Source organism: Apodemus sylvaticus, chromosome 11 (assembly GCF_947179515.1).
Source record: "Apodemus sylvaticus chromosome 11, mApoSyl1.1, whole genome shotgun sequence".
Lineage (NCBI taxonomy): Eukaryota > Metazoa > Chordata > Mammalia > Rodentia > Muridae > Apodemus > Apodemus sylvaticus.
In genome coordinates this window covers 50,223,795-50,295,883 of record NC_067482.1, presented here as the reverse complement: position 1 = coordinate 50,295,883, position 72,089 = coordinate 50,223,795, and positions in this window count along the sequence as shown.

Below are 72,089 nucleotides of genomic sequence, written 5' to 3'. Positions count from 1 at the left end.
TGGTAACATTCATAGTATCAGAACACTATATTAAATATAGATGAGACTTCTAGCGTAGTAACAGTTCATTTATCAGGGTTCAGTGATTGAGATATGTGTTATCTTCAGAAACAGGATCTCTTACATCAAGTTATGGAAGGTACTAAAGGGCATGGACAGTATTCTGAAGTGTATGGATATGTACAGGACTTCATTGACTAACAACTCCAAAAAAGGTAACACAGTCTTTGAACTGAGCCTTTTATTTGATAGCTTATAGTGTGTAATAGAGACACTGCTCCCTGACTACTACAGTGTATAATAGGGGTACTGTATCCCCACTACTACACTATGCAATATAGGCTCCCCACTACTATAGTGTGTAATAGGGGCATTTCTCTACATTAACACAATGTGTAATAGGGGCGATATCTCTGTAACAATACAGTGCATAATGGGTACTTTCTCTCTACATTACTACACAGTCTAATAAGGACAATGTCGCCACATTAATGCAATGTGCAATAGGGTTTTTGTCTTCCCATTATTACAGTGTATAATAGGGGCATTGTCTCTCCATTCCTACACGGATTAGGTGTTTCATATCCTCACTTCTACAGTGTATAATGGGGGCATTTTTTCCTCCACTACCGCACTGTGTAATGGCAATGTCTCCCCACTACTATAGTGTGTAATAGAAGCATCGTCTCTCGATTACTACAGTACGTTATAGAAAATTTGCCTTCCCATAGTGGGTTAACCCTATTTAAATTATTTATTACATTTTGTAATGTGTATACACTTTCAAGATCTTCTAGTAGCTATCTATCCACATTATTTTCTCCAAGTTCTTTAGTGTGTTTTCCCTCACTGTGCTCCTTCCTCTACACTCCTCTTTTATCCTCATGCTCCATTTTGCATTTTATGGGGGAAAGAGATGTGGGATAAATTTTTTAAACTATTGAAAGAAGTTGGAGTAGTAAAGAAAGATACAGGTAACTGCATGAAGACTTAATACTTGAAGTGCTGGAAAACATGGATAGTCTTTAAGTGTGAATGAACTCAAATGCAATGAAATAATATTTTATTGATTTCTGCTTAGACAATATTGGTGAATGGAAGACTCATATACTAAGTTAGCAATTGCAAGAAGCTCCACAGATAGAGGTAAGACTTCTTGCATGCCCTTCCCCATTCATGCTGGGGATTTTGTTGGCATAATCTTGTATATGTCTCTCACATACAGTGCCATCTGCTATGAGTCCCTGTGTGAAATAGCCCTATCATTTCTGAACAAATACCATTTTGGTGAACTCATCCACTATGTCTGGCTGTAATCTTTTATTTCCATATTTTCCACATTCCATACAGCCACAAATTATTATTGCATTTGGGCTTATGCATTTTTCACTACATTTTGTTGTTTATCATAAAATCTACATAACATGGATCAGAATTGATTATCTCTAAATGTCTGTTCAGTTCTATAATTACAATAGATATTTTGTTGAAATTGGTAGGGTGGAAATTAAATAGTCTACATAACTCATGTCCTTATAAGCTTTTAGCTTATCTTTAAAAAGCAGAAACATCTACATAAAATGAATACAAAGAAATTAAATATTACCAAATACAAGAACTTCTACAAAAAAAACCATAATTGTTCAGCACAAAATATGTGAAAACAACATAATTATTCAGCGCAAAATACATGAAAACAACAGTTTTGTATAAGTGTACTTGGATTGCAGTATTAGCTACATTAAGGCATTAGAGTTATTTTTCATCTACATATATTTGGTTATTTTCTTTCAATTTAATCTTATGAGCTAGAAAACCTGCTTTGCAATATAGAATGAAAAGTAAATGATGGGGAAAAACCTTGTAAAAGTTATAATTTTTGTTTAATGAGTCTAAGCACAAGAAAAATGACAAACAAGCAGAATAAGCATGTTTGGAGAATGTTGGTTATAGGAAGATATCAAAACCGTAATGATTATAAATAGGAGTGTGAGCCTTAGAGATTAATATTTAATACTAGAATAAAGCTGAGTTGTTGAAAGCAAAATTAACAGCCAATTAAACTGCAAATATTGACATTGGCCATGCTTTTTAATGCTGCTATAATTGGGCAGTACATTTTGGATTTTGAGTAGTATGAACAAAGGAAACACTGAAAAGTTCTGTTTAATGGAGGGACAGATTTGCAAATTTGGAGCTACCTAGACTGGATCACTAGAAAACATACAGAAATATATAGCAATTGCTAAGCCAGTAAACCCAATAGAGTCCAATAATGTAAAACTTCAGTAAAGTTTGTTATTTTTTATTAGGAGATCACTTTATAAAAAGGTTGACAAAAAATACTTTTTGATTAAAAATAAGTGTCTCCCAGCACATATTGGTGAGGATGTGGAGAATGAGGAACACTCTTCTATTGCTGATGGGATTGCAAACTGGTACAACCACTCAGGAAATCAATCTGGAGTTTCCACAGAAAATTGGAAATAGATCTACCTGAAGATGCAGCTATCCCACTCTTGGGCATATGCCCCACCATAGCACAGGGACATATGCTCCACTTTGTTCGTGGCATCCTTATTTGCGACAGCCAGGAGGTAGAACCCACCCAGATGTCCATTAACAGACATCTGTTTGGGATAAACCGAATGTTTATTGTCCCCCCAAAAAATGGATATAGAAAATGTGATTTGTTTACACAGTGGGATACTATTCACTTATTAAGAACAAGGACATCATGAGTTTTGCAGGCAAATGGATGGAACTAGAAAATATCATTCTGAGTGAGATAACTCAGACACAAAAGGACACGCATGGCATGTACTCACTAATGCGGGTATATTAACCAAAAAAGGTACAGAATACCTAAGATATAATCCACAGAACTCAAGAAATTAACAAGCAGAAGGGCCCAATTGAGGATGCTTTATTCCCACTTGAGAGGGAGAAGAAAATTATCATAAGAGGCAGAGGGAGGGAGAGAACTTGGCAGGAAAAAAAGGGCAAGGAGAGTGAATGGATATATTCCAACTTTGGGGGGTTGGGAGGTGGGAGAAACTCTAGAAAATATCAGAGACATGGGAGGTAAGAGACTCCAAGGACTCAAAAGGGGAACTTAGATGAAATTCCCAACAGTGGGAAAAGGGAACTTAAAGAGTCCAACTTCAGTAGAAAGACAGGGCATCCAATAGAGTGAGAGGGTTGCCATCCCACAGTTACAAACTGTGATCCAGAATTGTTCCTCTCTAAAAGAACTACAGGGATAAAAATGGAGATGAGACTGAGGGAAAAGTGGTCCAGTGTCAGGCCTAACTTGGTATCCATTTCAAGGGGAGGCTCCATGGGTGGACACTATTACTGATGCTATGGTGTTGCTGTAGCCAGGAACCCATCATGGCTGTCCTCTGAGCAGCCCAACAAGCAGCTGACTGAGACACATGCAGATACTTACACCCAACCATTGGACTCAAGTTAAGGACCCCTGTGGGTGAGTTAGGGAAAGGCTGGAAGAACGTGAGGAGGAGGGAGACCCCATAGGAAGATCTGCAATCTCAACTCACCTGAACCTCTGAGATGTCTCAGACACTGAGCCACCAACCAGCAGCATACACTAGGTCTGAGGCCACCAATACATATACAGCAGAGAAGTGCCTATTCTGGCCTCAGTGGGAGAAGATAGCCCTAACTCTCAAGAGACTCGGGGCCCCAGGAAGTGGGGAGTCCTGGTTTGGAGTGGCAACTTCTTAGAGACAGCAGGAGGAAGGATTTGGAGTGGGATGAGGCACTGTGAGTAGGGTGACCAGGGTGGGGGGGTGATGCTTGGATGATAAAAAATAAAAATAATAAAAATAACTAACTAACTAACTAGCTAAATAAATAAATAAATAAATAAATAAATAAATAAATAGCTAAATAAATGAATGGCTAAATAAATAAATAAATAAATAAATAAATAAATAAATAAATGTCACCAAGGACAGCCTTTTAATTATTTCCAAGAATGATGTGAAGATTGAGCTGGAAGCTCATGCTATTAAATCTCACTAAATCCTGTGTGAATTCCTGTATCATGCCTGCTATATAAGAATATAGCAGCTACAAGTTTTCTTCCCATAGTGACATGAGTCCTTCACTGTAATGAATATATGGTGGTAGGTCATATATGGTGAAGAAAGAAGGTGAGCCAAAAGGATTTGTAAGATTTAGACAAGGATTGGCTATTGATATCTTAAAGCAAACCTGGGTTTAGCAGCAAGGCACAAAATTCAAAAAGAAAATTAAAAGAAAATTAAAAGAAAATTAAAATTAAAATGGAGAAAGAAAGGGCTATCCACAGTATGCATGCAATTTAAAGAAGTGAAAAGATGGTGCATTTACTGGTTCTCCAGGCGACAAATGTGATTCACCGACCTCCTCCCAAGGAACTGTTACAAATGAGCCTTTTTAAGACAGAAAAAGTACAACAAAGATATATTTTAAAAATTCTACGGAAAGGGAATGTAATCACTAAGGAAAGAAAGGACTTAAGAAGAAGGCCTGGCTGCAGAGGGAGACCAGACAAGAAAGAACAAACTAGGGAGGCTTTTCTCGGATTTGAATTGACACCAGCTTCACTGCTGACATTTATGTAAGGCAAATATATAAAAATAAGAACTGCAAGAGTTAAACGTTCATAAGGGTAAACCCTTTCCTGGCAAATCCAAATGTGCTGAAATAAAACCTTTATTCAGTCTAAAGACATTTGACCAACCACTGAAGTTCATTAATTGTGTCATAGACTTAAAAATTAGAACAAGGAAATTGGTTATTCAGCAAGGAACAAAGCAAAACAATAGCTTATTAGTTTATAGATGTGTATTTCTAACTGAAATGATCTCCAGTAATGTCAGAAAACAATGGAAATATGTGAAATGTCCCCCTATATTTGGCATTGTGGTAAACCAGTTGTATCTCAATATCAGCATGGTCTTTTGTGGTTTTAAAAATAAAATAGTTATTTTATTATTTTTGTTGTCATACTATCAGCTCTCACTAAATTATACTGTTATTCTCTAGGCTGTATTCAGAACCTTTAAAAATCAATCTTAGGAACACTCTATGAATTGCCAAGAGGGATATTCTTCCCAAATATTTTTGGTTTATAATTAGATTTAGAGGTTTATTATTTTCCTTAGTAGTAATACACACACACACACACACACACACACACACACACACACACACACACACACACATATATACCAGTTTTCTAAAATGAGGATTCAAATCCTCAAAGAAGATTTCATCTAAATATTTCTCCTGGAAGTTAACATAAACTGAATATAATTTAAATTTCTCTCTTTAAAAAATTGTTTTGAGATAATCCTGTGGGATAGTATTGTTCAAAGATGCAAGTAGAAATCTTCTAGGGATAATAAAGGACTCACCACAGAGGAACAAAGACATTTAAAGCCTATGCTGACCTTTAGCAGTGTAGAACTCTAAGTGAAATTATTTTCTCCACATTATTCAAGTTGTTTGGACATAGGTCCTTTAATTACCTAAGCTCTGCCTCTTGAGATGTAAATCTTTAGAATTGGTTTACATTGTGATGCAGTTTTTCATTTAGGGATATTAATGAGCAAACTAAATATTGACTCCTACTGAATCAAAATAATTTTCCTTCTCCAGGGCTTATGTGATGTTTGAAATAAAGCACAATTATTTATTTACCATTTTGTTTGTCATTAAACAAGAAACTATTTCAGACGTAGAAGTGCTTTTAATTAAAATAATCAATTTAAACCTCAATAGCATGTTTATAGAAGGGCAAAAAGTGTTTTTATCTACTTATTTTTCAAAATATCATAATCTAGACAAGAAATGTCCTTAATTGTCAAGTACCAGGGTATCCTCAGATTAGGATAAAGCTACTGAAATACATGTCAGTGCTTTAAGGAGGTACTGAAGGTCCTGAGAGTTACACAGCTCCTCTTACTTTATTCATTTTATACTAAAAACTGATTTTTAAAAAAAATTGAATATTAAACAATATGGTTTGAATTGTTTAGTGAAATTCAAGAATGTGAGGCGATATTGGGAAGAAGAATGTCATTATAAAAATTGTTGGAATATATTATTGAGGTATCAGTTAATGGTTAGTTGATTAGTCAAATGCTGAGGGGGATGCAGGCGTGACTCAGGGTATTTTAAACGCTGTGTCCATAGACCTTACATGTTAATTAAGTAGCTATTGGGAATGCATGAAGATTGTTTATTCCAAAATTCAAGGCATAAATGATTAGGTATAAATCTGAGGTTTCAATATTGGCGTGTTGACGAATACTCATTAATTGAAAAGTGAAGAATGATAAAATGGTTTTAGTTTTGTTGTTTGTTTTTATATTCTCTAAGCATTGTGCTTCAGACAATATACAATAGTCAAACTGTCTCTTACCATGTAATAATAATAATGATAATAATAATTATAATAATAATAGTAATGTTCTTCCATTTGATATATATAAATTTAGTAAACAAACTCTATGTTGTACAGTAGTTTACAAACATGAACTTTTATCACTGAATTTTGATTTAAAGATCTTTAATTCTCAATTATTCCTTCCATTTAACTATAATAAATATAGCTTCTTTTTTTCACATAGTATATGTTCATTACAATTCACCCACCCTCTCCTCTCAGCTCCTTCTCACTTCATCTCCAATTCAGATCTACTTTCTTTCTCATTTGCAAAAAAAAGGTATTTGCAGCATAATAATAAAATAAATATTATATAATAAGTTAAAACAAAATAAGCATATCAGAATAGAGCAAAACTGACAGAGAATAGCTCAAGAGATGTTACTAGAAACAAAGACAGACTGGTTCACATATTCATATGTATGAATTCATATACTCATATACATATTATATATATATATTGGCATGTGTATGGTTTGATAAAACTTTATGAGAGAAGGAATCTCCAAAGATAACAAGAACCCCATTTCCTTCTGGTCCGTACCTCCACATTGGAGCATATATTATTCTCTGGAAGTAAGCCTGAATTATAACTCTGATCCGGAGGCAAAAGCCTGTGAGGAAGAAGGGGAAGGGGAGGATGGGGAGGAGGAAGAAGAGGAAAAGGAGGAGGAGGTGGTGGAAGAGGAAGACGAGGAGGATGCAGAGGAGGAGTGGTAAGTTAAAATAGATGTTAATTTAGGAAAAGAGGAATTATACTGATATCTATATCTAAATTTTACCTTAAATTTAGGTAAAATTCAAATATGCTCTTTAGAAAGTCATCCAGAAAGTAAGAACCATCCAATATGTGTACTGGATATTACAGGAAATTTTACGTTTAAAATGTATGATCCAGTATAGGAGGAAAGTACAATGTCTTAATAGCTCAGCAAATGAAAGAAGCTAGTACTCAGTAAAGCAGGGTGGCTATTTTCAGTAAGTAGAAATGCAGTTCATGACTAGAATAGGAAGAAGACAAAGGATTGATCATTGATTTTGTAAGATATAGTCATTGTTGGCGATTCACTTCCCTTAATCAATAAGTCTGCTGAACTAATTGAATGCCATTGAGTGCAAACCTTGCCTTAACTCGTAGCTTAAATCAGCCTTGTAATGAAATGTTCAAGTTAAATTACTTGTCAATTCCCAAAAATTAAATTCTCATGTTGCCCTTTAGAAGGTGAGTATTTCTAAATTACATGCAGTTTACTAAACCTAATTAACTTTCATTAATGGACAATGCCAAACTCCATAAAAACAGGTAACAATTTGGCAATGCTATTTTAGCCAAGAATCAAATTCAGTTTGATGTGCATAAATAAATTTGAAAGGCAAAACTGAAAGCAACAAATTGTACAGAATCCTGCTTATAATGAGAGACAGAGAAACACAAAGACAAAGATACAGAGGAGAGGCTAGGAGAGAAAGAGCATGAGCAACCTGGTCCATTTCTTCTCCTCAGAGACACTTCTCTCATTTACTTCTTCTCTACCCTAATTCCTATCAGTTCATAGTTTATTATTTTATTTTCATGGACATCAATTTTCAATTTTAAACTAAAGACTTGCTGGGTGGTGGTGGCGCATGCCTTTAATCCCAGCACTTGGGAGGTAGAGGCAGGCGGATTTTTGAGTTTGAGGCCAGCCTGGTCTACAGAGTGATAATTAAAATAAAGACTAGCTTTTTTTAAATTTAAGGGTCCTTAACTGGAGTAGAGACACACATGATACATAAATATTGATCTTTGTAGTTGGACAATACACATTACCTGTATATTTGTACACTAAATAAAACTAAATGGATTAATTATTCTTGGTTCACAGTGAACAGCCATTCTCTTTACTATTTGCCAGTTAAAGAGAATTCTAGAAACTTCTATGCAAATATAATATAAATAAATATATTGGTCCTTGTTGAAAATGGTTAATTTGAAACTTTTATTTCTGACATGTGGTTCCTACCATAGATTTTAAAGGTTGTGAGGATGTCACAAACAATTTATCATATATTTCTTGTTACAGAAAAGTAGATTTGAAGTTTCTAGAAACCTGTCTTTCTACATGGTTGAGCACTGAGGCTGAAAGTGTAAACAAAGAGAGGGTGAAAAGGAATCCCTGCCCTAACTTTGGCTCTTCAGATCCCTCTTGAGACATTTAACCTCACTAGACATCTTGGTACTTGTTAGTGAAGGAGGGGAAAATATTGATTTTCTCTGTCTGAGATGAACAGGGCAAACTAGCAGCAGAGATTTAGGAATGGAAAATAGAAGACCTTATCACCCTACCTTTATAGTAAATGCCCGTAAATGTCTATGGAAGTCAGATCATCCATTTTATTCTTAGACATAAACAACTTTAGTCTCCTATCTTGCTATCCTGGACATAAAAATATGTTTTATTCTAAAAAGATTAAGCAATGAAAATAATACTTGGATGTCAATATAATGGTTTGAATAAGCACTCTCACAGGCCCATATATTAAAAGCTTGATCTATTACAGGCAGATCTATTGGAAAGTCATCGAATTGGTAAATTTTGAACATCATGGAATACCTTATGTCATAAGGGGTAACATTGAATTATATTATGGAATGCATAACTCTTTGCTTCATTTATGAGCATATGAGGCCAGCTTCTTCTGAAATCTATTCCAACTTTATTAAGGCCTGGAAGCAAGTGGCCAACACATGGACTGGAACCTTTCTCACTTTTCATGTTATCTTTTCTATGTGTTATAGCAACAGAAATCTGGATTGCACTTTCAGTAATTGACTCTCTAATAATTTTGTTGTCTAATGCTATGGCTAAATTTCTCCCTTAATTAACATTTAATGTAAATAAACAAAGAATAATTTTATTTTTGTCATATCGTGTAGAATTCAAGGTTTTTTAATTCTATTGTATTATTTTAATGTTGTGTTTCATAAAATTATTCCATTTAAAGAAGTTGCATATAATCTTGCCCTTGCTCATCATAGTCTTTTTTATCACACACACACACACACACACACACACACAGAGAGAGAGAGAGAGAGAGAGAGAGAGAGAGAGAGAGAGATGCTAGAAATTGAGACACAGAAGCACACATAGACTATTTCACCCCATATGCATATACGCATGCTCACACTAAATGTAGATGTATATTTAGATGCACATGTAGGTGTAAATGTAGATATATAATGTAGACGTACATATATCATGGTATAAATGCAAATATATTTGATACATCTATCATGAATTTGAGATGATAAATCAAACTATGGTTGATGTCTTTGCTTGGCTTATTAAACTTAGCATTATGATTTACAGTTGCATCTTTTTTTCAGCAAATAATATCATTTAATTCTTTACTATTGAATGACAGTTTCATACATACATATTTATCTTTGTGTAGGTTCTTGAAAAAATATTAATCATGGAGCACCACCTTTCCCCTGGCCTACTTCCCAGTAATTCCACAGTAACCAAAGGCACAGCTCCATTTCCCTTCTAGTCTGCTTCCCTACCCAGGGCATATCAGGAGTTTGTTATCCACCTACATACTACAACCTGCATGCTATCCAGGAAGTCCACAGTAACAAAGACACAGAGCAAACTGACACTGGGCCAAGACCCTCTGTAGAGGTCTATCCTCCTTCTGGTCCCCCTCTGCACCCAGGACAGAATAGCAGGCTAACAAACTGACACACCCCATAGCCTGTCTGCTTCCCAAGAGGTCCTCAGTAACCAGAAACACAGCCTGCTTGCCTCCCAGGATGGTCAAAGTAACCAGAGACACAGAAATCTTGCTCTAACCAGAGATACAAGAGGCCCACTCAAACCAGAGATTTCACTGACTTCCTCCAAGGAGACTGGTTCTAACTATCTCCAAGGAGGCAGGCTTTAGTTAGAGACATTTAGGCTACTTAACACCAGGGATAACAAGATGACCAGAGGAAAGAACAAGATCATGAATAACCCAATATAATCCAGCACCAACAGTACCCAGTTCTCCTTCCACAGCATCCCCAGATACCCCAACATGTCCAAAAAGCAAGATAATGTCCTAAATTTCTATCTCATGAAGATGATAGATGTCTTTAAAGAGGATATAAAGAACTTCCTTAAAGAAATACAAGAATAAACAGGTAAACATATAGAAGCCATTAAAAAGGAAACAAATAAATCAGTTAATTAAATAGAGGAAAATATAATCAAGCAGATGAAGAAATTGAACAAAACAGTGCAATAACTGAAAAAGGAAATATAAGCAAATAAAACATAAAGGGAGGCAAATGCATACCTGGAGAACTTTGGAAAGGGATCAGGATGTACCACTATAGTCACTGGATATTTAAACAGGGTCCAGCCCTTTGCTGCAAATAAGTAGAACACCTCAGTAACAAAGACAGACACTAAGTTTAAAAGGCTGAAAAGAAAATTTTTAAGCAAATGGTCTCAAGAAACAAGGTAGAGTTGCCATTCTAATATCCAATAAAATAAACTTTCAACCAAAAGTTATCAAATGAAATGGGGAAGAACACTTCATATTTATCAAAGGAAAAACCCACTAAGAAGTCTCAACTCTGAACATCTATGCCTCAAATGTAAGGTACACACATTTAAAAAACAAACAAACAAACAAACAAACAAACAAAAATAAAGCTCAAAACACACCTTGAATCTCACACAATAATTGTAGGAAAATTGATCACACACTCTCACCACTGGACAGGATGTTGAAACAGAACTCAAAAGAGATACATTGAGAATAACAGAAGTTATAAAACAAATGTATTTAATGGAGATCTTTAAAATTATTCACCACAAGAGAATGTACCTTTTTCTAAGTACCTCATGGAACCCTCTCCAAAATTGACCATATGATTGGACCTAAAATAATGCCTCTGGATAAATATTTTTGAGGTGGGTGCACCAGTAGCCCCATCCCTCAACTGGGTGCCATGTCTATTCACTGGATACGGTCCCTACATGTTTTCTTTCCTCTTTATTGAATATTTTTGCTAAACTCCTCTCTGTTGGTACCTGGGAACCTCTTGGGTCCCTGGCCTCTGAGACTTTCTAGTGGCTACCTCCAGTTCCCCTTCCTCCACTGCTACACACCTACTTTCAAATTCCTGATCCTCTGTACTTCTCCCTATCTCCTCCCATATCTGAACTGGCCACACTTTTACCCTCTCCCTCCTCTCTCCTTCCCAGATCCCTGTCTCCCTCTTCTTCCTAGGGATTGTTCTCTTCCCCATACTGAGTAGGGCTGTAGCATCAATGCTTTGGTGTGATCTTCTGTCTTCTTGTGTTTCACATGGACTGTGAGTTGTATCATGGGCATTCCAAGCTTCTTTTTGGCGAATATCAACTTACCATACCATGTGTGTGACTGGGTTACCTCACTCAGATTGATATTTTCAAGTTCCATCCATTCACCTACGAATTTCATGGAATCATTGTTTTAATAGATGAGTAGTAAGTACTCTATTGTGTACACATACCACTTTTCTCTACCCATTACTCTGGTGAGGGACATCTGGGTTGTTTCCAGATTCTTGTTAATGGAAATTCAGGACAAAGAGTGGAACAGAAATTGAAATAAAGGCCATCCAGAGACAGCCCCTCCTAGGGATCCGTCCAATCTGCTGACAACAAACCCAAATACTATTGCTGATGCCAAGAAATGCTTAATAACAGTATAGATGTCCTGCTCCCCCACCCCAAAAGGCTCTACCAGACCTGAACCGATACAGATGCAGTCTTACAAAGCAAACCATTGGGCTGAGCACAGGGACTCCAATGGGGAAACTAGGGCAAGGACTATAGGAGCTGAAGGGATTTGCAACCTCATAGGAAGAACAACAATATTAACCTACCAGATATCCCAAAGCTCCCAGGGATTAAACCACCAACCAAAGAGTACACAGGGGGTACCCATGGCTCCAACTGGATATGTAGCATAGGATTGCTTTATCACCAGGAGCGAAGCCTCTTGGTCCTGTGGAGGCTTGATGTCAGCATAGGGGAGCACTAGGCCAATGAAGCAGGAGTGGGTGGGGGACACCCTCAAAAGGAAAGGAAGGGAGGAAGGGATAGGGGGCTTGTGGTGTGGAAACTGGAAAGGGGCATAACATTTGAAATGCAAATAAATAAAATAACCAATTAAAAATTACTCAACCGATGAGAAGTTGGGAATAATCCCATGTATTCTACAAAATCGCCATGGAATAAGGTGAGACTTCAATAATAACAAAACAACAAGATGTTCACATACTCATGGAAACTAAACAACTCTGCTCAATGATAACTTGGTCAGGGAAGAAATAAAGAAAGAATTCAAGGACTTTACAGAATTCAATGAAAATAAAGATGTATCATACCCAATTTCATGGGCACAATAAAAGCAGTATTATGAGGAAAATTCATAACACTAAGTGCCTCCATGAAGAAATTGGAGAGATTCCATTCATGCAACTTAACAGTACACCTGAAAGCTCTAGAACTGAAAGAAACAAGCATACCCAGGAAGTGTAGATGGAAGGAAATAGTCAAATTCAGGGCTGAAATCAACAAATCAGAAACCACTATTAAAGGGAATAGAGAGAGTATCCACCCAAATTATCAAAATCAGAAATGAAAAAGGGAGAAATAACAACAGAAACTGAGGAAATTCAAAAAAATCATCAGAACCTACTATAAAAGTCTATACTCTATAAAACTGGACAATCTAGATGAAATGAGTAATTTTCTAGAAAATCTGAAAAGCACGTGAAGAAATGTCCTAGTTCCCTAGCCTAGAGAAATGCAAAACAAAAGGACCCTGTGATTCCCTGTCACACCAATCAGAATGGCTAAGATCAAAAACTCAGATGACAGCACATGCTAGCAAGGATCTGGAAAAAAGAGACACACTTCTCCCTTGCTGGTGGGATTATGAACTGGTACAACCACTCTGAAGATCAACCTGAGTATTCAGCAGAAAATTGGAAATAGATCTACCTGAAGATCCAGCTTTACCACTCTTAGTCATATACCCAAAAGATGCCCCATCATGTTCATAGCAGCTTTATTTTTAATAGCCAGAAGTTGTAAACTACCCAGATGTCTCTCAACTTAAGACTGGATATAGAAAATGGGATTCATTGATATAATGTTATATTATTCTGCTATTAAAAACAAGGACATCATGAATTTTGCATATGAATAGATAGAACTGTAAAATATAGTCCTGAGTGAGATAACTCAGATCCACAGAAATATACATGGTATATGCTCAGTGATTAGTGGGTGTTAGTGAGATTACTGAATACCCGGGATACAAGCCACAGGCCATAATAAGTGTAACAAGTGGAAAGCCTAAAGTAAGGATATTTCAATTCTACATAGAAGTGGGTAGGAAATAATCCTGGAATGCATAGGGAAGGAAGGACCTTCGTGGGAGACAGTAGGGGTTGAGGAAAAGGGAAAAAGATCATGTATGGGGTCAGGGGAAAAGGAGAGAAGGTCAGAAGGCCAAGAGAATGAATCTTCAACCAGCATCAGGGAGTGGGAGGTGGGGAGACTCTCTAAAAAGTACTAGGTAGCTTAGAGGTGAGAGCCTCTCAGAACTCACTGGAGTGATCTGAGATAAAATTTCTATCAGTGGGAATAGGGAACAGGAAAATTCCACCTTTAGCAGATAAACAGGGCCTCAAGTGGAGGGACAGGGTTACTAACCCACAGTCAAAATTTCTGACCCAAAACTGTTCCTGTCTAAAGGAACTGGAGGAACAAAAATGGAGAAGAGACTGAAGGAAAGGTAGTCTAACTACCATCCCCACTTGAGATCTATCTCATGGGAGGGCACCAAGGTCTGACAATATTACTGATGCTATGATATGTTTACAGACAGAAATGTCACCTTAGATGAAGCTTATTACTTTTGTCAGCATCAATCAGGAGAGAGACAACAGGGAAGATGGAATCCCAATTGGGAAAATGCCTCCAGCAGATTAGCCTACACACCAAACTCTGTAAAAACTTTTTGATTAATAACTAGTGTTAGAAAGCCCAGACCATGGTGAGTGTAGTGGCTATTCCTGGTTGTCAACTTGACTATATCTGGAATGAACTACAGTCTATTCTAGAAGGCTCACCTATGATCCTAATTTGGAGGCTCAGAGATATAAATTTCTAACCTGGATCTTGGTATGGAGATCTTGAAGCATAGTGCCTAAGGCAAGGAGATCTTGAGTTCAAGATCATTTGGGATTAATGGCGTGGAAGCACACACCTTTAATCTGGGCCACACCCTCTGTTAGAGACCTACAGCCTTTAATCTGGGCTACACCCTCTGCTGGAGATATATAAGGACATTGGAAGAAGGAAGATTTACTCTCACTCTTCCTTGCCTGCTTGCCTTGTGGGACTCAGCAACTGCTAGATCCTTGGAATTCCATCCAAGCTGCTGCTGACCATTGTTGGGGAGTTGGACTATAGACTATATGTCATTGACAAATTCCCTAACTATATAAAGACTATCCATACGTTCTGTGACTCTAGAGAACCAAAACTAATACAGGGGGTGTTGATACAACTAGCAAGCTGATCATGGACTTTATTAATAACAAAGACTAGTAAACAACAGAAGCATACCAGTAAACCATTATCTTCTCTCTGATGTTGGACCTTTAGTTCCTACTTACAGGTCACTGCTTGTGTCCCTGCTCCTACTTCTCTCAGCTACTGAGTGTGACATGGAAGTGAAAGATAAAAATAAAAAACCCTTTATCCTGTTTTTGTTGTTTTGTTTGTAGATTTTTGTTGCTTGTCTGTCAGCTTGACAGATCTAGGAAGGGGAATATAATTTCGAAATTGCCTGTTGAATCTTATTGGGAAAAAGTCTTAATCAGTTTGCCTGAAAGCAATTCTGAGAGGAATTGTCTTCTTGATAAATGATGAGGTCAAGCTGGCTCTGGCCTGTGCCACCCCAGGCTTGTGGTAAATTTGTATAATTGTATATTTGTTGTATAATTGAGTAGGTGTTGCAAGCCTTGAGGATCACGCTCATAATCAAAAGGTCTTCACAGTGTCTGCATTAGTTGTTACCTCCAGGTTCTTGCCTTGGCCTTCCTCATTGGAATTTGACAAGGCATCCTAGTAAGAGCTCTCAAAAGTGGCTTACTATCTTTCATCCAAGTAGAATGGCTGTATTCTAATGGAAAGGCCAGGAATATAAGTAGTTGTGTGTTAAAATCTGGTCCTGTAGTCCCATGGAATTTTTCTAAAACTGCTGCTATTCATTCTAATTAAAATGATGAAGACAGTTTTTCATATTATTTCAGAAAGACCTCACATACTAGATACATAAAGTTACCACTGAGGCTAAGGGCGAAAAGGGAAGAGCCAAAAGCTTCCTTCCTCTGTATCTTTTATGGGGACAGCCAACAGAGGGTGTGAGTCAGATTTATGGTTGGCAGTCCAACCTCAAATATTCAGATTTAGGAGGTTTTCTTATCTTAAGTGATCAGAACACTAAATTACTCACTAGGTCCTTAGCTGCTCAGGTTTTAGTTGATTCTGGATATAGACTCAAGATCTGCCATTACACTCAGGATAAGTAAGCAAAATATATCTCTTTCCTAGATGCTTTTGGTCATGATCTTTTAGCACATCAATAGAAAATGAACAAATACTCTTTTATTTTTCAGACTGTTTGGGCCAGTGTCTGTCACAAAAATAGAAAACAATCTGGAAAATAGTTGGTAACAAAAGGGAAATATTGTAAGCATAGTCATGACTACATTTGTTTTTGTTTTGTTTTGGTTTTGGTTTTTGAACAATTTCAGAACCTTGCAAAAGGAAAAGTCATTGATCACTCATAGCATAATAAGCTGTTGTGAGAACTTTGAAGATAATGCTGAGAATAATGCAGTAAAAAGAGGCCTACCATTTTAATTTTTACCTTACTGGTACAACTGATGTAAATTAGCTTTGATTTAGAAATCAATTGTGACACAAAAGAGGTCAGCATCACTGAAGTGATGTATATAGCATGTAGAAGCTATATCCAGAGGTAACTAGGGTTTCATTTATGACAGGATCCAACCTTGATTTCTTAATCACTATTATGTTTCTGTGAAGAGATACCATGACCAAAGAAATGTATAGATGAAAGCATTTAATTAGGAACTTGCTTAAAGTTTCAGAGGGTTAGTCTATTATTGACATGGAAGGAAGCATGGTGTTAGGCCTGTTTCTGGAGAAGTATCAAAGAGAAAGAGATAGATACTGGGATTGGCTTGGCCTTTTGAAATATCAAAACCCACCCTCAGTGACACACATCCTTCAACAAAGCCATGTTTCCATTTAGAAGACATTTCCGAAACTTTCCAAACAGTTCCATTAATGCATGGATGTTTGGATGTGACAATTGTTTTGATGGCATCAAATCTGGATGTCTGTAAGGATCATGGAGAAAAGCTAAGCCTTGGTACTTAAGAGGTTAGGAGGGACCATTGTGAGAGTATAGGCTCAGTTATACTGAAAGCTCCACTGCAGAAACAACAATGAAAAAAAACCAAACCTAGGTTCTGTGTGAGGATTGGAGTCCCTGAAGGGAGATGAATTAGTAAATGTGCAGGCTATGGTGGTCTCAGCATACTGGAGATCCCAGGACCTCCACACATGGCAACATGTATGGAGTAAAGCAACTGACCACAGCTTAAAAATCAAGGTGCTTGTGCTGTAGAAGTAAAAGGCAGAGATATGGCACTGTATGTGCTCTCGAAACCCAGAAGATAATTGAGACATAGACACTGGAAATGGAGTCATTTAAACCGTGGTCATTTTTGCCTTAATTTGATTGGGACTGAGCCTTCATTCTTCACTCTCATATTTTTGTTACCTTGTTTATGTTATTTATGATTTTACACCAACCCATAGATCAGAGTCTTCAATTTATTACAGAGACATTGGATTTTTAAGAAAAAAAAATGTATGTTTAAATTGTTGAGATTTTCGCCGAGTTCTGAAGTGTGAGATTTTCAAAGGCCTTTAGTTATGCTTCATCATAATATTGGTAAGGTTTCTCTGAATAAGCAATAAAGGCAATTCTGTGACAAAACAGTGTTGTATTTTTGTATCTAGTTGACAAGGAAGGTAATTTGTGTTGCTTAGTTTGTGCCAACTTTACACAAGCAACTAAGATCCAAGAAACTGCTCTGTACCCCACTTTTTAATGGGGTTATTTGGTTCTCTGGGGTCTACCTTCTTGAGTTCTTTGTATATATTAGATATTAGCCCTCTGTTGGATTTAGGGTTGGTGACGATCCTTTCCCAATCTGTTGGTTGACATTTTGTCATTTTGACAGTGTCCTTTGCCTTACAGAAACTTTGCAATTTTATGAGGTCCCATTTGTCAATTCTTGATCTGAGTGCGAAAGCTATTGGTGTTCTGTTCAGGAACTTTTCCCCTGTGCCCATGTCCTCAAGGGTCTTCTCCAGTTTCTTTTCTATTACTTTCAGTGTGTCAGGTTTTATGTGGAGGTCCATGATCTACTTGGAATTGAGCTTAGTACAAGGAGATAAGAATGGATCAATTCACATTCTTCTGCATGCTGACCTCCAATTGAACCAGCACCATTTATTGAAAGGCTATCTTTTTTCCACTGGATGTTTTCAGCTCCTTGTCGAAGATTGAGTGACCATAGGTGTGTGGGTTCATTTCTGGGTCTTCAATCCTATTCCATTGATCCACTTGGATGGCTAAGAAGCACCTTAAGAAATGTTCAACATCATTAATCATTAGGGAAATGCAAATCAAAACAACCCTGAGATTCACCTCACACCAGTCAGAGCGGCTAAGATCAAAAACTCAGGAGACAGCAGGTGTGGCAAGGATGTGGAGAAAGAGGAACACTCCTCCACTGCTGGTGGGATTGCAAGATGGTACAACCACTTTGGAAATCAGTCTGGAGGTTCCTCAGAAATCTTGGCATGACACTTCCGGAGGACCCTGCTAGACCACTCCTGGGCGTATACCCAGAGGATTCCCCAGCAATGTAATAAGGACAAATGCTCCACTATGTTCATAGCAGCCCTATTTGTAATGGCCAGAAGCTGGAAAGAACCCACTGTCCCTCAATGGAGGAATGGATACAAAAAATGTGGTATATTTACACAATGGAGTACTATTCAGCCATTAGAAACAATGAATTCATGAAATTCTTAGACAAATGGATGGAGCTGGAGAACATCATACTAAGTGAGGCAACGCAGTCTCAAAAGATCAATCATGGAATGCACTGTTAGTGCTCCTGAGAATTTACTCCTGCAACCCAAACCTCCTGATCTCCATCTATAAGTGAGGCTTCCCAGCTTCCCATACTCATTTTTACCTACACCACTAAAGAAATCATATTCAAGATGCCCAGCCCATATGGCTTCCTATACATACACTGTTTCAAGAACCTTGCTCTATATACAAGACAGTAGCTGACTGTGAAACAGTTACTGTGGTCCTTCATACACAGCCACAGAGGAAGAAGAGATCTTAATCCTACTGTGATTTAGTCCCTTCTTGGACCTTTTAAAAGCTTTTGTGAAAAAAAAAATGATAAAGAACAGAGAAAGAAACTTTCTCAATCAATTAAATCTTGGTGTGTAATTCACAACACTGAATCAATAATGATAAAATACAAGTATTCTCCAGGAATTACCAAGCCAAGATTAATAGCCTGAAACAAGAACAACACAAAAAATGTTCCAAAAATCTTACAAGGAAGGAATTCATAACTGTAAACATGAATATAAATGTAACCGTGACTGTCAACATTAAATATTATAAACAGGGTCCAAAGTCATGGTTAAGACCATCGCAGTCTTAAGACTCTCCTTTTATTGTTTGCTTAATTGTAAAATTACCAAACTAATTTCTAAAGAATTATGATTCTATATAGATCTCTGCTACTTGCAATATTGGTCAGGCATTTCTTTTTTGGTGGTTAATGTTAATTCAGAGACATCAAAATACTAATAACAAGGAACTGAAAATGCTTATACAAAGATAGAATATCCATAGAGGATTCCCCATGACTTTTCATCAAGATTCAGGAAATAATGCCAAAAATATGGAGAGAATACAAAATTCAGATAATAGGGAAGAGTGCTATGAAGTGCTGTCTTATAGACATAATATGATTGTTGTTCTGATTAAATTAGAGCAGATGTAGTTAATGAAAAAGACCTGCAAAATATATTAGGAGAGAGAGTGATTGAGCACTCATCCGGATCTGAGGGCCTATTGAGAGTTGATAGCTTTTGGAGAATAACAAGTCACATTTCATTGGAGGTTTGGGCGCTGGTATATTTCCTTTTCTCTAGTCACTAGATCCTAGAAGATGATCTCTCATGCATAGATATATCAATGTCACTAATTGGATCTAGAATGAGAAAATATAGTAGAAAGATAAATAAATAAAATGGCATAAGCTTTAGAAGGATATGTTGAATGATTGTCCAAGGATAAATTCAAAGGAGTAATAGCAAGATATGGAAATGATCAGGAGGTGTTATACACATAAATAAAAAATTAAAGATACAAATAAATAGTTTTTTTAAAAAATAATTATTTATAGAAAGGCAAGCCAATAGATTTTCTCAGTAGTATAAATAACAAAAATCTTAAACTAACTGCTGTTATTTCAGTGCAGTGAAGTCTCGTGTGTGTGTGTGTGTGTGTGTGTGTGTATGTATGTGTGTATGTGTGTGTACATGTGTGTATGTGTGTGATTGCTATTTTCCAGTAAGTCACACAGTATGAAGAACTGCAGACACATATAATTCGTTCATCGACACATAAACATGCTTCACATGACAATATTCACCATAGTCAAAGTAATGTATTAAAGTGAAAATAAGCCAAACATTAAATAAAAATTTTCTATAAATAATCAATTATTACCTAACAAACTTCATGTATTACATGAGAATAATCACCTTGTCTACCTACCTTTTATAATTATACCAGATACTCATAATATCTGGAATATGTACCTGCAATAATTCTTTTACATGCTTATCAAATCACATTATACCAAACTCTGGCATTAGTTTTGGCCTTTTGGTGAAAATTGTATTGTGTATGTAATGAGTTTTTATATGTGTAGCAAATAGATTTTAAAGTTCATGTGTTTGTGTGAGATAAATTTTATGTGATACCATGTAAGTTTATACTAACAGTACATCCTCAAGCCTTATTATTTATACTGCTACATATTTCTACTGAGTTTGATATACTTTGGGAATTAATATTGAAGATTAACATTCATAACTTTATAGTTTGTTGCATTTCATGAAATTGTTTGTATCCTAAACTATGGTAAAAATGCCTGTCTATGAACCTTGAAAGCTTGTTCCACTTTATAGAACAAAGCCATATTTAGGTGTGTAAAACACTGTATTACTTTGGATTTTATTCAATGTTTTGAATTCTAAACAAAAACTTTGAGGGCATTATTTTGAAGTGTTTCACGTATACTTATTTATTCTTTATGTAACATAACCATCCAAATAGATTTTTAATGGGATTTTTATAAATTATGAATGTTTGACTTCCATACAAACAAAATTTACTGTGTTTATTTTCTCATAAGGCAGACATGTAAATGACAATGTATTTTATGGAAAAACTAATCTGATATTCTTATTCGGCCTTCACCAAAATGAAATATTAGAACTTTAAAATCTATTTAACTTCTGAATTTTTAATGTGAGCACATTTTGATTTTACTTATTTTACTTATTATTTATTTAATTACATGTTTGTAGCATATACTTATAGTCATTATTGTAATGACAACAATACAAACAAATGGTCAAAGCACAGCCAAAGTATTTTCATGTAAGCAACATAGTATCCATACTGATGGCAGCCCAGTTAAAGAAGGTAATCAGCAGGCCCTGCTAGAGTTCCTGATGATTGAACGCATATGATCAAAACTTCTACTCATTGGTGCTTAACCTAAATTGTAAAATCATGCTTTTACATAATTGTATTCCCTTTTACATGTTTTGTATAGCAGTATAATTTTCAGTGTTTTAGTCAACTTTAACTGACTCATAAATAGCCCAAATCAGGTTAGTTAATTAAATTTATAGTAATATTACTAATGCCATATAAATTTGAGGTTACAGTGACACTATAACTATATACCACTTCCCCAATTATAGTAAATCCATATATAAGTTTTGCTTGTAAATAAAATACTATATAGCTAAAGAAAATTAAAATATACTCAAAGACCTGGGATAGGGGAAGCTCCCAGGCTCAATGTGGATGACCTTAGCTGAAATGCTCAATGGTATGGATATGGAACCTGAAGTGACCACCTCCAGGAGTGGAGGGATGGCTACCACAACCCAACTATAAAACTTTCAACCCAAAATTGCTCCTATTTAAAAGAAATTCAGGGAAAAAAATGGAACTCTGATTGAAGAAACAGCAGATCAATGACAGGCTAGGCCAGGGATTGGTACTATTAGAATGTGTGTAGACTTGTTGGAATAGGTGTGGCCTTGTTGGAGTAGGTGTGTTAATATGGACAAAGGGATTAATATCCTCTTCCTTGGTGCCTGGAAAACAGTTTTCTTCTAGCAGCCTTCAGATGAAGATGTAGAATTATCAGCTACTCCTGCACCATACATGTCTAAACACTGACATATTCATACCTTGTTGATAATGGAATGAACCTCTGAACCTATAAGCCAGCCCCAAACTAAATGTCATTCTTACAAGAACTGCCTTGATCATGGTGTCTGTTCACAGAAGTAAAACTGAAAGACATAACCCATGGCTGGAAAACCAAACCCTGACACTATTACTGATGCTATGTTGTTCTTGTAGATAGGAGCCTAGCACAACTGTCCTCTGAAAGGCAGCTGACTGAGACAGGTGCAGATATTACTGAAGAGTTAGGGGAAGGATTGAAGGAATTATGAGCATGGCAAACCCATAGGAAGACCAGAAGTGTCAACTGAATTGGACCCTTGAGAGCTTCCAGAGAATGAGCAAACAACCAAAGAACATACATGAGCTACTCTGAGGTTGCTGGCACAGAGCAGATGACTGCCTTGTCTGCCTTCAGTGGGAGACAATGCAACAATGGGTCTAATCCTTTAGAGACTTGATACCCCAGGATAGGGGAATACCAGGAAGGGGTGATCTTCTCAGAGGCAAAGGAGAAGGGGCTTGGGGCAGAATTGTACAAGGAGGAATTGGGAGGGGAGGCAACATTTGGGATGTAAATAAATAAAACAATTAATTGATTAATTAAAAACAAAATGAAAAAGAAGTGCAAAGAATGGAAAATACTACAATAAAAACAAGATACAGAGCAGAGGGAGTGAATCCCCCACAGCCATCTTCACTACCTGCTGGGGCTGAAAAGCATCACTAGGTACTGTATTATCCTGATCTTATGATCTCTGGGGGTGCAAACCGCCAGGGGTCTGCCTAGAAGATCCTGGGTGGAGCTCATGCAGATTCTATGAGAACACAAATGTCAGCCAAGACTACTATACCCAGAGAAACTCTCAATCACTATAGATGGAGAAACCAAGATTTGACAAAACCAAATTTACACAATATCTTTCCACAAACCCAGCCCTACAAAGGATAATAGGGGGAAAACACCATTACAACGAGGGAAACTATACCCTGGAAAAATCAGGATATTAAACTTCTATCATCAAACCCAAAAGAAGATAACCACACAAGTATAAAATTAAGATAATAAAATGATAAGTAGCAATAACCACTACTCCCTAATATCTCTTAACATCAATGGACTCAATTCCCCTATAAAAAGACATAGACTAACAGACTGGATAAGGAAGCAGGACCCTACATCTTGCTGCATATAGGAAACACATCTCAGTGAAAAGACAAAAACTACCTTAGAGTAAAAGGCTGGAAGACAATTCTACAAGCAAATGGTCTCAGGAAACAAGCCGGAGTTGCCCTTCTAATATCAGATAAAATTGACCTTCAACCTAATTTCATCAAAAGAGACATGGAAGGACACTTCTTGCTGGCCAAAGGAAAAATCCAACAAGAAGAGCTCTCAATCCTAAACATCTATGCTCCAAATGCAACTTTACTAAACTTTACTAAAGCTCAAAGCACACATTGCACCTAAGACAATAATTGTGGGTGACTTCAACACTCCACTTTCATCAATGGACCGATCAGGAAAACAGAAACTATACAGGGAGACAATGAAACTAAATGAAGCTTTGGACCAATTGGATTTAACAGATATATATATATATATATATATATATGTTATATATATATATCTGTTATATATATATATATATATATATATAAAGAACATTTCATCCCAAAGCAAAAGAATATAGCTTTTTATCAGCACCTCATGGTACCTTCTCCAAAATCAGTCATATAGTTGGTCACAAGACAGACCTCAACAAATATAAGAAAATCAAAGTAATCCCATGCCTCCTATCAGATCACTATGAAGTAAAAGTGTTCTTTAATGACAATAAAAACAACAGAAAGCCCACATACACATGGAAACTGAACAATACTCTACTCAATGATACTTGTTCAAGGAAGAAATAAAGAAAGAAATCAAAGATTTTTTAGAACTTAACAAAAATGAAGGCACAACATAACTAAATTTATGGGACACAATGAAAGAAAGCACTGTTAAGAGGAAAACTCATAGCTTTGAGTGTCTCCTAAAAGAAATTGGAGAGAGCATACACTAGAAGCTTAAAGGGAACAATTGAAAGCCCTAGAACAAAAAGAAGCTAATTCACAAAAGAGGTGAAGAAGACAGGGAATTATCAAACTCAGGGCTGAAATCAATCAAGTAGAAACTAATAGAACCATATAAAGAATCAACAAAACCAGGAGCTGGTTCTTTGAAAAAAATCAACAAGATAGATAAACCCTTAGCCAGACTAACCAAAGGGCACAGAGACAGTATCCAAATTAACAAAATTAGAAATGAAAAGGGAGATATAACAACAGAAACTGAGGAAATTCAAAAAACCATCAGATCCTACTACAAAACCCTGTACTCAACACAACTGGAGAATCTGGAGGAAATGGACAATTTCTTAGACAGATACCAAATTCCAAAGTTAAATCAGGATCAAATAGATCATCTAAATAGACCCATAATCCCTAAAGAAATAGAAGGGCTCATAGAAAGCCTTAAGACCAAAAAAAGAACAGGACCAGATGATTTTAGTGCAGAATTCTATCAGACCTTCAAAGAAGACTTAACACCAATATTCTTCAAGCTATTCCACCAAATAGAAACAGAAGGATCACTTCTGAACTTCTTCTACGAAGCCATAATTACACTGATACCAAAACCACACAAAGATCCAACTAAGAAAGAGAATTTCAGACCAATTTCCTTTATGAATATCGATGCAAAATACTGAATAAAATTCTTGCCCACCGAATCCAAGAACACATCAAAAAGATCATTCACCATGATCAAGTAGGTTTCATCCCAGGGATGCAGGGATGGTTCTATATACAGAAATCCATCAATGCTATCCACTATATAAACAAACTCAAAGAAAAAAAACGCATGATCATTTCATTAGATGCTGAAAAACATTTGACAAAATTCAGCATCCTTTCATACTAAAAGTCTTGGAAAGGACAGGAATTCAAGGCCCATATCTAAACATAGTAAAAGCAATATACAGCAAAACAGTAGCCAACATCAAACTAAATGGAGAGAAACTTGAAGCAATCCCACTAAAATCACGGACTAGACAAGGCTGCCCCCTCTCTCCATATCTTTTCAATTATAGTTCGTGAAGTCCTAGTTAGAGCAATTAGACAACATAAGGAGGTCAAAGGTATACAAATTGAAAAGGAAGAATTCAAACTATCACAATTTGCAGATGATATGATAGTATAATTAAGTGACCCAAAAAACTCTACCATAAAACTCCTACAGCTAATAAATAACTTCAGCAAAGTGGCTGGTTACAAAATCAACTCAAGCAAATCAGTAGCCTTTCTATACTCAAAGGATAAGCAGACTGAGAAAAAAATTAGGGAAATGACACCCTTCACAATAGCCACAAACAGCATAAAGCATCTTGGGGTGACTCTAACCAAACAAGTGAAAGACCTATATGACAAGAACTTCTTGTCAGATATCTGAAGAAGGAAATTGAAGAAGACCTCAGAAAATGGAAGAATCTTCCATGCTTGTGGATTGGCAGGATTAATATAGTCAAAATGGACATTTTGCCAAAAGCAATCATCAGATTCAATGCAATCCCCATCAAAATCCCAATTCAGTTCTTCATAGAGCTAGAAAGAGCAATTCTCAAATTCATTTGGAATAACAAAAAAACAGCATAGGTAAAACTATTCTCAACAGTAAAGGAACTTCTGGGGGAATCAGTATCTCAGACCTCAAACATTACTACAGAGCAATAGTGATAAAAACTGCATGGTATTGGTACATTGTCAGGCAAGCAGATCAATGGAATAGGATTGAAGACACAGAAATGAACCCACACACCTATGGTCACTTGATCTTCGACAAAGGAGCTGAAAGAATCCAGTGGAAAAAAGATAACCTTTTCAGCAAATGGTGCTGGATCAACTGGAGGTCAACATGCAGAAGAATATAAATTGATGCATTCTTATCTCCTTGTACTAAGCTCAAATACAACTGGATCAAGGACCTGAACATAAAACCCGACACACTGAAACTAATAGAAAAGAAACTGGGGAAGACCCTTGAGGACATGGGCACAGGGGAAAAGTTCCTGAACAAAACACCAATAGATTATGCTCTAAGATCAAGAATTGACAAATGGGACTTCATAAAACTACAAAATTTTTGTAAAACAAAGGTCACAGTCAAAAGGACAAACCGTCAACCAACAGACTGGGAAAAGATCTTCACCAACCCTAAATCCAACAGAGGGATAATATCTAATATATACAAAGAACTCAAGAAGGTAGAACCCAGAGAACCAAATAACCCTATTAAAAAGTGGGGCACAGAGCTAAACAAAGAATTTTCACATGAAGAACTTCAGATGGCTGAGAAGCACCTTAAAAAATGTTCAACATCATTAATCATTAGAGAAATGCAGATCAAAACAACCCTAAGATTCCACCTCGCAACAGTCAGAATGGTCAAAAAATCAGGAGACAGCATGTGTTGGCGAGGATGTGGAGAAAGAGAACACTCCTCTACTGCTGGAGGGATTGTAAGTTGGTGCAACCACTTTGTAAATCAGTCTGGCAGTTCCTCAGAAATATGGGCATGACACTTCCAGAGGACCCTGCTATACCATCCCTGAGCATATACCCACAGTATTCCCTGACATTCAGCAAGGACACATGATCCACTATGTTCATATCAGCCCTATTTGTAGTAGCCAGAAGTTGGAAAGAACCCAGGTGTCCCTCAAAGGAAGAATGGATACAAAAAATGTAGTATATTTACACAATGGAGTACTATTCAGCCATTAGAAACAATGAATTCATGAAACTCCTAGACAAATGGATGGAGCTAGAGAACATCATACTAAGTGAGGTAACACAGTCTCAAAAGATCAATCATGGTACGCACTCACTGATAAGTGGATATTAGCCTAGAAACTTGGAATACCCAAGATATAATCCACATATTAAATAATTCCAAGAAGAATGGAGGAGTGGCCCCTGATTCTGCAAAGACTCAGTGCAGCAGTATAGGGGAATAACAGAAGAGGAAAGTAGGAATGGCTACATGGGGGAACAGGGGGAAGGAAGAGGGCTTATGGGACTTTCAGGGAGTGGGGAGCCAGAAAATGGGATATCATTTGAAATGTAAATAAAGAATATATCGAATCAAAAAAATCAAGATACAAATTCATCTTGCTAAGGCCAGTATGGATCATCTGATTCGGTTTATGTGCCCAAATATTTTTAAGCATAGTCATAAACTACATAAATACACTGTTTTCTTATTTATTAAACCTGATTTTAATAAAATGATATTTTATGGTAAATAAATACTACTCCAATTCTAAGTCTGTGTGGCTAGAAACACACTTTTGGATTTTATCAATAAAAATGTTATAGTTTGGTTTCTCACGTTAAAGTAAATAAATGAATAAACAAAAAATATGTGCTCACATTTATAGACATATGAGTCAATAATATCCTTTTCAATGTCAAACTCCTTTTCAATGGCATTTGCTTGTGGACATTCTATGAATCTAAAGAAAATACAAAATAATGACAAAATATAGAGAAATATAAATTTTATCTTTTAAAATTATTTATTTTAAGTTTTGAGAACATTTACATGTTTCTCATTCTCTTTTCTCTATCTTTTTAATAAACGGTACAGATGCTCTTGTTTTGGGCATTCTTGCTCTTATTTAAATTCATCACATTTCTTCATTAATTATAGTTTCATATATGTATTTGTATGTATGTAACATATTAAGATATACATATATATATATATATATAATTATATAACTATATATACATATAGTTATATATTTTTTGTGATCAGGCATGTCATTAATGTTACATTATGGCCCTTAGAAAAACATAACTTCCTTAAGTTGGTCTGTGCAGATTGTTTCCACAGTGAATTGATAGAAAGACATAGTTTATGGTACTTTGTTACCAAAGCACTGCTGAACTGTTTGCTTGCCTTTACCAATTAAGAGGTGCTCCTTATTTCTCTCATTGATCTTTGCATAAATCCTTCCCCTCACTCCAACAAATCCCCCAAATCAGACATAACATCAATAAGATGAATAAATAACTGAAAGAGCGACTGAATAACCGATATCCGAAGACAGAATCCAATGATTGCTTCTGAACGTTGTAAGAAGTCTAAGATGAGATCGGTGATGCTAAGAGGAAAATTTTATAAAGCAAATGATGAGTGGTGATTATTGCAGTGGAAACATATAGAAAATTTAGTAGCTGTTTTCAATTAGACACCTTCACATTTTTTTGAATTCATGATCCCAATTTCTTCTTTAGAGTTACTTCAACAGGACTGTTTGCAGAGAAATCTTGATGAGAATAATTTCTTCCTGAGTCATTACCATCAATCCAATTCCCTATTTCCAATTTTCTAAGCAAACATCGATGACAAATGCTCTGCCACCCCTGTCTCTTCACATTGATTAAAACTGTCTACTCTTCCCTTTAAGTGTATATGATTTTCTATTTGCTGAGATACTAAAATTATAGTACTATAATTAATATCTTCTGAGTAATTTTCTTTTTATCTCTAATTTTAAGAAAACTGAAAGACCTTTTGTTCTGATTTCACTGTGCCTTCCAAAGATATTAAGCAACAATAAAAACAAAACGCTGCATATTAATTAAAGTGCAAGAATGAAATGTTATTAAGAGACATACTTGCTGCATGTGTGACACTGATGAGATTCTCAGGAGAAGTACACAGCATTAAATGAAATATCTCTGTACTGTATTTTCTTAGATCACATGTGACAACATTTTAGACACCAGCTATTTGTAGGAAGCTGTACAAAGTTATTTTCCAGGGAAAGTTTTCAGTCGTTAGAGAGCAGTGAAAAGGAATTGCATAGCACTTACTTAAACCATCAATAAGATGATGGCCCAGGACAATTTCCATCCTGGAAGCACGGGTGTGCTCGGGCCTTCCAACTGCCATTTCACTCTGCAAGACACTGTATAAGAATTTGAAGTCAGATCCCTTGCTGATTATAAAGAATGTATTTGTCTGGTAATCTGGCAAATGCATACTCTGAATACTGAACAATTGTGCTAAATTGATAGAATCTGTGGACCATGGGGATCATGGCTATTTTCATTTATTTTTGAATAAAAAGGCATTGTGGGCAGATGGTATGTGGTTTTAAAATCTTAGCATGTATGTGTTATATTTTTCTCTGCCATGGGATAGATTTACATAGTCTAGCTTACAATTGTTTGTAAATATAACTTTATCAAATAGTTTAGCTAATGTGATTTCATTTTGTATGAGTTTCTTTCTTAGGATCTGTTTGTGGGTGTAATAGGCACACCAATAGATATAGTGGGTGTCTTAAATAATTTTTGTTGATATTATACTTTTGGGAATTAAATAGTTGTGGCAACATATAATACAAATTCTTTATAGTTACTGAAACTTGTTACATATTTGGGAATTATATTTTTATAAAAATATTTTTAAATATACTATATACTATATACTATACACACACATGCACATATATATATATGTACATTTTATATTCTGTTTATAACAAGTATGGAACACTCATAGACTAAAATTCACTGAATTCTTTTTAGTTAATTGAATTTCATAACAATATAAGATTTAAATTTTTTATTTAAACTAAAAATCTAAGCATATACTGTTAACCTATGTTTGAAATTTAAGCATGGTCTAGAAAAAATTAATATATAAAATATTAGAGAGTTGCATAAATTAATAATTACACAAATGAAAATAATTTATAATGTATAAAATTTAAAAATGTTACAGGAAACTATTCAATGAACATTCAACTGTTTAATTTTTGCTAATTATCTACACCTTTTTGGTATAGATAATTGGTATAGATATAGTACATTTTGCTAATTATCTATACCTTTATGGAATTCAAATTGACTTTTGTAGGAGAAACAAGATTGCTATGCTGAGCTAAATATATCTTTAAGCTGTAAGAAACAACTTTTCTCACAAAAAGTACATACTTGTCAGAAAGAATCATTTAGGATAGCATGCATAGTGCATTGCACAGCTACCCAATCAAATACTTATTCACTTGGCACCCATTTCCTAGTGGAACAGGCTCACCGACTTGCATACATACAGGCAACCTGCCATCCTAACAGATGGTTATCAAGTACTTGCAGCCAAAAGACCATGAATGAACATCAAATGTGTTTGTGAGGGCAGGATTCTCAATAAAAGACGCCCAAACAGCTGTCAATCCTAAGGTTATGTCCCAGAGTTGGAGATATCTGCATTTCTTTGTCCATCTCTTGGTGAAACTTAGTTTTCCTAAGCCCCAATCTGTATTCTTCACTTCATATCCAATTGCCAATAAAGCAATCCTTTTATCCTTTTATATGAAATTGTGTGTCGGGAGGTTATATTTATGGTTGAGTTTCACTTTATTTAATTTCTGTAATCACATGTCAAAAAATAGCTTAATATTGCAACATACTACATTATGAGTGATTTTAGTGACTGTGTTGCAATCAGACCTACAATGCTTTCTAACATACATAGTACACCTGATGCATTGATAATGATAAAAAGAAAGTATCTAACATGTCTGTGTATGTTTTATGACTACATACATTTTCATGATTTTACAGTATCTCCCTTCTTCATGTACATAAAAAGTTCTGACTGTGAAGAATCTTGTGTGTTACCCGAAGAGTACCCTATACATCTCATGTTTACAGTCTTCTTAGTGTATCTGTGGGCTCTGTCCAGCGATTGATTTCACTATCTTGTTCAGATTTTATTCTGTTGTGTTTCTTAGAACAAAAACCTTCAGACAGTGCATTTCCCAAAGTTAATTATCATGGTTAAGTGATACATGGTATTATTTAGTGTTTTAGAAGCAAAACAGCTTGACAAAACTTATAATTCTTGTATTATTTAACAGTAGTTTCTATAAATAGCAATTATAGTATGTCACCACACAATAATATATCAATGGCATCCATATTAGTCATGTGCCCTTCAAACTTTACTTTCTTAAATGTAGTGATAAGAGGATAATAATAGGATATAGAACACATAACTCATTTTCAGTGGCCTCTTGTATCTCAGAATTAAATCATGAATATGTATGTTAAAATTCTTGATCATTCTGATGTTGATGGTTTTCATTAGAAACCAGTTCATCTACTTATTACAATTTCTTCATACTTTCACCAAATAATATAAATGTGTGTGTCTATGTGAGGGGCCGAACTCCATTACAAGGTGGCGTTCGCATCTAGCTAAAATGTATCAGTAACCGGCGAACAAATCAGTGCGCATGCCTGAAGTGATTTAACGTCCTTCGGTCTCTGCCTACCTCGTGGCGTAATATGGGCTGATGAGCTGCAACCAATTAGGAAGTGCCACGTCCTAGGTGGGCTTACCAGCCTATATAAGGGACGGTTTTTCAGACCGTTGGAGTCTCCGTGGTTGTAAGCTTATGCTCTGCCTCTCAAGAGCCATTAAAGCATTCTACAGAAGGAACCTGAGTGTGCCGCGTCGTTTTGCTGGCGAGACGGTAGCGCGGGACAACGTCTATATATGTATAGAGTATTTAAAATAGTATGTATTTGACTATTTAAAATAGTTTTTCTCATTCATCAAAAGATACTGTGCAAGAGTTTTACTTTCATGTGATCCAAGGTGCTACTTACATTTTGGTAACTCTTACAGAAAAAAAAATCTTATATGATTAAATCTCCATTTAATGGATAAGGTTTATGAACAGCAGAAATATATAGTAGTTCTAAGCTTAAGAACAATGTGTTTGTATCCATACACACTGTTTCAATGATATTTGGCAAAATATTTATAGAGTAAAGGTTTTGTTTTCAAAAAGAATTTTAATAATTCCTTATGTACAATATACCTTATGGAGGTATATAGCTTTCTTACTCTATGATCAGCAAAGATGTGAACAGGAATCCCGAATTAACAAATCACAAAACACTATAAAAACCATAGCAACATAAAATTGATTAAGAAAGCCTTTTATGGCATACAGCTTTGTTTTTTGTTTTTCTTTTTTATTAGATGTTTTCTTTATTTACATTTCAAATGTTATCCCCTTTTCCATTTCCCTCCCAAAAGAACTCCATATCCCATCCTCATCCCCCAGCTTCTATGAGGGTGTTCCCCCCAACCTACCCGCTCCTCTCTCCCAGTCCTCACATTTCCCTACATTGAGCCTTCACAAGACCAAGGACCTCTCCTCCTATTGATGCCCAACAAGGCTATTCTCTACTCTATATGTGGCTGGAGCCATGGGTCCCTACATGTGTACTCTTTGGTTGGTGGTTTAGTCCCTGGGAGCTCTGGGGCAGGGATGGTCTAGCAGGTTTATATTGTTGTTCTCCCTATGTGGTTGCAAACCCCTTCAGCTCCTTGAGTAATTTCTCTAATTCCTACATTGGGGACCCTGTGTTCAGTCCAATGATTGGCTGCAATCTTCTGCCTCTATATTTGTCAGATTCTGGCAGATATATAAGACTTTTATGACAGATTGGATTGAGGGTAGACTTGTCCATTTAAAATGTAATGTTGAAAAGCAGAATTCATATATTAATTCAAGAGTAATATTTAAATGTTAAATATTATAAAACTTTAAGTTTATATAAAAGAAGAAATGCCTCTCTAGATTAATTTCACTAGCAGAGCAAGAACTTTCTATTTCATCTTTAGAGGAGAAAGCATACTACATTTGATTATTTCTACAGTCTGGAAGCCTATGATTAATGTTTTCAAATTACAAAAGTGAACAGGATTAAAAAAAAAAAACATCCCACACATGGATTTTCCAAATGTCTGAGGAACAGACAAAGGGACAGGAGGCAGAGCATGTGAGGACAAAAACAATTTCCATTGAGGATGCTACAGCAATAGCCATTGTTTAGGGTTACATATGTGATGTTCAATCAAAGGAGTTATGAGGATTCATTCTGATTGGCTTTCATATTCAGAGAACATCTGGTATTTTCAGAGTTGCATGACAACAGACAGAGTTACTTATGCAATACATAATTTTCTATATTATTTACTAGTGTTATTATAGTAGTTTTTCCTTAAAAACTGAGGTAAGAAATATTCATTTTTTTATTCAATATATTTTTTATTTACATTTCAAATGATTTCCTCTTTCATGGCCCCCCACTCCCCAAAAGTCCCATAAACCCTCTTCCCTTCCCTGTTTCCCCATCCACCCCTTCCCACTTCCCTGTTCTGGTATTGCCCTATACTGCTGCACTGAGCCTTTCTAGAACTAGGGGCCACTCCTCTGTTCTTCTTGGACATCATTTGATATGTTGATTGTGACTTGAGTATTCCAAGTTTCTAGGCTAATATCTGCTTATCAGTAAGTGCATACCATGATTGATCTTTTGAGACTGGGTTACCTCACTTAGTATGATGTTCTCCAGCTCCATCCATTTGTCTAAGAATTTCATGAATTCATTGATTCTAATGGCTGAATAGTACTCCATTGTGTATATATACCACATTTTTTTGTATCCATTCCTCTTTTGAGGAACACCTGGGTCCTTTCCAGCTTCTAGCTATTATAAATAGGGCTGATATGAACATAGTGGATCATATATCCTTATTACATGCTTGAGAATCTTCTGGATATATGCCCAGGAGTGGTATAGCAAGGTCCTCTGGAATTGAAGAGCCCAGTTTTCTGAGGAACCGCCAGACTGATTTCCAGAGTGGTTATACAAATTTGCAACCCCACTATCAGTGGAGGAGTGTTCCCCTTTCTCCACATCCTTGCCAGCACCTCTTTTCTCCTGAGTTTTTGATCTTAGCCATTCTGACTGGTGTGAGGTGAAATCTCAGGGTTGTTTTGATTTGCATTTCCCTATTGGCTAATGAGGTTGAACATTTTTTAAGATGCTTCTCAGCCATCCAATGTTCTTCAGGTGAAAATTCTTTGTTTAGTTCTATACCCCATTTTTAGTAAGATTATTTGGTTTTCTGGGGTCTAATTTCCTGAGTTCGTTGTATATATTAGACATTAGACCTTTGTCAGATGTAGAGATGGTGAAGAACTTTTCCCAATTTGTTGGTTGCTGATGTGTCCTTTGCCTTACAGAATTTTTGTGATTTTATGAGGTTCCATATGTCAATTCTTGATCTTAGAGCACAAGCTGTTGGTGTTCTGTTCAGGAACTTTTCCCCTGTGCCCATGTCCTCAAGTGTCCTCAAGGGTCTTTCCTAGTTTCTTTTCTATTAGTTTCAGTGTGTCTGGTTTTATGTGGAGGCCCTTTATTCACTTGGAGTGAAGTTCAGTACATGGAGATAAGAATAGATCAATTCGCATTCTTCTGCATGCTGACCTCCAGTAGAACCAGCACCATTTGTTGAAAAGGCTATCTTTTTTCCACTGGATGTTTTCAGTTCCTTTGTTGAAGATCAAGTGGCCATAGGTTTGTGGGTTCATTTAAATATATACAACAGAATACAATAAATGGAAGAAAGAATCTCAGATGCTGAAGATACCATAGAAACCATTGAGTCAACAGTCAAAGAAAATGCAAAATAAAAAAAGCTTGTAACCCAAAACACCCAGGAAATCCAGGACACAATGAGAAGACCAAACATAAGGATTATAGGTTTAGATGAGAGTGAAGATTTACAACTGAAAGGTCCAGAAAATATCTTCAATAAAATTATGGAAGAAAACTTCCCTAACCTAAAGAAAGATGCCCATGGATATACAAGAAGCCTTCAGAACTCCAAACAGACTGGATCAGAGCATAAATACACAATAATTTTGGGTGACTTCAACACTCCACTCTCCTCAATGGACCAATCAGAAAAACAGAAAGTAAACATGGTCACAGTAAAACTAATTGAAGCTTTGGAATTTGAAACTTTCCTTCCAATTCTTTTTCATAATGCTAGAAGCTGCTACATATAAAATTGTGGAAAACAGCAATCTATAGCGTTAGCATATTTGAAACATGAGTGATAAAATCATGGATCTGGCAAGATATATTCACCAGGGGAATATTAATATGAATTTTATTGAAATAACCAAACACTGTTAAATGTGTTTACAGTCTTTTATATAATTCATGACTAGTATTCTATCTAGTTCAAGAATCCAAATCTGGCTTCTGGTTTCTGTCTGCCCCTGGAGCTGATCTTGTGCAACAGCATCTGGCGCTGAACCTGTGGTATAGCTTTCTATACCTAAATACCACTGGGAGAGAGATTTATCTCCCAGGACTGCTGACATACCAGTGAGCACATCACTTCTGCTCAAATTCCCTTCTCAGAGTCATCCGGACACAAGAATCAAGAAACAGCCAGAGATAAGAACCTTTCAGGTTCCATCTGTGCCCTGAAGCTAACCCTGTGACACAGCTCTCCATACCCAAATGACTCCCGGAGAATTGGTCTTCCACGAGTAACTGACACATGGCTTCCAGGAAGAATAAGCCACAGTCATAGACAGCAAGACCAGAGATAACTACAGAGATAAACAGATGGCGAGGGACAAGAACAAGAACAAAAGCAACAGAAAACAAAGCTACTTGGCATTATCAGAATTCAGTTCTCCAAACACAGTGAGCTCTGGATACTCAACACACCCAAAAAGCAATATTCTGATTTAAAATCGCATCTCATTAATAAGATAGAAGATTTTAAGAAGGACATAAATAACTTCCTTAAACAAATACAGGAGAATACAGGTAAATATGTAGAAACTCTAAAAGAGAAAACACAAACATCCCTTAAAGAATTACAGGAAAACATATTCAAACAGGTAAAAGAATTGAATAAAATCATCCAGGATTTAAAAATGGAAAAAAAAAACAATAAAGAAATTTCAAAGGGAGACAAACCTGGAGATAAAAAAACCTAGGAAAGACATCAACAGACATAGATGCAAATACCACCAACAGAACAAAAGAGATAGAAGAGAGAATCTCAGGTGCAGATGATACAACAGAAAATATTGACAAGAGTCAAAGAAAATGCAAAGTTTAAAATGCTCCTATCTCAAAATATCCAGGAAATCTAGGACACAATAAGAAGATGAAACCTAAGAAAATATGTATAGAAAAGATTCCCAACTTAAAGCACCAGTAAATGTCTTCAACAAAATTAAAGAAAACTTCCCTAAACTAAAGAAAGAGGTTCCCATAAACATAAAAAAAGTTTACAGAACTCCAAAGAGATTGAAACAGAAAAGAAATTCCTCCCTTTTCACAAGCCAAAATACTAAATGCCCAAACAAAGAAAGAATATTAAAAGCAGAAAGGGAAAAATTGTTAAGTAATATATAAAGGCAGAGCTATCAGAATTACAACAGACTTCTCACCAGAGAGTATGAAAGCTTGAAAATTCTGGGCAGATGTTGTCCAGACTCTAAGAGAACACTAATGCCAGCCCAGGCTACAATAGCTAGAAAAACTCTCTATTAACATAGATGGAGAAACCAAGATATTCTATGACAAAACCAAAGTTATGCAATATCTCTCTAAATATCCTGCCCTACTAAGGATAATAAATGAAAAACTCCAAAATAAGGAAAGAAACTACGCCCAAAAGAAGATAGTCACACAGACATATTTCCACCTTTAGTAACAATCATTTTTCCTTAATATCTCTTAATATCATTGGAATCAGTTCCCCAGTGAAAGACATAGACTCACAGACTGGATACATAAATAGGACCCAGCATTTTGCTTTAAACAGAAAACACATCTCAGTGACAAAGACAGACACTACCTCAGAGTAAAAGGCTAGAAAAAAAATTTCCAAGAAATTGGGCCCATGAAACAAGCTGAAGTAGCCATTTTAATATCGAATAAAATTGATTATCAACCAAAACAAATCAAAAAAGATAAGGAAGGATGCTTCATACTCATCAAAGAAAAACATCTACCAAGAAGAACTCTCAATTTTGAATATCTATGCTCCAAATCAAGGGTACCTACATTCATAAAAGAAATTTACTCAAGGTCAAGGCATACGTTGCACTTCACAAAATAATGGTGGGAGTCTTCAACACCTCACTCACAGCAATGGACAGATCATGGAAACCACACAAGCTAAACAGAGACATAGTGAAACCAACCAAAGTTAGGAATCAAATCAATGTAATATATATCTATAGAACATTTCATCCTAAAACAAAAGAATATATCTTCCTCTTAGCTCCTCATGGTACCTTCTCCAAAGTTGACAATATAAATGGTCATAAAACAGGCCTCAACAAATATAAGAAGATTGAAATAAATGCATGCATCCTATCAGATCTCCACAGATTAAGGCTCGACTTCAATAACAACAAAAACAATGGAAAACCCAATATACAAGGAAACAGAATAATATTCTACTCTGATAATTTGGTCAAGGAAGAAGTAAAGAAAGAAATTAAAGATTTCATGGAATTTAATGAGAAGACACATCATTACAACACTTATGAGACACAATGAAAGCAGTGCTAAAAGGAAAACTCACAGTTCAAGTGCTTCCAAAAAGAAACTTGAGATATCATACACTAACAGCTTGACAGCATACCTGAAAGCTCTATAGCAAAAAGAAGGAAGTATACCTAAGAGAAGTAGATGGAAGGTAATAATCAATGTCAGGGGCAAAATCAACAAAGTAGAAACAAAAAGAACATACAAGAATCAACAACATCAGGAGCTGGTTCTTTGAGAAAATTGACAAGATAGATACATCCTTAGCCAGATTAACCAGAGAGCACATAGACAGTATTCAAGTCAATAAAACCAGAACTTAAAAGGAAGACATAAGAACAGAAACTGAAGAAATTCAAAACATCATGAGATCCTATTACAAAAGCCTATTCTCAAAAAAATTTAAAAATCTGGAGGAAGTGGACAATTTTCTAGACATATACAAGGTACCAACATTAAATCAGGATCAGATAAATTATCTAAACAGTCCCATAACCCTTAATGGAAAACAAAAAGCAGTCATTAAATTCTCCCAACCAAAAAAAGTCCAGGACCAGATGGGTTTACTGCAGAATTCTATCATACCTTCAACGAAGACCCAATACCAATACTCTTCAAATTAGTTCACAAACTAGAAACAGAAGGAACATTACTCAATTTGTCCTATGAGGCCACAGTTACTCTTATGACAAAACCACAGAAAGACCCAAGAAAGAAATAGAACTTCAAACCAATTTTCCTTATGAATTTCAATGTAAAAATTCTTAGTAAAATTCTCCCCATCCAAATCTAAGGACACATCAAAACAATCATCCATTAAGCTCAAGTAGATGTAGATGTGGTTCAATATATACAAATATACTTAAGTGACACCAAAAATTCTACCAGAAAACTTCTAAATCTGAAAAACAACTTCAGTAAAGTGGCTGGATACAAATTTAACTCAAACAAATCAGAAGCCTTCCTCTTCTGAAAGGATAAACAGGCTGAGAAAGAAATTAGAGAAAAGATACCCTTCACAATAGTCAGAAACCATATAAAATAGCTTGTGACTCTAACCAAACAAGTTAAAGATCTGTACCATAAGAACTTCAGCCCCTAAAGAATGAAATCAAAAGACTCAGAAGATGGAAAGATCTCTCATGCTTGTGGATTGACAAGATCAATATAGTAAAAAGTGGCCATCTAATCAAAAGCAATCTACAGATTCAATGCAATGCCCATCAAACTTCCAACTCAATTCTTAATAGAGTTAGAAAGAGCAATTTGCAAATTCATTTGGAATGACAAAAAATTCAGGATAGAAATAACTATTCTCAGCAAGAAAAAAACTTCTGGGTCAATTGCCAACCCTGTACAAGGGTGATTAAAAACTGCATGGTATCAGTACAGTGACAGGAATGTAGATCAATGGAATAGAATTGAAGATGCAGAAATAAACCCACACACCTACGGTCATTTGAACTTTGACAAAGAAGCCAAATCCATCCAGTGGAAAATTGACAGCATTTTCAACGAATGGTGATGGTTCAACTGATAATCAACATGTAGAAAAATGCAATCTGATCCATTCTTATCTCACTATACAAAGCTCAAGTCCAAGTGGATCAAGAACAGCCACATAAAACCAAATACACTGAAACTAAGAGAAGAGAAAGTGTGGGAAAGCCTTGAGCACATGGGCACAGGGGAAATTTTCCTGAACAGAATATCAATGGCTCATGGTCTAAGATCAAGAATTTACAAATGTAACCTCATAAGATTGCAAAGCTTCTGTAAGGCAAAGGACACTGTCAATAGGACAAAAAACAACCACAAGTTTGAGAAAAGACCTTTACCAATCCTACATCTAATAGAGGGATAATATCCAATATATACAAAAAAATCAAGAAGATATACTCTAGAGAACCACATAAACCTATTAATAAACATAGCTAAAAAGAGAATTCTCCACAGAGGAAACTGAAATGGCTGAGAAATGTTCAACATCCTTAGTCATCCGGGAAAGGAAAATCAAACCAACCCTGAGCTTCTGCCTCAGACCATTCAAAATGGCTAAGATCAAAATTCATGTGACAGCAGATGCTAGTGTGATTGGAAGCTGGTACAACCATTCTGGAAATCAAACATGCTTTATTAGAAAAGTACACATAGTACTACCTGAGGACTCAGCTATACTACTCCTGGGCATTTACCCCCAAAAGATGCTCTGACACATAATAAGGACACATGCTCCACTATGTTCATAAATGCTATATTCATAATAGTCAGAAGCTGGAAACAACCTACAGGTCCCTCAGAAGAAGAATGGATAGAGAACATGTGTTACATTTATACAGTAGATTATTGCTCAGAGACTAAAAACAAATGGCTCATGAAAGTCACAGTCAAAAGGATGGAACTTTGAAATGTCATCCTGAGTGAGGTAATCCAGTCACATAACAACACACAGGTTATGCACTCACTGATAAGTGGATATTAGCCCTAAAGTTTGGAATACCCAAGATATAATTTATAGACCATAAGGAGCTTAAGAAAGAAGACCAAAGTGTGCATACTTCAGTACTTCATAGAAGGAGAAACAAAATACACAGGGGAAGCGATATGGAGACAAAATGTAGAGCAGAGACTGAAGGAAAAGCCATCCAGAGCCTGCCCCACTTGTCATCAAATATGGAAGCTATTTTGGATGCTGGGATGTGCTTGCTGAGGGAAGCTTGAGATGGTTGTCTCTTGAGAGATTCTACCAGAGCCTGACAAATATGGAGGTGGATATTTGCAGCCAAACATTGGATTGAGCCCAGGAATCCCTGATAGAGGAGTTGGAGAAGGGCCTGAAGGAGCTGATATGGTTTGCAGCCCCTTTGGGCGGAGCAACAGTGTTAACTGGCAAGATCCCCTGGAGCTCCTGGAGATTGGACCACCAACCAAAGAGTACACATGGAGGGACCCATGGCTCCGGCCTCATGTGTGGCAGAGGATGGCCTTGTTGGATATCAGTGGGAGGAGCAGACCTTGGGCCTGAGGTGGTTCGATGGCCCAATGAAGGAGAATGCCAGGGAGGGAAGACAGGGGTGGGTGGACGGCTGGAAGAGCACACTTAAAGAGGCAATGGGAGGGGTGATGGGATAGGAGAGACCTGGAAAGGAGATAACAATTGAAATGTAAATAAAGAAAACATCCAGTGAGAATCAAAATCTGTCTGGGTCCAAAGCCTTAAGAGAGATCTAATAATTTTAAATGGAGTCAGTAATAAACTTTCTTTTTATTGTCTTTGTTTATACTCCTTAATCAGAGTAATTCTCAAACCTTATTAGAGCAGCTTTTTTTTTTTTTCAGTCCATGGGGATTACTACAGAGAATCACAACCGATGAACTAGTGGAGCCTAATCAACAGACTATGGAGTTTCCAGACCTAAAGAGGACATTGCTCATTAACTTTCTCCCTGCATGTCTCAGGAATCATTTTGATAGAGGCAAGAGAAAGATTCTAAGAGCCAGAGGAAAAGGATGACTTCCTGGGAATGGCGGTTTCTGTTCATGACAGGGTCATTCTCATTGCACTCATCAACCCATAACAACTGTGAATATATATACAAGACTTGCATAAGATCAAGCTAGCCAATTATCAGGGTAGATAGTAGATAGTGGAGGAGCTCCTGAGATGGAGTTTCAACTAAGTAGCAATTGGCATTTAATGACAAATGTATAGGAAGTACCAGTTTTCTTTAAGGATGTGGTATCTGATAAGTTACCTATGCACCAGCAGGTGGCCTTATATGTGCATATTGGCATCACTAAACTGACTTGATGGCATATTTTTTTTTCCTTTTTAAAGTGTTTATACATTTCCATAGGGAAAGTAATGTGTGGCATAAAGAAAGAGTTGGGCAGGCTATATAATGGATATAAGTTTGATCAAAACAAATTATTGACATTATGCAATTGTCAAAATGTGTAATTGTAAAATGAACAGAAAATAATTATTTAGAATTTTAATTGTTATTGGGATATGAATCCAGACAGCCTATAATTTAGAATATATTTACCCTTAAATTTATTTTATACATTACATTCTATTACCATTCCCCCCTCCCCCTTGGTATATTTCATGGTAGATAAAGCCATCTAGAGACTGCTCCACTTGGGGATCCATCCCATATGCTGCCACCAAACCCAGTCACTATTGTTGATGTCAAGAAGTGCTTGTTGACAGGAGCCTGATATAGCTGTTTCCAGAGAGCCTCTGCCAGAGCCTGACCAGTACAGATGAGGATGCTTGCAGCCAACCACTGGACTGAGCACAGGGACCCCAATGGAAGAGTCAGGGGAGGGACTGAAGGAGCTGAAGCAGTTTGCAACCTCATAGGAATAACAACAATATCAACCAACCAGACCTCCCAGAGCTCCCAGCGATTATACCACAACCCAAATAATACACATGGAGAGACCCATGGCTCCAGCTGCATATGTAGTAGAGGATTGTTTATCTGGCATCAATGGGAAGGGAGGCTCTTGGTCCTGTGAAAGCTTGATACTTCATTGTAGGGGAATGCTAGGAGAGTGGGGTGGGGGTGGTGAGTGGGTGAAGGGGCACCCTCATAGAAGCAGGAGGCAGAGTATCTCTGTTTATATATGTGTGTGCCTACATGTGTGTGTAGATGTTTGCATCTTTATTTGTGTGTGTATTCATATCCAGGGGTATATAAATGCTGCAAAGTCACATAAAAGTCAGAAAACACTTTTCAGGAAATAGTACGAGATTGAACTCAAATCATGAGCTTTACAGAGCAAGTGACTTATCTTGCTGAGTGATCACACAGGCCCATTTTTGCTTCTGTTATATTGGTATTTATCTGATATGTTTAAAGCTAAAACTTAGTTTATTGTCATTTCTAGCATTCATTAAATATATAAGACATATATTATCTCTATGAAATATTAATATTTTTTATTTCTTTATTTCAGACTTTTTAAAAAATATTTTGGTGTAGCATTGATGGTGGTGTGGAATTTTCCAGTTCTCCTTTTCCAATAACTTATCAATTCCTTTCAAAAATGGAATTCACATATAGAGAAAATAAATGAAAATTTGAGATGAGAAAGAGGCTTATTATTTCAAACTAGAGAATGAAGAAATGACTTGGACCCCAAATTCTCATCAGGTATGTCACTCAAAGCATCCTTAGGAGTTACTGGCTCTGAGGTATTTGTGTGGACACTGCAATATGGTCAGTATATTTTATGATTTCCTCGGCGGCCATTGGTCAACTCATTTGTGTCATTAAAAGTACATTAGTGAACAGAATGTGATGTTTCTTAAATGAGGAAGATCTTCTCTCGGTTAATTTTATATGTAAATTGTTCAATACTATTGTTCTAATGATAGACTGAACCACTTTTGTATAATGTCTTTTGTGTGAGGAGTGTTGGTAGCTGTGGCAACACCACAGTGAATTATTCAGTATATGTAGAAATTATTTAAAGTAAAAATAGCATAAAACATTTTCTTTATTTATTCACTTTACATTCTTTTTCTTATTTATTTATATAATCTGTTTTTACATACCAGATTTTATTTAATATATATTTCTTCTTTCTTTTGCATATGTTTTTATTACGTATTTTCTTTATTTTCATTTCAAATGTTATCCTCTTTCCTCATTTCCTCTCCAAAAACCCTCTATCCCATCACCTCTTCCCCTTCTCACTAAACCACCCAGTTTATCATCAATGTCCTGGCATTCCCCTATACTAACCTTCTCAAAATCAATTGCCTCTCCTCTAATTAATATTCAACAAGGCCATCCTCTGATACATTTGTGTTTGAAGCCATTGGTTCCTCCATGTGAACTCTTTTGCTTGCTGGTTTAGTACCTGGGAGCTCTGGGTGTACTGGTTGGTTCATTTTGTTGTTCCCCTTATGGGTCTGTAAACCCCTTCAGCTCTTTGGGACCTTTCTCTAGCTCCTCCATTGGAGGCCCTGTGCTCAGTCCAGTGCTTGGTTTAGAGCATTCCCCTCTGTATTTTGTAAGGCAGTGACAGAGTCTCTCTGGAAACAGCTATATCAGGCTCCTGTCAGCAAGCATTTGTTGGCATCCACAATAGTGTCTAGGTTTGGTAACTGTATATAGAATGGATCCCCAGGTGGGGCAGTGTCTGAATGATCTTTTTCTTCAGTTCCTGATCTATATTTTGTCTCTGTATCTCCTCCCATGGGTATTTTGTTCCCTTTCTTTTTTTTCATATTTCTTTTTTTTCATATTTCTTTTTTTATTCGATATATTTTTTATTTACATTTCAAATGTTTTGTTCCCTTTCTAAGAAGGACAGAAATATCCAGATTGTGGTCTTCCTTGTTCTTGAGCTTCATATGGTATGTGAATTGTATCTTGGGTATTCCAAACTTCTAGCCTAATTTCCACTTAACAGTGAGTGCATACCATGTTCTTTTGTGATTGGGTTACCTCACTCAGGATGATATTTTTTAGTTCCATACATTTACCTAAGGATTTCATGAATTCATTGTTTTTAATAGCAGAGTAGTACGCCATTATGTAAATGTATCACATTTTCTATTTCACTTTAGATTTTATTATACTCTTCCGATGGTTTCACATCCCATTCCTCCTTCCTACCCCCCTGTCTTGATGTGGATGCCCCCCTCTTCTACCCAACAGACCTATAACCCCCCTGAGGCCTTCAGTCTCTTAAGAGTTAGATCCAACTTCTCTGACAGAACCCAGACCCAGCAGTCCTCTGCTGTATATGTATTGGGGGCCTCATATCAGCTTGTGTATGCTGCCTGGTTGTTGATGCAGTATCTGAGAGATCTCTGGGTTCCAGGTTAATGGAGACTGCTGGTCCTCCTGTAGGGTTGCCTTCCTCCTCAGCTTCTAGCAATTTGTCCTCAATTTAACCACAAGTGTAAGTAGCTTCTGTCCATTGGTCGGATACAAATATCAGCATCTGTCTTTTTTAGCTACTTGTTGGGTCTTTTGGAGGGCAGTCATGATAGGTCCCTTATAGTGAGTGCCCATAGCCTCAGTAATAGTATCAGGCATTGGTGCAATGCCCCTTGAGCTGGGTCCTATTTTGGACCTATCACTAAAACTACTTTTACTCAGGTTCTTCTCCATTTTCATCCCTCCAGTTGAGTCAGAGTTTTGACTTTAGGTTTGCAACCCCATCACTCACTCAATGCCATGTCTTTATGATAGAGGTGGTTTCTACAAGTTTCCTCTCCCCACTGTAAGGCATTTCTTTTATGGTCACTCCCTTTGAGTACTGAGTGTTTCTTACCTCCCAAGTCTCTGGTGTATTGTGGACAACCCGCCCCCCCCCACACCAACAACTTCCTACTTCCTGAAGTTGCCTATTACCTTTCTTTCTGCTGGCCCTCAGGGCTTCAATCATTTTCTCTAACCAACACCAGATCATGTCCCCGCCACCCCCACCCCACCCCCAGTCCTCCAATGTCCCTCTCTCCCTCCTACCTTGTCGTTGCTTTCTTCTCCTTCCCATGTGTGACTGAGGCCTTGCCTCCCTTACCATGTCTGTGCCAATTCTACCCTTAAAAATCTCCCCCAACATTACCCCCTCTGCTTCTCCTCAGAGAATGGGAAGTCCCCCTTAGGTACCACTCTGCACTGGGAAATCCAGTTGCATTTTAACTTAGTGCATCTTGTTCTATTGAGGTCCAACCAAGGAGCCAAGGAGCCCAACTAAGGAAAGAGAATCCAAAGGCAGGCAACAGAGTCAGAGACATACTCTGCTCCAATTTTTCAGGGATCAACATAAAGACCATCTGCATATCAGCTCTAAATGTGTAAATGGCCTTTCATAAATTTATTTCATTTCAATTACAAACACTAAGTAAACTTCTTGTGATTTTATAGATTTATATTTATCTGCGTATTTCATTCCATTCATAATTTTAGCAGATAATTTTTATTCTTTAATTTTAAACTAGTTATTAAAATTTATTTTTATTAATAATATATAAAATAACAAACATGATATACCACCATGCCACAGGGACACATGTTCCACTATGTTCACAGTGGCCTTATTTGTGATAACCAGAAGCTGAAAACATTCTAGATATCCCAAGACAGAAGAATGCATACAGGAAATGTTGTTCATTTATGCAGTGGAAAACAGGGGGTGAGAGGGGGGCTGATGGGACTTTCGGGGAATGGGGGTCCAGAAAAGGGGAAATCATTTGAAGTGTAAATAAATATATCAATAAATTTAAAATAGAAAGAAAAAAAAGAAAACTACTCAGGTATTATGAACCAGGACATCCTGAGTTTTGAAGGCAAATGGATGGAACTATAATCCTGTGTGAGGTAACTCAGACACAAAAGGACAAGCATGATATGTTCTCACTAATAAGTAGATGTTGGAAAGTACAGAGTACCTGAGATAAAGTCCACAGAACTCCAAAAGGTCAATAAACTGAAGTGTCTGAGCTCTGTTATTGAATTAGGGAAGGCTGAAAGAAACTTAAGAGAAAGGCAATCCTGTAGGAGGACCGGCAGTCTCATTAAATTGGAAACCCAGAGATCTCTCAATAACTGGATTACCAAACAGGCAGCATACACCAGCTGATATGAGGCCCCCAACACAGATACAATAGAGGACTGCCGGGTCTGTGTTCAGTCAGAGAAGATGCACCTAAACCTCAAGAGACTGGAGGCCCTAGGGAGTTTAGAGTTGAGGGTCATAGGAGCTGGGGACATCAACGTGGATACAGGGGGTTGGGGATGAGCTAGAGGATTTGGAATAATCAGAGGGTGGACAGGGGATGTGGGGGAATGAAATATGGAGTGTAAAAATGAATTAATTAAATAATAAAAAGATTAAAAAATAATGAAAACGACACATACCACACAAAAATCAGTTTTCTTCAATGGAGTGTATCCAGCTGTATCAACCATATTCCCAAGCAATGCTCTTGCTCAGGAGTAATTAGCCAACACAAATTGCACCCCATATTTTCTATTCTATTTTTTATTTTATTTTTTTTACTATTTTGTTTTCATTTTTGGAAGGCAGGGCTTTTTTAATTGCTTTTTCATATTATAACCTGCGTGCATCCTTGTTCTCTTTAAAACTCACAGTGTCTTTCATTTTCTTAAGACAGAAAAAAATATGAAAATAGAAGAATAAGAGTGTATGGAGGAGGATCTAGAAAAAGTTGGAGGGGGTAATATATTGAAACTATAGAATATGAAATTCTTACTGTTCTGCTGGGAGCCTAAACCAATTTAATGTTCAAAGAATGAAACATAAAAACTCAAATGATCATGAAAATAAATACACATGTTATATGTAAATAAATATAATTAATGATATATTTAAAATGATCACTACTTATCATAGTTGATACAGAGGTAAAATATAGAATGTATAGTTATTCTATTGGACATCAAACATAAACATAGTCTTGAACAATAATGCTACCGTCTGTATTGCTACTGTATGTAATCAAAACGTTTATATTAACAATAGTTCTGGCGGCAGCAGCGGCTGCAGGGGCAGTAGCAGGCAGTGGCAGCTGGTCCAGCAGAAGGGCCATCAGTGGAACCAAGAAGCCACATCAGAACTCTGCCTCCCGCCAGTCAGTTACAAGAGTCTCTCCACCATCTTGGATCTCGGGCACCAGAGAGATCAGACAGACTGAGGTACACAAATATAACCCAAGGCCAACATCGCGGGGGTCTAAGCCCAACGGGCGTTGGCCTGCACCCAGGCCCTGGGCTGTTTGGGGGGCTATCGGTGTTCGAACCAGGCCAGGAGGTTGATTGCTTGGCCGGCACACACTCCGCCATTTTGACTACAGGACGCCAGAGAGTCCTAGCAGTCAATGTCAGCTAAGAGTCATAACCGGAGGCTAACATAGCAGGGGGTCTAAGACAGACAGGCCTTGTACTGACCCCAGGCCCTGGGCTGCTCCATGGGCCATGTGTTTGCCAACCCAGCCAGGAAGTTGTTAGCCCATCAGACTCTCCCTGCACTTTCAGGGAGCACAAGCCTCCATCCTGGCCACCTGACAGAATCAATTAACACTCATAGCCTAAGGGGAACTTTGCTTGGGCCTTAGCCTGACAGGATTTTGCCTAGACTCAGGGCCTCAGCAGCTAGTCTGGCCTTATGTGCACCAACCTGGTTGGGAGATAGGTGCGCAGTAGAGTGACCAGCACTCAGAAAAGGTCCTGCAGCAGCATAGACCATCACCACTCACTGAAGGAGCAAACTGCAGATGACATGATAGTCTACCTAAGTGACCCAAAAAACTCCACTAGAGAACTCCTACAGCTGATAAACAACTTCTGCAAAGTGGCAGGTTATAAAATCAACTCAAGCAAATCAGTAGCCTTCCTATACTCAAAGGATAAGCAGGTTGAGAAAGAAATTAGGGAAATGACACTCTTCATAATAGCCACAAACAGTATAAAGTACCTTGGAGTGACTCTTACCAAACACGTGAAAGATCTATATGACAAGAACTTCAAGGCTCTGAAGAAGGAAATAGAGGAAGACCTCAAAAATGGAAAAATCTCCCATGCTCATGGATCGGCAGGATTAATATAGTTAAAATGGCCATTTTGCCAAAAGCAATATACAGATTCAATGCAATACCCATCAAAATCCCAACTCAATTATTCATAGAGTTAGAAAGAGCAATTCTCAAATTCATCTGGAATAACAAAAAACCCAGGATAGCTAAAACTATTCTCAACAACAAAAGAAATTCTGGGGGAATCAGTATCCCTGACCTCAAGCAATATTACCAAGTAATAGTGTTAAAAACTGCATGGTATTGGTACAGTGACAGGCAGGTGGATCAATGGAACAGGATTGAAGATCCAGAAATGAACCCACACACTTCAGCCACTTGATCCTGGACAAACGGGCTGAAAACATCCAATGGAAAAAAGATAGCCTTTTCAACAAATGGTGTGGTTCAACTGGAGGTCAGCCTGCAGAAGAATGGGAATTGATCCATCCTTGTCTCCTCGTACTAAGCTCAACTCCAAATGGATCAAGGACCTCCATATAAAGCCAGACACTCTGAAGCTAATAGAAAAGAAACTGGGGAAGACCCTTGAGGACATTGGTACAGGGGTTAAGTTCCTGAACAGAACACCAATAGCTTAGGCTCTAAGATCAAGAATTGACAAATGGGACCTCATAAAATTACAAAGTTTCTGTAAAGCAAAGGACACCATCAAAAGGACAAATCGGCAACCAACAAATTGGGAAAAGATCTTCACCAACCCTACATCAGATAGAGGGCTAATATCCAATATATACAAAGAACTCAAGAAGTTAGACCCCAGAAAACCAAATAACCTTATTAAAAATGGGGTACAGAGTTAAACAAAGAATTCTCACCTGAAGAACTTCGGATGGTGGAGAAACATCTTAAAAAATGCTCAACTTTACTAGCCATCAGGGAAATGCAAATCAAAACAACCCTGAGATTTCACCTTACACCAGTCAGAATGGCTAAGATTAAAAACTCAGGAGACAGCAGATATTGGCGAGGATATGGAGAAAGAGGAACCCTTCCACTGCTGGTGGTGTTGCAAATTAGTACAACCACTCTGGAAATCAGTCTGGCAGTCCCTCAGAAAACTGGGCATGTCACTTCCGAAAGATCCTGCTATACCACTCCTAGGCATATACCCAGAGGATTCCCCAGCATGAAATAAGGATATGTGTTCCACTATGTTCATAACAACCCTATTTATAATAGCCAGAAGCTGGAAAGAACACAGGTATCCCTCAACAGAAGAATGGATGCAAAAAATGTGGTATATCTACACAATGGAGTACTTATTCAGCCTTTAGAAACAATGAATTCATGAAATTCTTAGGCAAATGGATGGAGCTGGAGAGCATCATACTAAGTGAGGTAACCCAGTCTCAAAAGATCAATCATCATATGCACTCACTAATAAGTGGATATTAGCTTGGAAAACTGGAATATGCAATACATAATCCACACTTCAAATGAGGTACAAGAAGAATGAAGGAATGGCCCCTAGTTCTGGAAAGACCCAGTGTAGCAGTATAAGACAAAACCAGAACTGGGAAGTGGGAAGGGATGGTTGGGAGAACAGAGGGAGGGAAGGGGGCTTATGTGACTTTTGGGGAGTGGGGAACCAGAAAAGGGGACATCCTTTGAAATGTAAATTAAAATATATTGAATAAAATTTAAAAGTAAAAAAAACAATAGTTCTTATAAGAAAGTCATAAGTCATATCCTTTCAGAAACTCAAACAATAATTTTTAAAATATAGATTTTGGAATAGTTCTAATATAACTTTAGATAACTATATTTGTTATGATGAGTCTCAAAACAAACAATTTTATTTCTTACTTTTGAAACTATACCTGTTAAACCTGACTATATACACTATGCTATGTAAGACATTAATAAAAACTTACAGTGAAGATTATTATTCCCATTTCTGTAAGTAACAAAATCGATGTCCACAGTTATTAAGGAATCTACAATGTTAAAGAATGTGTGTTGTAACTCTATATCTTTTGCTAAAATAGATAATTTTTGAAAGTATCTATCTTTCTGCAACATCATGTTTTGAGTTCCTATGGAGTATTGAATTTAAACCTTGAAATATTGATCACTATTTGTAGTAACGAAACTGTATAAAGCTTATCTTCTATAATTTCAAGTCAAACTTGAATTGTTCTTTGATCTTTTCTGTACATAATCCAAAAAGTGATTGGCATAATGTAATAAATTTGTACAAAGGAGCTCAAAATATAGTTTTGACCCTTCAAAACATTATATCTAACTTCATATGATTTATATATTACTCATATATTATCATAATACTGATAATTTGGTTAAGAATAAATATACTCGACTATATGGTAGCTATACTGCCAAAATGTAATAGATTAGAGAAATCTAGAAGTGATACTATGAATAAAGGAATATAGTAGAGTAATAGGGATATAGCTCAGAGCTAGAGTGGATACCTATTTTGTATAAAGTTTCAGTATTATACATACCATTACGAAATCATTTGAAATGTAAATAAAAAATTATATCGAATAAAAAAAAGTAAAAAAATAAATAAATAAAAGTAACACAATGGGAAATGTATATTTCACACTTTATATATGACAGTTTTCAAAATATTTTTCATAGGTAATATATCTACTTCCTACTAGATATATTAGTATAATATCTAAGATGCCTCAGAATCTAGTCCAAGACTGTACTTTTTGAATCCTATATAGTAAAAACTATTTTACTATTCTTAGAACGCTTAGAATTCTTAGACCAAGAAACAGAGGTATAGTAAAATTCCATAATTTCTATAGATTTTGTAAAATATTGAAATTATTGATTTATTAGAGTATTTGTTTTTTAATGATTCTCATAAATATTATCTAGCATTCCCCATTATTCACACAACCAAATGTAATATTTGTAATGTACAGATCATATATTCCAAATTGTGATTGCCTTATAAATATGCACATGAAATAAAATGTATTTTAATATGGAGAATAACTAAATATTAATATCAGGAAACATACTTAAATTTATACCTTTTTTACTTAGTAATGTTCTACCATAAAGACAACCATTATGCTCTATTCTCCTTTCCGTAATTTCCTCCCAAGTCCTCCTCTTATTTTTATGCCATTTTGAGTATATGACTCTTTCTATTTAACTATGGTTTCCTGCATAAACATGGCCATTATATGAATCTAGAAGTTATACAGTGTTTGAATGACATCAATACACAATATACCGTGGGATTCACCACTGAGAAATCTGACTCTCAATCCACTGCTACCTTAGTCTCTAGTCTGTGTGGATTCATTAGACCTTCTTTCATCCCCAATAAAATGCTAACAGACTTATTATTATATTAATCTTGTGAAAATAGCCACCGCTTCTTTAAGTTCATATGTGAAAGAACAATGGCATGTCCAAAAGACAGAACTCTCTTCATATTCAGGCTTTTACACTGTCTACTCTTAGGTAGTGTTCAACAAATATTAAAAGTATGATATGTATAAAACATATGCACCTCAAAATATAATACATTCTGCCCCAATTTCCCTAGTCTGAGATCCCCAATGTGTACCATCACTCTAAGGTTATGGTAAGTTTTAAGATTCAAATTATAATATATCTTATTCTATCAGCTATATGACTGACATAATGGGAAAGCCCAAAGTGAATCTGAAGATTATTGGCTTGTACTTATAATATCAGTCCAAGAACATGGATTTTAATAAAAAAATCATCACTCTTCTACCAAGAGTAATTTCCAAGGTTCCAATCTAGTGCCCACTTGTTAAATTGTAATTTCTTCAACATTTTACATTTTCAACTAATCAAGATAAATACATCTCACTAAAATTCCACTTGAGTCTATTTAAATTTGTATGCTTTCATTACATTAGTAAAGGGATTTTCCTTGGATTTGGGCTTTAAACTAGAATAAGTCTTAAGTTAATCATTGAGGAACTTCAGAAAACCCAAGAGTATATCCTCACTGTCATTTCAAGAACATATTTTTTTCTTTAATATCAGCTCAACAATGAAAGTTTAAATGCAAGGATATTTCATTCTATTTAGATGCTTCTGCTGTATAGCAAAGGCATTCTTTGCCAACATCTTTTATTTAGTGAAGTCCTAGATTCTGAGTGTATCTAAACACCTATATTAATCAGCTAAAGGTCAAAGGGTGTTAATCACAGCTCTCTAATTGTTCCCAACCTTCATTAAGAGACACCATATTAAGCTGACAGAAAGCCTTGCTTAATCGGGCTTTGCTATAATCACTCTGGCAGGTCAAGATGAGAGTGAGAATGCTGGGAAGTGCCGGAGAGCCAAGAGATCCTGTGGACATCTGTCTTCCTGACACCAGACACAGGTAACACTGCTCGATATTTAAGAGGAAAGTTCAGGCTAGCTATTTGATTTTATTTTTAAACATCAGACTCCAGTGTTTTCACATCTAAAAAAATGAATAAACATGGATTGTGTAGCAAGTCAATTTCAGTAACTTTACCTTATTTCTTCAAATTCAGTTCTAAGCATTCTGTATAATTGTAAAAATGCCTAATGCCACTTAGATTTATGTAGAGCACGCTTTCATGGTATTAATCCTTATAATAGAGATATGTGAAGCATAACAGAGTACATAAATTAGAGGGTGGCTTTTACGTTATTGATATGTAGCTTTCCATCAATCTTTTAATTCACACCAAGTTGTATCCTAACTTTTCTGAATATTATGAAATAAAAAATAAGACAGCATCCAAATGTTTAGTGCTTTATTTTTACTGCGTTGATTCACATATTATATTTATAAGAAAGCATTTTGATTTAGGAGAAATGTATGCATATATTCTTCTGGCTTTCATAAGTATCTATGATGGAAAAACATAATGGTATAAATGAGTGTTTTATTCAACTAAAAATAAAAGCCATTTCATTGTCATACCAAAAGTTACTACCATAAATAATAAAAAAATTCAATAGATTAAGTCACATATATGACTGAAATTATCCACTTTTGAGCATTCCTAAAATGTAACTAAAGGAGGAAAAATGAAAACTTATTTTACTCATAAAATTTCATAGAGCTCCAGAAAAATAACCACTTAATATTGGATGGGACACTACAATACTTTATGCTATTCTTCATTAGTCAAACTATATTTGAAAAAATATTTTAAAACTAATTTAAATATTATTTTTTCAAGTCTTTTTTATTCAATATATTCTTTATTTACATTTCAAATGATTTCAATAGATCCAATAGAATGGAAGATCCAGAAATGAATCCACACACCTATGGTCACTTGATCTTCGACAAAGGAGCTGAAAACATCCATTGGAAAAAAGATAGCCTTTTCAACAAATGGTGCTGGTTAAATTGGAGGTCAGCATGCAGAAGAATGAGAATTGATCCATTCTTATCTCCATGTACTAAACTTCACTCCAAGTGGATCAAGGACCTCCATGTAAAATCAGACACACTGAAACTAACAGAAAAGAAACTGGGGAAGACCCTTGAGGACATGGGCACAGGGGAAAAGTTCCTGAACAGAACACCAATAGCTTAGGCTCAAAGATCAAGAATTGACAAATGGGACCTCATAAAATTACAAAGTTTCTGTAAGGCAAAGAACACTATTAAAAGGACAAAACGGCAACCATCAAATTGGGAAAGGATATTCACCAACCCTACATCTGATAGAGGGCTAATATCCAATATATACAAAGAACTCAAGAAGTTAGACCCCAGGGAACCAAATAACCCTATTAAAAATGGGGTACAGATCTAAACAAAGAATTTTCACCTGAAGAAATTCAGATGGCCGAGAGTCACCTTAAGAAGTGCTCAACATCATTAGTCATTAGGGAAATGCAAATCAAATCAACCCTGAGATTTAACCTTAAACCAGTCAGAATAGCTAAGGTCAAAAACTCAGGAGACAGCAAGTGTTGGCAAGGATGTGGAGAAAGAGGAACACTCCTCCACTGCTGGTGGGGCTGTAAGATGGTACAACCACTTTGGAAATCAGTCTGGCGGTTCCTCAGAAAACTGGACATGACCCTTCCGGAGGACCCTGCTAAACCTCTCCTGGTCATATGCCCAAAGGATTCCCCGGCATGCAATAAAGACACATGCTCCATTATGTTCATAGCAGCCTTATTTATAATAGCCAGAAGCTGGAAAGAACCCAGATGTCCCTCAAAGGAGGAATGGATACAGAAAATGTGGTATATTTACACAATGGAATACTACTCAGCAATTAGAAACAACGAATTCACAAAATTTTTAGGCAAATGGTTTGATCTGGAAAATATCATCCTAAGTGAGGTAACCCAGTCACAAAAGAATACACATGGAATGCAATCTCTGATAAGTGGATGTTAATTAGCCCAGAAGCTCTGAATACCCAAGGCACAAATAGCATAATAAATGACTCCCATGAAGAAGTATGGAGAGGGTCCTGATCCTGGAAAGGATTGATCTATCGTTGGAGGGGAATATAAGGACAGAGAAAACGGAGAGAGGTGATTGGAGAATGGATGGAGAGAAGAAGGTTTATGGGACATATGGGGAGGGGGGATCTGGGAAACGGGAAATCATTTGAAATGTAAAAAAAGAATATAGAAAATAAAAATATTTTTTAAAAAAAGAACCAGAGTTTTAAAAAAAACAAGGTGAATGATGATATTTTAAATTTATTTATTTGTTCATTTACTTATTGAATTAAGATATTGGGAACTGATTCAGAGTTACTGTATGTTAAACCAGAACTTACTGTGGAAATATTAATCATCCCTCATTAAAATAATATTCTTTCTTTAGAGACAGTGGCTTCTTAGTTGTACAGATAGGTCACAAACACTCCTGCCTTAACCTCAAGCACATCTGAAGTTATAACACGTACCTATAGACTTTGCAGAAGTTAACATTTCAGTCACCTATGATTGCTTATATTTAACTGTTGGTATGTAAGTTCATCATAAAATTAGTTACAAGACATTTTGTTTGTGTGTATGTATGTTTTCAGTGCTGATCATATGGTATTAGGTAATTAGTTTGTTTTTTCCTGGGCAAGACTATTTCCCAAATTTTACTTCCCCTGACATTTCTGAGCCATGCCCAGAAAAGTCAAAACTTTTAGATTATTTCAAATACTCTGTTTTGCAAATTTTCTATCTTTCAGGAGACTAATTTCTCAATTGCCCCACCTGTGATCAATTTGATTACATCACTATTCCCTTTCAAAGATATTATTCTTTATATTGAACAACTGTTCGGGGTTGCCTTGGCCATAAAATCCATCCAGTTTTGTCAGCTGGTTGCATTTATATAGCCAAATTCCTGTCACCTGCACTGCCCTGGTTCTCTCAGGCAGACACACTGGCTTACCTGGGCTCTATGTCAAGTCTCACCATCATCTCAGAGGCCATTTATTCAACATAGTTGTGTTTTGTTTGTTGAGACCATTTTTTTTTTCATGTAATCCTGAGTTCCTTTTTCTTAGATATTTATTTGTTTTTTATTTTATAGTTGGAGGAATATGATGCCTGCATTTAGGTGTGTGCTCTCAAACACTGAGCCATCTCTCCAGCTCTAAAACTTGAACTTCGGATTTCTGCATCCACCTTTCCAGGATTGGGAATTAGGGATAGCATCACCATGCCCTATTTATGCAGTGCTCAAGGACTGAACCTTGGGCTTTGGCTTGCTAGCTGAGCATTCTACCAACTGGGCTACATCCCCAACACTTTATTAAATACTGTAGTTTAATACTGTTGTTTTTTGCTATTCTAACATTCATTACATATACCATAATTGGCTTCAACTGTAGTGCCAGGAAAATGTTAGTGATTTCACGCCCCCCAGAAAAAAAATCAGGCTGGAGGCAATCTGATGCAACTCACAGCAGGGTCTTTATTCAAGCTAGCTTGCCCCCTCAACACACTGAAGTCAGGCAGAATGGTTTTGGAGATGGGAAGGACCGGAATATAGATCGGGTAAGGCTTTATTGTAAGTAGCAAGTGACGGTAAGTATGTAAGCTTCTAATTGGAAAGCTGCTGTGGCTAACAAAATTGGCTGGTGCTGGGAGTCATATCAAACTTAATTTCTGCTTCCCTCTGCATTGGTCGTCCTTAGGCAAGGGATGGGCTTGTAACCTGGGGGTACAGGTTTATTGGGGGAAAACCTGGAGACACTGGCCTTGTTGAGGGTGTAACTTGGAGATGCTGATCTTACTGGGGATTAGCCTAGAGACTAGAGCTAGGCTCTGTTTGTTGGGGGGCAAAGTGGAAACTAATGCTAGGTACCAGCCTGTTAGTTTACCTGAGTAAGTGTGAACACTTACATCAGGTTCTCTTAAATGGAATCTGAACTTAAAAGATTTGGCTTCTCAGAACCTTCTGACCTTAGAACTGTTCTTTCTCATAGAACTTAAATGCCAACATTTAAACTTTTAAGCATAGCATCCTGAACTCTTGGTCTGCTGTCTCTATAATGCTCTGTGAGGGGTAGTTCATTGGTTTGTGCTTTTAACTTCTGGGTCTTTCTGGTTGTCCACACGCACATGCATACTTTTCATTCCCTGGGTTTAATGTTTCAGCATCTCAGTTTTGTTTAAATGATGTGAAACTTAGCCAGTACTTAATAAAGCTTAGGTCTTGATGTACCAAAAAACATTGTTACAAGACATTTTTGAAACATTGGGATTATATGATGTCTATTTAGTTCTCTAAAATATAGATGCTGTTGTTACAAAGTGTGTGGAACAGAAGTGAAGACTAGTAGAGGATAGGTTTTAATATTGTTAATTACTTGTTCTAAGATAAAATGAGTAGGAGTCAGTACATTTAGGCTTTGGATTATAACAAATATAACAGTCAGAACTTGGAAGTTGAAGCTAAATATTTGGTTATTACCACAGAAATGAAATCACTCTAGAAGATCATGTTTTTGCATTTTGTATAGGTAGTTTTTTTTCCTTTCTCTTGCAAAAGTGCTATAACTGATCTTTGTATCTGAAGGAGAATAGTGTTCCTCATAAAAGTAATAGAAGCAGAAGCTAGGACTGTCATGGTTTGATCACAGAGATGTATATCTCCCAAATACACATATATGGAATATTTATACATTTCATATATAGATATAGATAGATGATAGATGATAGATATAGATGTATATATTTTCCTCTACCTAAAATAACATGCCTACATTGAATTATTAAGTAATATATAAGTGGCAGTTGATAGGAAGATTTTTAGTTACTAAATCAAAAAAGAATCCAAAGATATTGGAATTTGTTTTTATTTTTTGCTTGTACAATATTTGCTTTTAAAAATACATTGATGTTAGCTCATTTTCAGTACACTAATCACCTTGCCTACACTAATTAACAGTATGAAAAGCAATTAAACATTTGAAATGAATACTTTTCTTAATTTTACATTAAAACTGTTTATGAAGTTTGTAGAGAAATATTCTTTGTCAAAAAGTTGAATGTGCAAAGATAAGGTTTGATATGGTGTCGATGTATCAAAATAACACATTTCATGCTGTGTGATAAAATTTTCACCACTGTCAAACTTGGAAAAATAATATCTTAGCAGGTTTACAAGAAGGCAAAACATGCTTCATTATCACTTTGAATATTTCATGAGATCAAAGGAAGTATGTTTTTTCTATCCCCCAGCAAGAATCCAATTCATCACTGATAGCATATTTTAGATTTGAAAAGGTCAAAATTTCTGAAATAAATGTCATATTTTCAATTTAAAACAAGACTTTCCTTTTTATGAATTGAAAACCTACAACCTAATAATTATAAAAAATATTGGTTTTTTCATGAGGTCAATATTATTTGATTGAAAAGGATCTGCACATTTTTTAAAAACACGATAAAATTATCATATAAGATTTATTGTATCGAATACATAATTTATTGAGGTTATTGAAATAATGATGTAATCTTAATTGAATAGAGGACCCATCAGTCGTACCTTTCTTGGAATGATATTAACTGGCTATGAATTTAATACAGAATGTTACCGAGTATGTATCTTAAGCAAAGAAACTCATTTTCTTCCATTGAAAAAAATTGCAAGTACAAGAAGAAAGTTCCATGATTCTATTTGCAGTCTGTCTTATTTCAAGAATGCAACCTTTCCATTGTATTCTAACATATTTTATTAGTTATATTTTCTCTCCCTTTCTCCCTCTCCCTCTTCCCTTCCTTCTCTTTCCCTTTCTTCTTTCCCTCTCTACCTCTTCTTCTGTCTCTTTCTCTGTCTCTCTGTTTTAATCTCTCTTCCTTAATTAAAGTCGTCTATGGAAATTGGGTAGATTTTTTAAAAATGGAGGCCACTCTAAAATCCTTGTTTTTACTTGTAGAATTAGTAGCCATGTGCATAAATACATGAATATTCTGTGACAGTAAGGGCTAGGGTTTCTGCATGGAGATAGAAGGAAGATAAAATGTATATAAAAGCCCAGGATTTCCCTAAATAAAAAGCAGCCACATAAAACACGTTGATCACAGAACTAACTAGAAATGAAACAAACTTCCAATGACACAAGATAATGCATTAAAGATATCATTACCATAATTATGAGGAATATTTTCTGTATTATTGTGCAGTGACTTTTTGTATTTTCATTTTCAATGTTTATAACACAAATATCACTTGTGTCAAAAAATATTCAAGACAAAAAACAGAATAATATTATCCTGAAAAATTTGAACTCATGTTTATACATTTTGACAAACATATATTCTAGATCTTGTCAGAAATTTGTTACACCTATTTCTCAATTGGTCAACATAAGATCAATTCTATGTATTGATTTTATATCTACTTTATTTGGATAGAAACATCTATAGTCCTTTGGAGAAATTATTGCTATCCTGTTGTCAGGAATAAAATAAATGTTAATAACAAACACATGTATCCTTAACTACAAGACTTGTTAAACAGAAAAAATTATAAATATAGTTTTATATTGAAAATTTTAATTAAAGCTTGTTGATAGTAGAATATTAAATAATTGTTTTACAGAAATATTCTTGCCAAGTACTAATCTTAAAGAGTTTGCCTACCTTTTACACACACACACACACACACACACACACACACACACATATATATATATATATATATATATATATAATGTATGTAAATATATATGTATATATAAAATATATATGTGTATAAAATATGCATATATATATGTATAAAAATATATATGTATATATATATATATATAAAATCTTTGCTGATGATAATGCATTCTATAGACAGCCATTGATACTTTTAAATTGTAAATATTATGGCTTTTAAAAATTTAGAGCAGTAAAGGATGCAATATGGTAAAGGCAGTACATACAAAGGGTTTTATTATTATCAATAGTGACAAGATAATAAATTCCTTACTATACTCACATTGTCTTCATCGTTTTTCAGATAAGCATGTATGATGTAATACATATACAAAATTTTTTAGAACATGATTATAGTAAATTTAACTCAAATATTGCTTGAATATTATGATGTGTAAAGAATTCAAGCAGTTTCACAAAATAAAGTTATATTTAAAATTGTCTTGCAGAATTATTACTATATCATTAGTAAATGATGTAGTAATTCAAAAGAATTTCTGGCTTCTGAACTCTAAACAAAAGGAGTTTCTTCTATAGTAAACATATATATGTAAAATAATAATAGTATACTCATTATTATTTTTAATCTTATTTAAACATTCAATAACTTGGGATTAACTCCACCATTACTTACTCCTGTCTCTTTGCGAATTAACTCCTCGACTTCCAATATTTCTACCTTTTATGTTAAATATATCCTTTCAGATATTTTAATTGTTTTATGTGGTCACTGGCTTCCATATGGATTTTCATACAGTAGTTTGCATTATGTCTCTTTTTACTCCCCCTTTTCCCCCTCATATTTCCATTGGCCTTTTGCTTATGCCTTTCATTACAAAGTATTCTCTCTTCTGTCATCTTTTGTATAACTAGAATATCTCCTCCCTTAAAATATTCCTCTGCAATACAGGCTTCTTTATATCTACCTGCAATCCATATGGTATTTCTGTTTCTTGACCTGAATGACTTCGCTCATTATAAACATTTTTTAATTTCTTCCAGTTTATATGAAAAAGATCATGATTTGAATTTTCCATATAGCTGAGTAATATTCCATTTTAATTATGCATGACAGTTTTAGGTATGTTTTCTTCAGTTATGGAAGGGCTTCTTATTTTGTTTCCTTTCCTAGATACTTTTAATAAAGGTACAATTAGGATGTGTAAATGTCTCATTGTTATTAACCCAAACTCCATTGGGTTTATTTATTTATTTATTTATTTATTTATTTTTATTTATTTATATTTTTTTATTTACATTGCAAATGATTTCCCCTTTTCTGGGTCCCCACTCCCCGCAAGGCCTATAAGCCCTCTTCCATCCCCCTATTCTTCCATCTACCCCTTCCCACTTCCCTGTTCTGGAATTCCCCTATACTCTTGCACTGAGTCTTTCCAGAACCAGGGGCCACTCCTCCATTCTTTTTGGACATCATTTAATGTGTGGATTCTGTCCTGGGTATTCAAAGTTTCTAGGCTAATATCCACTTATCAGTGAGTGCATACCATGATTGATCTTTTGAGACTGGGTTACCTCACTTAGTATGATGTTCTCCAGCTCCATCCATTTGTCTAAGAATTTCATGAATTCACTGTTTCTAATGGCTGAATAGTACTCCATTGTGTAAATATACCACATTTTTTGTATCCATTCCTCCGTTGAAGGACATCTAGGTTCTTTCCAGCTTCTGGCTATTACAGATAGGGCTGCTATGAACATAGTGGAGCATGTGTCCTTATTGCATGCTGAAGAATCCTCTGGGTATATGCCCAGTAGTGGTATAACAGGGTCCTCAGGAAGTGACATGCCCAGTTTTTTGAGGAACCGCCAGACTGATTTCCAAAGTGGTTGCACCATCTTGCAATCCCACCAGCAGTAGAGGAGTGTTCCTGTTTCTCCACATCCTCGCCAACACCTGCTGTCTCCTGAGTGTTTGACCTTAGCCATTCTGACTGGTGTGAGGTGAAATCTCAAGGTTGTTTTGATTTGCATTTCCCTAATGATTAATGATGTTGAACATTTCTTAAGGTGTTTCTCAGCTTTCCGAAGTTCTTCATGTGAAAATTCTTTGTTTAGCTCCATACCCCACTTTTTTAATGGGGTTATTTGGATCTCTGGGTTCTACTTTCTTGAGTTCTTTGTATATATTAGATATTAGCCCTCTGTCGGATTTAGGGTTGGTGAAGATTCTTTCCCAGTCTGTTGGTTGACGTTTTGTCCTTTTGACGGTGTCCTTTGCCTTACAGAAACTTTGTAGTTTTATGAGGTCCCATTTGTCAATTCTTGATCTTAGCGCATAAGCTATTGGTGTTCTATTCAGGAACATTTTCCCTGTGCCCATGTCCTTCAGGGTCTTCCCCAGTTTTTTTTTTTTTTCAATTAGTTTCAGTGTGTCAGGTTTTATGTGGAGGTCCTTGATCCATTTGGAGTTGAGCTTGGTACAAGGAGATAAGAATGGATCAATGCGCATTCTTCTACATGCTGACCTCCAATTGAACCAGCACCATTTGTTGAAAAGACTATCTTTTTTCCACTGAATGCTTTCAGCCCCTTTGTCGAAGACCAAGTGACCATAGGTGTGTTGGTTCATTTCTGGGTCTTCAATCCTATTCCATTGATCTGCTTGCCTGATATTGTACCAATACCATGCAGTTTTTATCACTATTGCTCTGTAGTAGAGTTTAAAGTCTGGGATATTGAATCCCCCTGAAGTTCTTTTACTGTTGAGAATAGTTTTAGCTATCCTGGGTTTTTTGTTATTCCAGATGAATTTGAGAATTGCTCTTTCTAGCTCTATGTAGAACTGGGTTTGGATTTTTATGGGAATAGCATTGAATCTGTAGATTGCCTTTGGCAAGATGGCCATTTTAACTATATTAATCCTGCCAATCCACGAGCATGGAAGGTTTATCCATTTTCTGAGATCTTCTTCGATTTCCTTCTTCAGAGATCTGAAGTTCTTGTCATATAGGTCTTTGACTTGTTTGGTTAGAGTCTCCCCAAGATACTTTATGTTGTTTGTAGCTATTGTGAACGGGATCATTTCCCTAATTTCTTTTTCAGTCTGCTTATCCTTTAAATATATAAAGGCTACTGATTTGCTTGCGTTGATTTTGTAGCCAGCCACTTTGCTGAAGTTGTTTATCAGCTGTAGGAATTCTCTAGTAGAGTTTTTAGGGTCACTTAAGTATACGATCATATCTTCTGCAAATAGTGATAATTTGACTTCTTCCTTTCCAATTTGTATCCCTTTGACTTCCTTCTGTTGTCTAATTGCCCTAGCTAGGACTACAAGAACTATATTGAAAAGATATGGAGAGAGGGGGCAGCCTTGTCTAGTCCCTGATTTTAGTGGGATTGCTTCAAGTTTCTCTCCATTTAGTTTGATGTTGGCTACCGGTTTGCTGTATGTTGCTTTTACTATGTTTAGATATGGGCCTTGAATTCCTGTCCTTTCCAAGACTTTAAGCATGAAAGGATGCTGAATTTTGTCAAATGCTTTTTCAGCATCTAATGAAATGATCATGTGGTTTTTTTTCTTTGAGTTTGTTTATGTAGTGGATAGCATTTATGGATTTCCGTATATTGAACCATCCCTGCATCCCTGGGATGAAGCCTACTTGATCATGGTGGATGATCGTTTTGATGTGTTTTTGGATTCGGTGGGCAAGAATTTTATTTAGTATTTTTGCATTGATATTCATAAGGGAAATTGGCCTGAAATTCTCTTTCTTAGTTGGGTCTTTGTGTGGTTTTGGTATCAGCGTAATAGTGGCTTCGAAGAAGGAGTTGGGTAGTGTTCCTTCTGTTTCTATTTGGTGGAAGAGTTTGAAGAGTATTGGTGTTAAGTCTTCTTTGAAGGTCTGATAGAATTCTGCACTGAAACCATCTGGTCCTGTGCTTTTTTTTGGTTGGAAGCCTATCTATGACCCCTACTATTTCTTTAGGGTTTATGGGTCTGTTTAGATGGTCTATTTGATCCTGGTTTAATTTTGGTAATTGGTAAGAAAATGTCCATTTCCTCCAGATTCTCCAGTTGTGTTGAGTACAGGTTTTTGTAGTAGGATCTGATGATTTTTTGAATTTCCTCGGTTTCTGTTGTGATATCTCCGTTTTCATTTCTAATTTTGTTAATTTGGATACTTTCTCTGTGCCCTTTGGTTAGTCTGGCTAAGGGTTTCTCTATCTTTTTGATTTTTTCAAAGAACCAGCTTTTGGTCTTGTTGATTCTTTATATGGTTCTCTTGGTTTCTACTTGATTGATTTCAGCCCTGAGTTTGATGATTTCCTGTCTTCTCCTCATCCTGGGTGAATTAGCTTCTTCTTGTTCCAGGGTTTTCAGTTGTTCCCCTAATCTTCTAATGTAAGCTCTCTCGAATTTCTTTTTGAAGGCACTCAAAGCTATGAGTTTTCCTCTTAGCACTGCTTTCAATGTGTCCCATAGATTTGTGTATGTTGTGCCTTCATTTTCAGTAAATTCTAAGAAATCTTTGATTTCTTTCTTTATTTCTTCCTTGACCAAGGTATCATTGAGTAGAGTATTATTCAGTTTCCATGTGTATGTGGGCTTTTGTTTTTACTGTTACTAAAGACCACTTTTACTCCATAGTGATCTGATGGGAGGCATGGGATTATTTCAATCTTCTTATATTTGTTGAGGTCTGTCTTGTGACCAACTATATGATCTATTTTGGAGAAGGTACCATGAGGTGCTGAGAAAAAGGTATATTCCTTTGCTTTGGGATAAAAAGTTCTATATATATCTGTTAACTCCAATTGGTTCACAGCTTCAATTAGTTTCATTGTCTCCCTGTTTAGTTTCTGTTTTCCTGATCGGTCCATTGGTGAAAGTGGAGTGTTGAACTCACCCACAATTATTGTGTTAGGTGCAATGTGTACTTTGAGCTTTAGTAAAGTTTCTTTTATGAATGAGGGTGCCCTTGTATTTGGGGCATAGATGTTCAGGATTGAGAGTTCTTCTTGTTGGATTTTTCCTTTGACCAGCAAGTTGTGACCTTCCATGTCTCTTTTGATGACATTAGGTTGAAAGTCAATTTTATCTGAAATTAGAATGGCAACTCCGGCTTGTTTCCTGGGGCCATTTGCTTGTAGAATTGTCTTCCAGCCTTTTACTCTAAGGTAGTTTTTGTCTTTGACATTGAGGTGTGTTTCCTGTAAGCAGCAAAATGTAGGGTCCTATTTATGTAACCAGTCTGTTAGTCTATGTCTTTTTATTGGGGCATTGAGTCCATTGATGTTAAGAGATATTAAGGAATAGTGATTGTTACTTCCTGTCATTTTTGACGTTATTTTTTTAAATTTGATTGGTTAACTTCTTTTGGGTTTGATGAAAGAAGCTTAGTATCCTGCTCTTGCCAGGGTATAGTCTCCCTCGTTGTACTGGTGCTTTCCCCCTATTAACCTTTGTACGGCTGGGTTTGTAGAAAGATATTGTGTAAATTTGGTTTTGTCGTGGAATATCTTGGTTTCTCCATCTATAGTAATTGAGAGTTTCGCTGGGTATAGTAGTCTCGGCTGGCATTTGTGTTCTCTTAGAGTCTGCATGAGCTCCGCCCAGGATCTTCTAGCTTTCATGGTCTCTGGTGAGAAATCTGGTGTAATTCTGATAGGTCTTCCTTTATATGTTACTTGCCCTTTTTCTCTTACTGCCCTAAGTATTCTTTCTTTGTTTAGTACATTTGGGGTTTTGATTATTATGTGACAGGAGGTATTTCTGTTCTGGTCCAGTCTGTTTGGAGTTCTGTAGGCTTCTTGTATATTCATGGGCATCTCTCTCTTTAGGTTAGGGAAGTTTTCTTCCATAATTTTGTTGAAGATATTTGCTGGCCCTTTAAGTTGTAAATCTTCACTCTCATCAATACCTATGATCCTTAGATTTGGCTTTCTCATTGTGTCCTGGATTTCCTGGATATTTTGGGTTACAAGCTTTTTGCATTTTGCATTTTCTTTAACTGTTGAGTCCATGGTTTCTATGGTATCTTCGGCGTCTGAGATTGTTTCTTCTATCTCTTGTATTCTGTTGTTGATATTTGCATCTATGGTCCCTTATTTCTTCCCAAGGTTTTCTATCTCCAAAGTTGTCTCCCTTTGTGCTTTCTTAGTTGTTTCTACTTCTGTTTTTAGATCCTGAAAATTTTTGCTCAGTTCTGTCATTTGCTTGTTTGTGTTTTCCTCTAATTCTTTAAGCGATTTTTGTGTTTTCTCTTTCATGACTTCTGCCTGTTGATCAAGGTTCTCTTGTATTTCTTTAAGTGATTCTTGCATTTCCTCCTTATTGGCTTTTGTATTCTCCTGAATTTCTTTCAATGATTTTTGTGTTTCCCTTGTAAGGGCTTCTAATTTTTGATCCATTTTCTCCTGAATTTCTTTAAGTATGTCCTTCATGTGTTCCTGTACTAGCATCATGACCAGTGATTTTAAATCCAAATCTTGTTTTTCTGGTGTGTTGGGGTATCCAGGACTTGCTAATGTTGGAGAATTGGGTTCAGACGCTGCCATAATGCCTTGGTTTCTGTTAGTAACGTTCCTATGTTTGCCTTTAGCCATCTGGTTCTCCCAGGAGTTAGATGGTCTTATTGTCACTGGCTGGAGCTTCAACCTACTGTGGATCTTTAAGGTTATTTCTGCAACACTGGATGACTGGGTTTCTTCTGGCGCAGATTACTGATATGCTGGCTTCCTCTTTTGTGCCTTTGGAGCCCTTCTCTGTCTTGCCTCAAGCAATGCTATACTTAGGTTATCAAGGTCAACCAGGTGTTCTCTGTCTGCTCTATTATGGAGGGAAGAAGTTGTGGTGGGGGTCACTCCCTCTGTTGATTCTCACATAGGACACAGGTCCTACAGTGGACTGGCTTGCAGATGAACCGCCTATGTGCTCAGTTCCTGAGGGCAGGCAGACCCCTGGTGGTTTGCACCACTAGAAATATAAAGCTCAGGGTGTTACAGTACCTAGTGAACCTTTTGTGTCCGTGCAGACAGCAAGTTTGGCCGCAGGGCTTCTCTCCTTACACAGCTTCCTGGACACAAAGAACCCAGGAATTTCCAAACAGAAGACTATTGTCAGTGCCTTTGACTATATATCAAATTATGTAAAAGTGCTTTATTCAAGAAGACACCATATCCTTTGACCACAAGATTAGAAAATTCATTCTCAATTCAATCTGGAAATTCTCTCCCAGATGACTAGGATCAGATTTCTGAAAGGTTTAATGTATGTTGATTTGGTTAAAATGTTAATGGTTTTACCCATTTCCAGGTAGTACATGCAGCAATAGTTACCTAACAGGCAATATATGGCCAGTCATGCAAAAGCAGAAAGACTATTATGCAAGTAGCTAATCATTTTCTTAATGCATTTAGGGCTCACTGTACAGTAAGGAATTACCTAATTTACACTATAATTCTGGTTGCATATCAGGATAGTCATGTATAATAATAATGAGAAGTAGCATTTTCTTCATCACCAGTTTGGTTGTCCAGGGGTATGTGTATTCTGCCATAAGGAGAAGAATGGGAAACATTAGTTTTTAACCTATATATAATATTTGGCTTTTTGATTCTTTATATGTATACATTTGCAAATATCCTCTCACCCATCAAGTGGTAAAGTTTTAATAAAACCACTTAAAGCCCAAAATACTCCAAAACAGAAACAAACAAACAAACAAAAAACAAAAACAACAAGCCGGCACAATTCTGGTATAGGTGATCTCAAGAACTCCTGTATCATAGGATCCATTGAAAATTGATAATTATTTGGGAGGGGGAGGATCATCCTTTGAGGATGTGGCCTCATATATGATACCTGTAATCCAGAGGATGGCTCTACAGCCATACACACATGGCAAGATTAATTGGGCCCCAACATTATGAACAACTTGAATGACATGAGGTTTAAAGAGATATTTGTAGAGGAAAATATGAGCTGAGTTGCTGAAGGAGGGATAAGGGTAGATATAATTATATTCCACTATTGACATTTATTGATTTCTTAAGAATAAATAAACCATTTTTGAAAATAATTCAATAAATAGAAAAGGGAACATTTTGTCAAGAAATATAGGGAATAAAAATCAACAAAACTTTGGAGAGCATTCCTTTTAGTAGAAATTAATGATTATATTAAGCTTTAAGCTACTACCCAAATACTGTCAGCTGGCTCAAATAGGCAGATGAATTATATTTCCAAAATAAAGCTAATAACATGTGTCATTTAGTGAGTATATCCATTTGCCTCATGCAGGATCTTATGAGCTTGTTCAATAGGCAACTCTCTCAGAAACAAAATGTGGAAAAAATGCTGAGGCTTATGGTAAGAAAATGCCCAGTGTTTATTTTTAGAGTCTCATATAGTATAAATAGGGAATTACATTTTATAATACAAGTGAGCATAAAGAAAAGGAATGAACTCATACCTAAAGTCTATCAGAAGTATAGCATGTATTTATTTTGATTCTTACATATCAAACACACTTTCAAATGCAAAGATTTCAGTCTGACTAGATATAGAATCTCTAAATACAAAAGAATAGCAAGGAAATCTTGATTGTTTCCTGTTATTACATTCAAAATTAATAAACAGCATATTTAATTGAATTGGAAAACACATTTTCAAAAACAACAGATAAAAATATCCTACATGTAGGATACTTTTATAGGAACAAAATAGAACAACCAAACAAGAGCACATTATCTGTATTATATTCTTAGTTCATATTTCAAATAAAATGGATGAGATAAATCAACGTTAAAGACAAATATAGTCTGCTATTAAATTCCAATTCCAGGTATGTGCACATGAATATATATGACATGTTTATTTGAACAATCTTGGCATAGCAAGTTACTCTTAATCACATAAGAAAAAATATATATTCATTCTAATCATTATCTATCTATTCATGATTATGCTCTTTAACTATACTAAATTTTGCATAAATAAAATCAAAACTCTTAAAGCATCACTTGCACCTAAGTGGAAAAATGCACAGATACACTCATGTAAAAACACAGCATTCACATCCTGAAATGTGGCTGAGCTGGTAGCCAGCCAGCAGCTAGCAATACAGAATTGTAATGTGACGGTTTTGTATACTTAAGGGTGTGATGCTGAATTCATTAAATGGATCAAAGATATCTATTTTCAGCAATTTTTCTGTCTTAACAAATAAACGCTATTCCAATAGGGTGTTTTCCTACCAAGCGTTCAGCACACTACAATCAAACTTCCTGTCAATTCTTAACCTTTGTACATTATTATCAAATAGTGTACTAAAAGAAATAAATTCATTTACAATAAGTGCTTTTGCTTTGTGTTTGTTTCTTATAAAGTATACTTTTAATACCAAGGTTAAATATATGTATATAATGAATTAATAGCATTTTTTCATTTTCCTAAGCTCAAGCATTATCATTTGTTATACCAAGTATCTTTGTTCCAGTACCTCTGACTTAATGTTCTAGGAGTATTAAGAAGGTCAAGTGGAAGCAAGGTAATAAAACAATGCCCCTTATTCTTCCCTCTACTTAGAACGAATGGACTCATAACATGGCCCTTCATGTAATTAGTGTGTGGCAAGAGTGCTTGGTCCTTACCCAAGCTCTGCCTTGTACTGTGAATGTGAAGGTCCATCTTAACAATGTCATTTCCATATGGCAGTGTCTATCTTTGCACACATACACACACACACACACACACATATATATATACGTATATATATATATATACATATATACATACATACACACACACACACACACACACATATATATATATATATATTAAGAGATATGGGCATAGTTGCACACTTAAAACATGTTCTTGTTCTTAATGCAATAGTTAATTTCTATTTACTAATGATGTCTCAGGTCAAATAATTAATTAAAAATAAAAAACAACTAAAATGGAAAGTTAGTAATTAAATACAGTGTTTATGGTCAGAGACAGAATTTCTTCTATGAACATATTTGTATTTAAGCCTAAAAATATAGGCTTTCAATAACATTAATAGTGCTTATGTTCATTGCCTGTTAATTTGTACAATATGGTCTGTGCATGTGGTCCAATGAAGAATCCCACTATATCAGTCTCCCAAGCACTAGTGTAGAAGTTGTATCTGCTTCCAGAACCCATGCTTCCAGAAATAAGACTCAGATGCAAAATTTATTAAAAAAGTACCTTAGCCATATTATTAGGGTCTTCGCATATCAGATTATAATAACATAAATTATCCTGATTTTCTGTGCCTCCTCACATCTTCTTGTGAGAATTTATCAAGCCTGCCTTTATTCCACAATTATTTCTGCCTCCTGGTGTCCTATCTTCTATTATGCCCTTTCCTGTAGTCATCAGATGATGTTAAGACCATGTGATTGCCTTGTTTTGCACTGCACAGAACATGTTTATAAGCAGTTCTCCCTATCTTCCAATCAAAGTCTTGCAATCTTTCTGCCCACTATTCTGCAGCATACCTTGAGTTTAATGAAGATAAAATAAATGTTGAGCATCCAACTGCCATATATTCTTATCATCTTCTGCTGGCACAAGTCTCTGAATTCACTGCACTTTCCTGGAAAGAGAAGTTTCTCTGATTAAGTCTGAGAGTGGTAATTATGTAAGCATATAATTACTTTTTAATTGTAGTTGTTTTCTAATCTTCATCCCTTCAATGGATCTGTAATTCTTTGTGATAGTAGTTAAATATCATTTCATTTTATTGCTGCTAAATTTCACACACACAAATATACAGACACATACACACAATCACACATATGCATATATGTGCATACACACACATACAGAGATAGAGACAGAGAGCAAAAAAGAGAGGGGGATATCTTCTGAAGAATAAATCTCTATTCTTTTCCCTTATTCTTCCTTCCCTTTTATTCAATATATCACTATGGAGAACATATGAAAAACACTATGAAGACCAGAAGAGCATTCAGTTTCTTTTTTTTTAATATTTTTTATTTTCTATGTTCTTTGTTTACAATCCAAATGATTTCCCCTTTCCCAGATCCTCCCTCCCCATATGTCCCATAAACCTTCTCTCCACCCATTCTCCAATCACCTCTCTCCTTTTTCTTTGTCCTGATACTCCCCTCCAACACTAGATCAATCCTTTCAAGGATCAGGACCCTCTCCTTACTTCTTCATGGGAGTCATTTGTTATGCTATTTGTGCCTTGGGTATTCAGAGCTTGAATCAGTTTCATAGAGACCCACCTGCCTCTCCTGACTGAATAGAAGTCTGGGTGAATGTACATGGCTATAGTCCTGGTTTCTATGTAATTTTTTTCTTTTTTGGATTCAAATATCTATCACAATGATATTGAAATTGAATATATACATGTACATATATACACATACATATAGGTTATCACATGCAAATATATGCATGCTTTTGAATCACAGACACTGCATAGTTCCTTGTTTAGATCAAATATGAATTCCAAATGTGAATGCAATTGAGTAAAACAAAAAAACACAAACAAATCCCACTAATAAGAGCATAGTTCCACTAACTGCTCAGTCTCTGTTCCTCTAGAATCTGAATTCTTTTTTTCATTTTTTATTATAATTTTTTATTTTCTATATTCTTTGTTTACATTCCAAATGATTTTCCGTTTCCCTTTTCGTCCCTCTTCATAAGTTCCCTAAGCCCTCTTCCCTACTCCCATTCCCCAACCAATCCCCTCTCATTTCTCTGTCCTGGTGCTCCTCTAGAATTCTGGATCAGGCCTTATCAGGACCAGGGACCTCTCCTTACTTCTTGGGAATCATTTGATATGTGAATTGTTTCTTCGGTATTCAGAGTTTTTGAGCTAATATTCACTTATCAGTGACTGTATTCCAAGTGTTCTTTTGTGATTAGGTTACCTCACTTAGGATGATATTTTCTAGATCCAACCACTTGCCTAAGAATTTCATGAATTCATTGTTTTTGATTGTTGTGTAGTATTCCATTGCATAAATATACCACATTTTCTGTATCCATTCCTCCGCTGAGGAACATATGGGTTTGTTCCAGCTTCTGTTATGAACACAGTGGACCATGTGTCCTTATTGCATGCCAGGGAATCATTTGGGTATACGCCCAGGAGTGATACTGCAGGGTCCTCCAGACGTGTTATGCCCAGTTTTCTGAGGAATAGCCAGACTGATTTCCAGAGCAGTTGTGCCAACTTGCATTCCCACCACCAGTGGAGGAGTGTTCGCATCTCACCAATACCTACTGTCTCCTGAGTTTTTTTTTTTTTATTATTCGATATAATTTATTTACATTTCAAATGATTTCCCCTCTTCTAGCCCCCCCACTCCCCGAAAGTCCCGCAAGCCCCCTTCTCTTCCCCTGTCCTCCCACCCACCCCTTCCCACTTCCCCGTTCTGGTTTTGCTGAATACTGTTTCACTGAGTCTTTCCAGAACCAGGGGCCACTCCTCCTTTCTTCTTGTACCTCATTTGATGTGTAGATGATGTTTTGGGTATTCCAGTTTTCTAGGTTAATATCCACTTATTAGTGAGTGCATACCATGATTCACCTTTTGAGTCTGGGTTACCTCACTTAGTATGATGTTCTCTAGCTCCATCCATTTGCCTAAGAATTTCATGAATTCATTGTTTCTAATGGCTGAATAG